We start from the raw sequence: 60,948 nt of genomic DNA, 5'->3' as shown, positions 1-60,948 counted from the left end.
GTTAACCAGTCCCTGAGATCTAATAGTTTTCTTCATAGATAATGGGTGGTTATTTCCCTTGCACTTGTATAAACAAACAGTTTGTTATGGTTAATTGCTGAACTCAAAAAAAGTTATCTGTTATACTAATGGTGCCATATAAGAAAACTTCCATAAACCCCTCAATTGCCACCACCTTGATAAAATAATGCTAAATATCAAATATTAAATGGTTCCATTAAACTACTAGTATCTTTCCATATAATCTTCATATAACATTTAAATGTCAACAACCCTTCACATTTTTCTCCTTTAACTATATATTAATACTTTTGGTCATTAAATTAATCTTAAAGTTTCAAACATTGTTTTTATTTATTTGTTTTTCTTTTTTATTGACTTTATTGGGTTGACATTGGTTAATAAAGTTATATGGTTTTCAGGTGTACAATTCTATAATACATCATCTGTAAACATTGTTTTTAAATGGAAAGACAAATATTCACATTGTTTTTAAAAATCTTACCTATAATTATTAAAATAGTGTTTTTCTCCTCATATTTATGCGTACAGAGGACACCAGCAGACTTTATTTGAAAAAGAATAAAAGTATTGAACGAAGCTCTTCAAAAGCAGGAAAGAGTTTTTTTTGAGGAAAAAGATGTGCAGAAGTCACTGAGTGTCTTTAGGTCCAAAACACATGCCATAAGCACTCAAGGTCTTTCTGTGGAAAGAATTCAAAGAAACACATAGCAGATACTGTTCTAGTGATTATTAGTGACAATAAGGATAATATCAACAACTGCTTTTCATTTCATTTTGTAAACATGGATTTTTATCTCTATAATTATTTTAAAAATTAGGTTGAGAAATTTTCACTTTCTGAGTGTGCTCAACATAAATGCACATAAGCATCTTAGTTCCTGTTTTCATCCCCTGAAGCCAGAAAGTAACCACGACTCTCGTCATTTCCTTTTCATTTTATTTGTTTAATTGCTGTTTTCCTCTCTAATGTTCTATAAATAACTCCCCAATTATTCCAGCCCATAGTCATGCTTACCTTTTCTGCCTGGGATTTTATTTCTTCAATCAGATGAGAAACTCGCAGGACAGTATTTAGGCTGCATGTGTCCTGTCCAGTCCTGCACTGAGCACAATTTTCTTCTTAGGCTGCGCAGTGGTGTCAGTGATTTTTCTGTTGTTTTAGGTGAGAAACCGGGAGCTTGCGGACCCTGAGGGGAAACACTTTTTCTCATCAGAGAGAGATTAGGCATTAAGGCTCCTGGAGGCGGCATGCAACTAGTCTGGGGAGCTGGCAAAGGCTATGAATGCACATTAGCACCTTGTCATTGGGGCTGCGCTGGCCACCTGAGAGAAGGCTGAGCTCAGACCAGGAACTGGGATGAGTGTGCACTGGGGAGCGGTGGTGGGACCGAGTGTTCCCCGTGGCAGTGGGCTGGGAATCCCCGGGGAACCGGGCTGGAAGCATTAGACACCTTCTGCTGTCAGGTGCTCCTTTGAAATATGTCAGGTGGGTGTGTGTGGTAGGTTAGAAACACAGAGATATTTCTTCAAAGGAAATTCCATCTGTGAACAAGGCTGTGTTCTGGTACCAAATATGCTATGGCCTGACCCCTTGGCTCTTTCCCCAGTGTTTCCAGAGCTCCTGCTGAGGACCAAGGGAGCACATTCTGGTGATAGTAGGAGCAATCTCAGTGCCTCATATTGTTTAGTTTGGAAGACAGCATGGCATTTATTTCAGAAAATAAACTATTCCCTCCCCTAACACATGCGACTGGGATACACAATCAATGAAACACATATATTCCTGACATGAATAAGTACACCAAGACAGGGAATTTGGGACCTTCTAGGGAATGATCTGGACTTTCTTGTCAACAACATTTGATCTTTCTTTATCCTTCAACTTAGAGGTATTTTTCTCTAAAGAAATTGGCTCTAAAGTTGAGGAGTCTGAGGAAACAGGTCATTTCCTTTGTTTGCAGGTATGATTCCAGTGCAGGGGCACGTATTCTGAATATTTGAGTATGAGTCTTTCTTCTTTCTAGTCAAGTTTTGATATGCTAGTTTTTGGGAGCCATTGAGGCTTTTATAGAAGTAAAGTTATCTGATTTTACTCAATGTGTCCTGTGTGGTATATATAGGAAAAGGCTTAGTTCATTCCCCACTGAGATGTTCATCACTTCCACTGTTTCTGAAGCTGTGACTTTTTATCACTCTGATCACTTAGGAAGTGAGAGAGTTTGAACAGAGAATTATTTTATCCCTAATTTCATCTTCATGTGTGTGTTTGAGTCAGATACCTGTTTACTCCTAAATGTGGTCCTTGGCTATACAGTCTCTTGCAATGACCATCTTTTTCATTGCCTTCTCATTCCTCCCCTCCTTTAGTAAGGATGATAAACACATAAAGAAATGTAGAATCTAGGATATGTATATATGCAAGAAACGTAAGGGATCCACTGAAATGTAATGTACCTGAAAATATGCTCCTTAGTACATGATCTAGGGAAATAATTCTTTTTCTTTGGACTTTAAGGTCTTTTAATGACCATGGGCTAAGAGTTCTTAAAAGTCATTGTTTTATATATGATAGAAAAACTAGGTGACAGAATTCAGGAATGGGATAGGAAGTCCATTCTTGGTACACCTATGGAGCATGAAGAAGTATTTGGGGCCTTGGCAGAGCTGAGTCTATGAGAGGTCCTGTAGAATCTGAGGGATTGTTAGAGAGTTTCTTAATATTGTCTCTGACTCAGGGAACTTTGCATTAGTCTTGCGCAGATACAGATATTCTCTACATAATGTTGTGTGTAAGGATAAAGATGACAATACTATAAAGGAGGACCAACTGGGAAGGCCAAGTAAGAGTACTCTTTGTCCTTTGCCTCTTGAGTTTTTCCGGGCAGAAGCTGGCAGCTTTAGTCAGTTTCATAATGAATGCATTGGATGGTTTCAGACACCATGCACACATCTGGCCTCAGTGAGATAGCACCCTCATGTTCTGCACATGACCTTCCCTTCCTCTCAGCTAAGCCTAAGGAAGACATCTGAGCCTTCTCTTTGGGTAGAACATTTATCAAGCTGAGTTTTTGTTCTAAGCTTTTATTAGCTCCTGTGTTTGGGAAAGTTTCTCTCTTTTTTTCAATTTCCATGATGTTACTCCTGTTAAAAGCTCCTTTCAAGTGACTCAGTGGTGAAATTTCAAGATTACATGCCAGACAGTAAAAAAAAAAAGTGGTTGTGAAACTTTTCTAGGTAGTGGTTATAAGTTTGATTTTGAAATAAGGATAAGGACAGAAAGACCTTGGCATCTGTAAAGATGAAACCTTCAGAGAAAAATTGAAAGTCAAGTTTTGTGTGGAATGATCTATGTGTTGATTATAAGTATTAGAGACTATATATATGAATCAGCCTCTCCAGGTAAGGTTAGATCTTCCCTCCTTTGTGCTGTTCTACGACCTCTTACAACATTGCAATTGGAGAACACACCCGATTCTTCGGTTGTCTGTGTTCACCATATCACTCTCTCAATATGAATATTAACATGGTCTTACAGTTACTCTGACCAGGTTTTACACACAAAATTGAAATGCCTGGTCTTTTATAAGGTTATTGTGTTGCTTTGAGGTAGGTAAAACAGATGGAAAATAAATTTTGGCTGAATAAATATTTGGATTTGAGAACTTCTTTGTTTACTAACTTAAGGGAAGAATGATGGCACCGTGTATTTACATTTTTCACATCCCCAATATAACCAAAGTATATGGTGGTTTTAATTTCAAAGAAACACAAGGTCCAGCCCAAAACTGTCATTACAGTAATAAAAATATGTAATTTTAAATGAGAATAATATATAATTATAATTGGAAAAGTTAAGCGAATTACCCCAAATTTCACATGAAGCCACTGTAATTCCCAGTCATTTGCACAAATGTCTTCACTTCCCCAATTCTTGTTACATTTCACCTCTGCTACTGTTCTTGAGACCCTTGTTTGATCTTTGAGACCAAAGTCACAACAATATACCAAATGATGATTTCAAAGCGGTAAAATGTGTAGCTTTTCTGAAAGTTTCACTATTGCAGCAATGAGAAAGGTACCTCCCTCATGGAAGGGTAAAGAGGCACAGGTTTATCATCCAGAGGCTTATGTAAATGGTCAAAGAAGTTATTTTTTCTGAGAGTTCAGAATCTGAGTGGGTTCCAATCTCCTTCATATACCACCTTTGCCCATTTCAAGGCATTTTTTCATTTCTCTGTATCCTCCTGGAGGCTGGTAAATCTCAGGTTCTGTGATTATTCACTCTTCCTCCTCTCTTCTCAGTCACTCATGCACAGATGTGGTGTTACTATGACCATATTTCTTAAATCCAAAAGTTAGTTCCTTGGAGTGATATGATTTTTGTGTGTGGTAACTCTAAGTGTTATGAGCTGTGTGAATGAGTTTAGATGCTAAAATATTGGCCCATTTGTGATGTGTTCGACAGATGATGACCACTGACTTTATTAATTTAGATCAAGATTTTCCTGATAAATATGTAGTTTCAGTCAATTATATGTCAAATGTGAGAACTATGGAAAATTTTCTTATAGTTTCATAGAAAGTTGTAGTTGGAAGGAAACACAGGAAATATAAACTCTAATCATTCCAATTACAGATTAGAAAATTCTTTTTCCCTCTTAGCTCTGTGGGTAAGTTGAAAGTTATGTGGTTATTGGTGATTCTTATTCCTGGAGTGCAAGTAACCTTACCTATTTGGGTATAAACTAATAAGGCTGGCATTATCCACATGGGAATTTTGATAGATTGGGACAGGGCCATAGAAAGACATCATCTGTCATTCGGAAGTGAGGAATCTGGAGCTGTTTTTTCCTCCTTTCCATTCCTTGTGAACATATTCATATCTTGTGAAGTGGAATGTTCCCATCTTCACCCTCATATCCTTGCTGGTTATGCAGACAGGGAAAGAGTTCTGCAGAAATGTGTTGTCTGGCAATAATTTACTGTGATAAGTATTGACCAGACCACAGTTCTATCCTGATATAAATGCTCTGAGATTTTGATGAAGTTTGATATATTTGCAATCTGAGTCTCTTGAAATTGTTTCTGCCTAAATACGGTTCTGTCATTATGCTGCATTAAGCTATAACCAAGAAGTGTTCTTTCTGTTTCAGGACATCTTCTTCACTCCCCTGGGAAAGAAGCTCTGAGACTAGAGGACGTTGTTATGAGAGAAGGTCACTCTGGTGGTTGGAGAGAGGACTCAGAATGTCTGCCCAGTAACATTTGTTTAAGAGTGGCTGAACCTACAAGGGATCCCCTGTGACGTTGTGTCTCAGACAGGAGAGGGCTTCTGAGGCCCTCCTTAACTGTTTGTACTGAAATAAAATTGAAAATAAATACTTTGATAGTCTCAGAAGAGTACTGTGTCACAAGCAATCTTTTGTTGAATTTCCATCCTCTTTCATCCAATGTCTTTCAGTGAATTAAATTCCAAACACACTTTTGTTGTTCAGACCAAGTACTAGGTGAGAGACTTGTGCTGTATTCTTTCCCAGGGTTATATAGGGAGTCACGTCTATAGATAAAGAGGTGCTCATGGTTTTTATCAGAATAGACTGATACTAAATCCCAGGACCACAGCAGAGCCCTTCCTCTCTCCACCTCAAATGCTTTTACAGCAAGATTACTAAATGTTCTGAAGTTTTTTGTCCAGAGTTCATAATTTTCTTATGTAAGTGCCATGCTTTTCCCCCATCCTACACTGGAATATGGTTTAATGAATAGGTGTATGGGAAATAACTTGCTACAGATTTTCTTATTCTGTCTTATGCTTCATAGCCCCTGAATATTGCTCTTCTATTACCAACTTAAAGTAATTTTTCTCTCTGTCCTACACTGACATGCAATTCTCCTTTATCTTCACTTGCCACATTTGTTTACCAAGTCCCACTGTTTCTTTCTCTTCCTCTCCTGTCCACATCTCTCAAACACATGCAATGTCTTCATCATAGTCCTGGAGCATTTTATTACTTGCCTGTGTCATTATAGCTGCTTTACAATTCAGTTTGTTGAACAAATCTATCCCTTTTCCAGGAAGCACATTTCATCATAGTTAGCCAAAAATCATGTTTCAGTATGTTCCTCCTTTGTGTAAAGCATGACCACACCAAACCATGTGAATCACATAGATAGATTGCCATGTACCACTTGGGGCATTTTTAGTTGCTCTATAAGTTAGCCGGACAAATTAAATTATTTTTCAGAAATTTTTTTCTGGAATCATGGGAACAGTAGTGTAAGCTGGGTATGACCTGGTGTTTATAAAGCAGTTAGGGTAGCCTACACTTTTCTTGTATAAAATAGCTCATTGCGCTCACTGAGGAGTGATTTGACCCCTGTTTGCATTATGTCTCATACATGAAATGGACAAAGCTTGGGAACAATCACCATGCCCTCTCTTTCTTTTTCCTTTACTCTACATATTCTTCTGATCTTAAAATTACAAGGCTCTAGAAGGAACTGTTTTTCTTCTCTTCTCTTAGCTTCCAGAGGCAGTGGTAATGTGTAAGCACAAGGAGCTATAAGCCAGGGGAGAGTTGTCTAAGTGAGACACATACTTTGAGCAAATAAATCTATAGCCCTAAAATTTAACTGTCTCACGTTGGCATGTCCAAGTGTGGGGTTGACCCTCAGGCTGACAAGCTGTAAGGACTGGCCATGACCACAGAAGATGAGCTTTTGTGTGTGGGCTGACCCTATGCTGACCCTATATTGACATGAAGCAGTCAATATAGTGGGGCTCTACAGAGTAGCAGCCAAATCTGTCCTTCGGGTGTGTCTTTGTAGAGTGGATTCAGTGGTGCCCCGGTGTGGCCTATTGATGTTCAGTGGGTGTGTTGGTTCTGGAGCCTCTTGGGAGAAACTCAGGTGCAGAAGGTCAGCTTGTGCCAGGGCTGGAGCTTCTTGATGGAGCTACAAAATGATCTGAGGTTAGTTGCTGCTTGCCCTGTCTTGGAGGTGCTTGGGGAAGGTTACACTGTCTACTGAGGTCAGTTGCTGCTTGTGTCAGGCTTGGAACTCCAGTGGGAACTACATTGCAGGCCAAGACTGGCTGCCACTTATACCAAATTTGTGGTCACCTGATGGGAGTTACAATGCAAGCTGAAACTGGTTGCCACTTTCACTGAGCTTGGGGCCACTTAGCAAAAGCTACAAGTTAACACTGAGGTCCATGTTGCTTGTTTGGGGTTTGTAGACCTTTGAGATATTTTGGAAAAGTCTGCAGCACAAACTAGGTAGACTACTTTTGTGGAGGAGTTGTTGGAAGAGGCTTGGTCCTGGAAGGCAAGTTGGGTGGGGCAGGATTGCAGGAAATCACCCGGGAGAGTTGACTGGTGCTAGCCAGGTTAATAGAGAGCACCCATTTGGCGTCTGCTTGTGCCATGCCAGCTGCATGGGAGGAGGGTTCAACACTGCCGGCACTTCCATCCATGGAGAGAGTTGTCTCAACCCCGGCCCCATCAGCCCTTATCCTGAAGTGGGTCAATTCAGTTCCTCCCCGTGTATGTCCATTCTGCTTTTTGAGCTGTTTTCCCTGCAGTAGAGCTTAGAGCAAGTGAGTCCGTGAGAGAGTGTCTGTATACAGGACTTTTAAGAGGAACACCTAGGTTTCTGGCAGGCTATTGTCTTTCTCAGATGCAGTCCTTTCCAGTTTTCACAGACAGATGTTATGGGGACTTATTTTCCTACCACTGATGCCCCAGGTTGGAGAATTCAATATGGGTCTAGGATCCCTCAGGGAGACCTCTGCAACTTAGGTATCCATCCTGATTCTTAATTGCCTCAATGTGAGTATGAAATGCCCATTCCATGTTTCTGACCCTCCTACCAGTTTCAGCATTGCTTCTTCTTTAGATCCTTCTTTATAGGAGTTATGTTCAGGAGTTATGTTCAGGAGGTTCTCAAAGATGGTTGTTCTCTAATTTAGCTGTAATTTTGATTAGATTGTGTGAGGAGGTGAGCACAGAGTTTACCTACTCTGCCACCTTGACCAGAAGTCTGTAACTAATTGTGACATCAATTTAAGAAGCACTCAAAGAACAATGAAAATGTGTCTAATTGACTTATGGCCTTACATGAAGTGGCTCCTTCTGGTCAAATGTGAGACAATTTGTGCACCAATGTTAATAACATTAGTAATGGACTATAATCCTTCAATAAAATAAAAACTCATATTTATATTGAATAAATGAATTTATAAATAATGGGGAAGAAGAAAAATCTCTACTGTAGAATTATAACAAATAAACAAAATAGAAATTATAGATTTAAAAGTCACTGTCCAGTAATCATCATAGTAATAATTGATTCAAGCAAAATAATAAATGGAGTAACACCAGTGAGGCATGATGGAGTAAGCAGGTTGGCAAAAGAAACTATACACCAAATATAACAGTTAAAAAAAAATACACTATTTTAGAACTCCGGAAATTGACCAAAGGCAAAAACCAATTTGAGAACTGTCTATTCATGATCTTTGGGTCTACTCTAAACTCCACAAAACTTTTGATATTTTTTATATTTCTCATTTATTTCAATTTTTATCCTTACTGCGTAATATTCATATCTCTCTAGTGACATACCTGCCCCTACCATGTCTGCCCTTTCCAAGATGGCAGAGCAAAACCAAACCAAACCCTACTGTGTTGCAAGCCTCTCTAGCCTGGATAGGTCTACCCAGGGCTCAGGTAGAAAGAAGAAGATGCATGGAGCCATGGGGATGCTTGACATGCCTTTATAGGGGAGAGTCACACAGGCCACAAGCCTGTGTCTGGGGAAATCACGCAGGCCACAAGCCTGTGTCCAAGTCGGGGTCCAACTCCCCACCTCGTCCAAAGCTCCTACCTTAAGTACTAGCCCCAAACAAAGCAGCCTGCAGGCCAGAAAGTGAAGTAACTAGCACGAGCTGCACATGTGAACCTACTCAAGGCTGTGGGGCAGTTTATTCCACCTGGGCTCAAGGCCATGCGATGCAGGCTCAAGGCTATGAGGACAAGAACACCACTTTATCAGACTCCTTCAAGGTTGTGAGAAGCTGCTCCCTCCAGTTACCCATACATCTGGGTGAGGGAGCCAGACTGCCTCCACTTACCTTACACCTACCAATATGCCAAGAGTTTTGAGGTAGCATCATTATGAGATTACTTCTTCCTGAGTCTTAAAAAATAATTCCTGGACCTTCTTACATATACCCCCATAGGTGTACTCATGATGTGAAAACAGATTTGTCATTGGAAATAAGACCATAAAATCAAGTTTCTGGTACTTGAAAGGAGAAGTCATTATAAAAGCTGAGGTTGTTTTTTCCTTGTTACTTCCTTATCATGTTTGGCTATGGTACACCAAGGGAAGTTAAAGAATCTGCCAGAACACTACCACAGAATAAGGGGAACTGCGAAATGCCACCCTGAATTTTCAAAGAGAGTCATATTTTGCGTTAATGATTTACATGGATTCTACTTAAAAGATAAAATAGGTCATTAGGTTTGTTTCCTTTGGCATACACATTATAACAACCTATGTTAAAGGGATCAGAGGGAAATTACATTGCTCAAGGTGGACTTTCTATGCAAATTTTGCTGGTGTCGACATGGACCTGGATAAACACATGTTTTAAAATATTCTATATTCCATGAATATATAAAAAATTAAGTCCTTGGGAAATTAATTTTTTAGTATTAATGATAATGTGAAAAACGTTTAGTTCTCAAATGAGTTTGGAAAACATTGATTTAAATGATTTAAAACATTTGTTGGAAAACCAGAAGTGGCTTCTCAGCTCACATTGATTATTCTATGTTCAAATGGGCCTGTATATCTTACCTAGCTTATTTGGGAATTCTTTTCCCCGATGTTTAATATATTAATAATTAGAGCTCACATCTTACAAACCCATGTCTCCCTCATTATAATGACAGGTTTAAGGAAAAGTCAACAAGTTCCTCAGGGTGCCTATCAGGATTTTTCATACCATACTTCTTTGTGGAGTAGGCTGATGACTAAAAATGAAGCTATCATACAGAAATTAAAATGAGATGTAAGAAAAGAAAGACTATAGATAAATGACTTAGCTCTAATAAATATTCATTGTTACATTCAAGACCATGCTTTTCCTTCTCCCCTCTTTGTCAACCTGAATACATGTCAGACTACATAACAAAGGTTAAATAAAATTATGCTTCAATTAACACCAAATGTATGAAGAAAGGCAATTAAATCTCAGGGCTTGCTAAACATGAGCTAGTTGTGCCTTTCACCTAGTCTCTTTCTCTTTATCTGAGGAGAGGTACATGCCCAAATCAGAAACAACCAGAAAACAGAGAAGCTTTTTCTAGGAAAGCTTATATACAGATTATGTATCATAAGAATGTACACTTGAAACCTATATAATCTCATTAACCAATGTCACCCCAGTAAATTTAATAAAAATTTTTAAAAAACAGGTTAGAGGAGAAATCTAATTTATTATCTAGGACAAGGTCATATGACTGAGAGAAGTAGGAGTACAAAAAAGAGTACTGAAACTTGTTCCTGGACCTTGTTTCCCAGCTACAACTTCCCAAAATCTTCAAAATACAGGGTGACAGAAAATATTTTCACTTCTTTGACATTTTCATCATGACGCAATCCAGAGCAAACCATTGTTGATAAATGTTTAGATTTCAATCTCACAGAAGTGAGAACTAAAAACGTAAAACACAAAAACCTGGTTATTGACATTCTTTGACAAAATGTTTGTATCAACACCTGTCTTCACAGTAAAGTTGCATCTGTTTTGGGAGTCTTCCATCTATAGTCTCCAAAATTATCTCTCTCAGGCACTTGGCAGCAGATCCTAATCTAAAAGTTTGAGTCCCTTTCTTGTCTCTGTAATAGGCAAGGACAATGAATATGATTACTTTCTATTTTAGGAAGTAGTTGGGTATTCTGCTTTTTCATAAAGGCTGTAATGAAGTGGTCAACTGGGGCTTTGGTTTTATTTGAAGACTAGAACTAGGAAGAATATACTTTCCTGATTACATTTATGACTGATTGTATCCCCCCAGATTTGAAAATTGAAACCCAATGAGCCCTATTTGGAGAAAGTACACATAGGGAGGTTATTGAGGTTAAGTGACATTTTAAAAGTGGGGCCCAATACAATGGAATAAGTGTCTTTATAAGGAGAGGGGGAGATACCAGTGAGTTCTCTCTCTTTCCTCACATATATATAGAAAAGAGTGTATAAGAACAGGTGGTCATCTAACTCAGGATTAGAATTCTTGCTGCACTCCAAATTTGTCATCACCTTTACCATAAACTTTTAGTCTCCTGAGCTGTGATAAAATAAATTTCAGTTGTTTAAGTCACCCAATCTCTGGTATTTTGCTATGGTAGCCCAAGCAGAATAATACAGTTCCTTGTGAAATTTTTAGCAGTATTCAGTTACTAATGGGATATTGTACTGAGGGACTCAGTTTCTTGATGAGTTAGACAGAGGCTGTGTTAAATTTCTTGTCATATTGACCTCTGCACAGGGCAGAGAGGATGAGATTTTGCAGCAAAAGAGAAAATATTAGAAATATAAAATTATAATAATTTATAACCTAATCTAGAAAGTGACATCTCAGCACTATTGCCATGTTCTATTCATTAGAAGCAAGTCACTACTGCTAGCCCACAACAAGGGGAGGGGATTATACAAGGCATGCATACTTGTAGACATAGTACCTGAAGAGATACTTGAAGACATTGGCAATCATTTTGAGAATAATCTAAAACACAGAATGAACAAAAATTGGACAGGACATCCAAAGCTATATGGTATAATATGTAACAGTGTAACCTATTTGTATTGGAATACCAATAGGAAAATGATGACAGAATGGAGCAGAAAAAAATATTTGAAAATGATGGTCAAGAATTAATGACAGATACCAAACCACAGGTTCAAAATACATAAAAACGCTAAACAAGAAAAGGAACACACATACATTCATTCTGTACTTAGGTATCATGCATTCAATAGAGGAAGAGAAAGAGAGAGAATATTGAAGTCAGCCAGAGGAAATAAAAACATGGAGAAGAACAAAAATAGCAATCACAGTAGACTTCTTATTCAATTATGCAAGCTAGAAGGAAGTGAAGATGACATTTATTAAGAGCTAAAAGAAAGATATAACCCATTAATCCAGAATACTATGCACAGTGAAACAAGTTTTAAGTTTTTAAAATTTAAGGAGATATTAAAAAATTCCTCAAACAAAATTGGATAGAATTCATTACCCACAAACCTTCATTAGGCTTAGTGACTTACTTCTAAAGAGTGAAGTATGGAAAGGGGAGAATAATAACCTCAGTGGAGAAACAAAATAAACACCACCTCAACCAAATAATCAAAGGTTACATTCCCAGTGATGACAAGCATATACATATATCCTCATTATATGTCCTGATAAGTAGGCACTTTACTTCTGTGATATTCTTTTCAAAACTCCATTATCCCAATCTATTCATGAGAAACGCAGACAAATTCAAAAGGAGGAACATTTAATAATACCTGACCCAGACTTCTCAAAATTCTTAAGGCCATGAGACACAAGGAAAGACTGAGAAACTGTCACAGACCAGAGGAGACTAAGGAGATAAGACAGCCAAATGCAATGTGATATTCTGGATGTGATCCTGGAACAGAAAAAGGACATTAATGAAAAAATTGGTGAAATCCAAATACTGTCTGGGATGTATTTCATAGTGATTATATTAGTTTCTTAAGGCTAAAGCAACAAGGTATCTTAAGTTGGATGGTTTCAAACAATAGAAACAAATTTTTTACAATTCTGGAGGCTAGACATCCTAACTCAAGATTTCAGCAAGACTAGGCTCCCTTCAAAGGCTCTAAAGTAGGATCCGTCCTTGCCTCTTCCTATCTTCTGCCAGTTGCTAGAAGCCTAGGCATTTCTTGGTTTCTAGAGTCATTATTCCAATTTCTACCTCCATCATCAAATGGCATTCTCCCTGTGTATCTCTGTGTCCAAATTTTTTCTTCTTACAAGGCTACTTACTAATCATTAGGTTAGAACACAACCTGATACACTACAACCTTATCTTACCTTCACTATGTCTCCAAAGACCCTATTTCCAACTGAGGTCCCAGTCACAAGCACTGGCAATTAGTACTTGAACATATCTCTTTTGGGGACACAATTCAACCCACAACAGTAATGTTTTAATGTTGGTTTCCTAGTTTGGGCAAATGTTCCAAAGTAATGTAAGATGATAATATTAGGTGCAATTGAAAATAGATAAGGAGCAAATGGAAATGCTCTTTACTATCTTTTCAACTTTTCTGTAAATATAAAATTATTCTAAAATAAAAAATTTTTTTAAATAAATGAGAAGGGTATCTTTGTGAAAGCTATGCTCATAAAATGTTTGAGGAAATAAGCAAATGGGCAAGCTTTTCTATGTTTGTGAATGCAAACATTGTAGAAGGACAAGACTGGAGAGTGCGGTTAAGTGGGAGGATGTGACATTTGTTTCTGATCTGAGAGGCTGAGGGCAGATTTGCAACGAGCATAGGTTTGTGATATAGTCTTTCCTGTAAGTCAGCTGGGCAACTGCTCAGCTAGCTGCCTGCTGAGCAGTCCAGCACAAAGGAAGAGACGAGTCACACACGGTAACTATGCTATTCACCTAGTTTTATTGAATGCGGGTTCATTCAAAGTAGAACATCAACATACATTAATATCCTACTCACACTCTAACAGTCTAAAAGAAATATAACACACACACACAACAATCAATGCGGGATAACGAATCCAAGTCCCAGAATCTCAGTCTGCAGGTCCAGGAGACAGCACTGTGGACAAGACAGTTGTCAGTGTCTTCCAGGGAAGGATCTCCGGAGCCAGGTGGACAGCAAGGCAGGGGAGGTCCCCCATCCAGGACGGCAGAGACTCTGGTGGGCATTGCCAGAGAAGATCAGTGTGGAATGGAGCAGCGCTTTGGGGAGTGAAGCACGGCCGTCTCAGCAGTGGTCTGGACCTGCCTCAGTTATGCCTTGAAAGTTGTGTACTCCACCCTTCTGGGTCTTATCCATAAATGTCTTGGCACTCATGATGCCAAGTGTGGAGTTTTCCCAGGAGCCTATGGGTGGTCCATGGCTGTTCTGCTTGACACTCCTGATGACAAGTGTGGAATTTCCCAAGGAGCTTATCTATGGGTGGTCCCACTCTGCAGACATATCTGCTCTGACTTTGTGTGCAGATATCTCAGGTGTGTCTCCTTGCCAAATGTGTCTACTCTGATTTAGGTAGTTTCACTCTTAAACCAAAGTGTCATGGCTGACTGGCAGCCATCTTGGTTAACATGAGTGATTCCACTTTATTTTATATATTTTATACCATCTTGATTAGACCAATACCATTTTATTGTCCTGCCCTCCATGAGATTGCAGAAAAGAAGGAGCTAGAAGGATGTAGAAAACTCTACATGTCAGTCAGGAGACATTATATTTACTGACCAAGTTGGTGAGGTCATAGAGTCAAAGGTAGCACCAAGCAGAAGACATAGTCTTATTTCATCCAAGTAATGTCAACATCTGTATTTATGATGAATCCAACTCTAAATAAATGCATTTTCCCATAATGGCCAGGAAATGTAAATGCTTAGAACTGGCTGAGAGTTGGATATGGTAAAATGGCAAATGCATGTTCTATATACATTGAAAGGAAAAACAAGCTGCTTAACTCTGGGTCACTGTTGTCATATTAGAATGATGGCCCAATGTTTCCAGATTGTCTGATTTTTCAAGAGAATCAGAAATTTGGATTATATTAGCAATAACTCAATTAAAAAGTTGAAGAAAAAAGATATTTATAGTGACAACAAACATGAACTATGTAGTAATAAATTAACAAGAAACATTAGGACTCATGTGACAACTTATGAGAGAGAGGGAGAGAAGAAAACTAGAAGGAGGAAAAACAAGGGAAAGAAGAGGAGAAGAAAGAATGATACTTAGATAAAGAGAGAGATGAATGAATAAATGAATAAATGTATTGCGTTTTTATTGGTTCACAGATGGGAGAATTCTGTAAAGGAGTCATTGAAAAAAGGTAATCCAAGTGTTAAGAGGAAAAAAGTAAATATTTCCATTTCTAAAATATTCCCTCTTCAAAAGAACATTATATTTTAACTATGTGTTTTAAGTTGCCAAGTGATGCAGACATGGAAGATGAGAACAGAGATAAACTTGGAGTGAGAGACACAGGCAAAATTCAAGGACAATTTTGATAATACAAATTTAGTCCTTTTCTCTGTTGATATGACCCATACTCTATTCATGCCTTATTTTAAAGTAAATGCATTCTTTACAAATAGTAACAGTATCACAGGTTACAATGGGTTTAAGCCAATGAAAGTTGGAGGTGTCTTAGCCCCATATAAACTGTACTTCATTTTGAAAGTCAGTATATATTATATGAAAGCTGAGAGCATGGCCTCCAGAGAATAGTTTCAAATTTTAGCTCTGTCACTTACTAGATACCTGCCTTTAGGCAAGTCATTAAACTTCTTTGTCCTTTAGTCTTCCCAAATTTAAAATGGGTGTAAAAATGTATGTACCTTATCAGGGTATTGAGAGGATTGTTGACTCATGAAAACATTTAAAGCAGTATCTGTGCATAGTAAGTAACAAATGTTAAACTACTAAACATAGAGTTTCACCACCTAGGGGACATATTGAACAATAAGAGGAGGGGGTTTGTGAACATTCCTCCTAACTCTCTCAAAAAGTGGTGGAAATTCTGAAAGTACCATCAATTTTCATTTACCACTTACTAGTGTATTAATAAGGAAATATTTTAACAACTGATGTCTCATACACAATTTTGGTAAAATAAATGTAAATACAGGAAAAGGCTCTAATTACATATTATTTTAAAATTTTTACATAAAGACTTCTGTTAATTATTATATATGTGGAATTTCTAGGTATGTAAATGATAATTGAGATTATATATATACAGGGTGCAGCAGAAGTAATGCCTGCTTGAGTGTGGTTAGTAGGATAATATGGATGTAATAATTTGTAGTTTTAATTTGTACATTTCACCTAAAATGTCTTATGGTGTGCTTGAGTGTGATATTGTTATGTTAGAGAATCACATGTTTATGATTTTATAATAAAATATTTTTTAATAAAGAAGGGGCATTATTTGTGCCAGACACTGTATATTGCTGCATATAATGTGCATTTTTTTGCCCAAATTTTTGAGGGAAAAATAAGGATATGCATTATACATGAGTAGTACTAATTCCATATCTACAGAAATATTTTTAATTATTTTACTTATGCTTATGGATAATAAGTAATAAATAAAAATAAAAATGTACTTCTAGAAAGCAACAACTATATCCATATGCAAAATAATGCCCTTTATAATACAAAAAACAAATATCTAAATGTAAGTAAATAAAAAATTGAATAAAAAAATTAAAACAAAAAGTTTTTTCCCTGAAAGTGTGGGCAAAAAAATTGGGTGTGCATTATAAACAGTAAAATATGGGGTGTGTGTGTATGTATGTGTGTATAATACCTGACATGGGGTGCTTAGTACATGGTATATAATGTATTTAATGTGCAATACCTCACAAACAGTAGGTGTTTAATAAATTTTCTTGAATTGACAACGGGTATGAAATAAATATAAAGTGAGACAAATATGTTTCTATGAGATACTTGCTCTGAAGCCCTATATGTCAGAAAAGGATGCATGCAATACCTGAATATTGAGAAAGGATTAAAAATCAGTATGCATCTAACACTGATGCAAATTGAACGAGTTAATAGCTCTTAGTGTTGGATTACTAGAACTCATTTTAAATGTTGTTCTCTCTTTATATGAAACACTGATAAGTGATTTTCAGTAAAATATGAATTTTCATTACAATAGTTACATAGAAAAAACATAATTTATGCATTTATTTCAGCCTGTTTTACTGTCCTAATGAATGAGGAAATGAGCCATAGAGTCTTTGTTCTCTTACCAGCTGCTGTTGTGCACTTTTGTCAGTGACCAGAATTACAGAAACAAAAAGCAATTAAAGAATCAATGAAAGTCATACCTTGTGCAGCTAACCATATATTATTAACAAATGCTTCAAAAATCACTGACTTTCATTTCTAAAAAAACTAAGGAAAAATAAATTTGTTCTGATTTGATAATAAGAAGAAAATTATTGAATTAAACTATAAAACATGTTTTATATGCAAATGAAAACATTGTCAAATGAAAAGACATCATACTATATTTATGAAACTAAAAAAGTCAGAAAGCCCACTCAGAAATTCATAAAGTCAAGAACAAGAAGTTAAGAAAAGTTTAAATCAACAATATTCATTTTTATTTAACCCCCCTGAAAGTCTTATATACAATTTTAGCAGTCACATTCATCAATTTAATTTTTATAATTCAGCAGCAGTCTTTGGAGTACTCGGAGAAAAAGGACTGTATTGTGAACTTCAGTGAACCAGGTGAATTCTTGCTCCATTCAATAGTCTAGGTCTTCATCAGGTATCTTAAAGGCTAAATTAAAGCCATAAATAGAAAAACTGTTATTTTCCTCTTCACATGCACATGCTTAGAAGAGTTGCATTATAATGTAATGTGATATATTATATTACCGCACATACACTCACTCACATACATAAAAAAGCACAGTTTTCCTGAACAGAAAATTTAAATGCAACAATTTTCACACTTCAGTGTGCATAATGATTATTTCTATTACAAAGAACTGCAGTAGTGTCCAGAAGTGCTGTTTTTGAAATAACCCCCACATGATCCTGGAGCAGTTATTCATAAGTGATTACGCTTTAAGGAAAAAGTAGTTTGAGCATTATTTATTATACCAGAATAATATTCGTGTGTTTGAGATTATAAATCAAAAGTCATTCAGTGTCCTCAGTTTACAATAGTGTCAGAATTTGTAAATAGTTCTTTATACATATATATATATATAATCTTATGGATTTAAACACTATATTTAAATATATATATGTTCAATAACATGAGTACATGGATGGAATATTATTGCATTTTTATGGACTATTTTTCCTTTCTTAGCTGTCTGCACCATAATTTTCCAGACATTACCTGATTGATTACCGTTCATTTTGTTTCCAACTTTTGCCACTACTAAGAACACTGCTAAAAAGAATCCATTATATATGTCCTTACATACTAGCATATTTATCTGACTGGAAAAAATTCTCAGTAATAGAGTCATTGGGTCAAAAAAAATCTGTGAAATATTTTTAAAAATATTAAATAGAAGTTTCCAGGTTGCTTTCTCCAAAGGCTACCACACTTCTTATTTCCAATAGCAATGTTTGATTACATGTTTTTTCTGTATTCCCACTGGCAATAACTATTGGTACTTTTAAATTTTTGTTGCTCTGAATTTTATATAGTGACATATCATCATTAGTCATACTGGTGAATTTGAGCATTTTATTTTTTCCTTATATTTTATTTTATTTTTTATATTGATTTTTAAATTAAATTTATTGGGGTGACATTGGTTAGTGAGATTATATAGGTATCAAGTGTAGGTTTCTATGATCTATTCTGTGTATATTGCATTGTGTGTCCACCACCCAAAGTCAAATCATCTTCTGTCACCTCCCTTTCACCCTTTACTTCACTCACTCTGCTTCCCTCTGGTAACCACCATACTGTTGTCTCTGCCTCTGAGTTTCAGTTTTATGTCCCATAGATGAGTGAAGTCATATGGTTCTTAACTTTTTCTGTCTGACTTATTTCACTTAGCATAATAATCTCAAGGTCCATCCATATTTTTACAAATGGCAAGCTTTCATATTTTCTTATGACTGAGTAGTATCCTATTGTATATATCTACCACATCTTTTTCCAATTTTCTATCAGAGGACACTTTGGTTGTTTCCATGTCTTGGCCACCATGAATACTGCTGTAATGAACATAGGAGTGCATATATCTTTGCAAATAAATGTTTTCAAAATTTTTCAGGTAGATACTCAGGAGAGGGATTGCTGCATCATATAGTAACTGCATTCTTAATTTTTTGAGGAACAGTCATAATGTTTTCCTTGGTGGCTGTACCAATTTACATTCCCACTGGCAGTGGATGAGAGTTCCTTTTTCTCTAAAACCTCCCCAACAATTGTTACTTGTCTTGTTGATAATAGCCATTCTAACAGGTATGAGGTGTTATCTCATTATAGTTTTGATTTGCATTTTCCCAGTAGCTAGTGAAGTTGAGCATCTTTTCACTATGTTGAAAATAGCCATTTGTATGTCATCTTGGGAGAAGCGTCTGTTCATGTCTTCTGCCCATTGTTTAAATTGAATTGTTTGTTTCATGTTGAGTTGTTTGAGTTCTTTACATATTTTGGATATTAACCCTATGTCAGAGCTGTTGTTTGCAAATATCATCTTCCATTCAGTTGGCTGCCCTTTTTGTTTTGTTGGTGGTTTCTTTTGCTGTGCAGAAGCTTTTTAGCTTGTTATAGTCCCATTCATTTATTTTTGCCTTTCCTTCCTTTGCCTTTCAGGTGAAATTCACAAAAATCTATTTATATAAAGTGACATATAATCATTAGTCATAAATTTGAATTGCCCAGACACACTGGTGAATTTGAGCATTTTAATATGTCGATTTGTCATTTGAAATTCATTTTTTAAAAATTATATTTATTTATTTTTAGAGAGAGAAGAAGGGAGGGAAAAAGAAAGGGTGACAAATATCAATGGGAGAAACATTAAATGATTGCTTCTCACATGTGCCCCAACCTGGGACCAAATCTATAACCCAAGCATATGTGCCCTGACAGGAATTGAACTGGCAACCTTTCACTTTGCGGGTTGACCCCAACCAACTGAGACACAACTGTCAGGGATGAAATTCACTTTTTATGAGTTTTCTTTTCATAGCTTCCCCAATTATCCATTAGATATTGTTTTTGTCTTAACAATTGCTAAGATATATGTATATATAAAATTTACATACAAATATTTACTCTTTCCATGAAATATACAAGTTGCAAGTGTTCTCTGTGTCTATATACAATATTCACACTTTACATTTATATATTTTTAAGAGTTCCAACTTTTATTTTTTGCCTCAGTCTGTATTTCTTATATGTCATATATAATATTTCTACAAAAACTCTTCCTTTTGTAATGTATCATTTCTAAATGTATAGTCTTTTTAATATTGTTATATTGTTTTTTGTTATATTGTATAAAAAAAATAGAAAATGCACCCACTCATTTCATCACCTTTTTTTGAAGTATAACTGAGCAAATTTCTTGCTTTGTTTATTTTTTTGTTATTATACTTTCCTCATAAAAGCAAATTATACATCCAGCTAAGATGGAGGCATAAGTAGAAATGCTTTGCTTCCTCACACAACCAACAAAAAGATAACAACCAACTTAAAAACAAAAAACAACCAGAAGTGCCAGAAAATCAAACTGCATGGCAGTCCGACAAACAAGAAGTTAAGGAAACATTCATCCAGACTGGCAGGAGGGGCAGAGAGGATGAACAGGCAAGGCAAGGACTGGCTGACCTGGCTGTCCCACATTCATGGTGGATGAGCTGGGAGGAACGAATGGGGAGCAAGACACACTGTGAAAACCAGGGTTTCAACATGGGAAACTAAAGACAAAATCTCTGGCTGTAAAAACCTGTACAGGATGTGGCAGCAGGAGAAACTCCCAGTCTCACAGGGAAAGTGGGGCAAGAGCTGAGCAAGCAGCATTGTTCACTCTCTGACCCCTCCCCCATAGACAGTGCCACAATAAAGTGATTTGTCCCACCTTGGTGAATACCGAAGGCTCCACCTCTTATAATTTATCAGTTGTGCAAAGACAAAAAAAATATGGTCCAAATGAAAGAACAGATCAAAACTCCATAAAAAATATAACTAAGTGATGAAGAGATAGCTAACCTATCAGATGCTGAGTTCAAAACAGTGGTAATCAGGATGCTCACAGAATTGATTGAGATTGGTCACAAAATGAAGGAAGAAATGAAGGCTATACAAAGTGAAATAAAGGAAAATGTACAGGGAACCAACAGTGAAGGGAAGGAAACAGGGACTCAAATCAACAATTAGGAACAGAAGGAAAAAATAAACATTCAGCTGGAACAGAAAGAGGAAACAAGAATTCAAAAAAATGAGGAGAGGCTTAGGAACCTCTGGGACAATTTTAAACGTTCCAGCATATGAATCACATAGGTGCTGGAAAGAGAAGAGGAAGAGTAAGAAATTGAAAATTTATTTGAAAAAATAATGAAGGAAAATTTTCCCAATCTGGTGAAGGAAACAGACTTCCAGGAAGTCCAGGAAGCTCAGAAAGTCCCTAAGAAATTCAATCCAAGGAGACACACACCAAGGTGCATCATAATTACATTACCCAAAATTAAAGATAAAGATAGAATCCTAAAAGCATCAAAAGGAAAGGATAGAGTTGCCTACAAAGGTGTCTCCATAAGACTATCGGCTGATTTCTTAAAAGAAACTTTACAGGGAAGAAGAGGCTGGAAAGAAGTATTCAAAGCCATGAAAGCCAAGGACCTACACCCAAGATTACTCTATCCAGCAAAGCCATCCTTTAGAATGGAAGGGCAGATAAAGTGCTTCCCAGACAAGGTAAAGTTAAAGGAGTTCATCATCACCAAGCCCTTATTATAGGAAATGTTAAAGGGATTTATCTAAGAAAAAGAAGAAGATCAAAAACTATGAAGAGTAAAATGACAACAAACTAACAACTGTCAACAACTGAAGCTAAAAAGAAACTAAAAAACTAAGCAAACAACTAGAACAGGAACAGAATAAATGGAGATCACATGGAGGGTTATCAGTGGGGAGAGGGAGGCGAGAGAATGGGACAAAAGGTACAGGGAATAAGAAGCATAATTGTAGGCACAAAATAAACAGGGGATATTGGAAATGGAGAAGCCAAATACTTTATATATACAACCCATGGACATGGGCAACGGGGGCAACTAAGGCAACGGGGGCAATGCAGGAGGGTGGGAGGTGCAGGGCAGAGGGGAATAAAGGGGAGAAAAAAATTATGTAAGAGCATAATCAATAAAAGACCAGCAACACTGAAAGGAAAAGAAATCAACAGAGACAAGAGGGAAGGGGGGGCGGGGAAAGGGAAGGGAAGGGGAAAGTCAAGGAACATATAGCAAGGACTCATGGACAAAACCAAAGGGGAAGAGCTGAGGGAGGGAAGGAGGGAGGGGGCAAGGGAAAGTGGTGGGGGGGAGGCAGAGACAAATGTATTTGAGAAAATAAATTAAAATGAAATTTTAAAAACTACATACTTTAGAAAAGAAAAGCAAATTGTAAAATGCAAATCTTATCATGTCTTGTCCCAGCTTAATCTTTCAAAGCCCACCCTCTCAAGAGCCCCTAAAATAAAATTAGCCAATGAGACCATTCATTATAGGGTTCTGTACAGTCATTTCATCTTAGGTTCTCATCACTTCCCCTCTCTTCACATAAGCTCTTTGTACTCCTACTTATTTCATTAAACAGTCTTGTCTTTGTCTCTTTAATTTTTGTATCTTCAATGCACAGGATTCCACTTGTCTTCATAAATATGTTCAATATATGTTTTTGAATAAAAAACTTACATGTTTCCCAAAAGTGTGCTTCTCTTTTATGCCTTCATATTTTGTACATATTTTGTCCTTGCCCTAAAATAGTCTTTCAGACATCTCATGTTTAACTTGAACATTACATCTTCTTTACAATCTCCCCAAACTTTCTTAAGCAAACTTTCTATATTCCTATAGCATCTTATACTTACCATAACATTATACAACCATAAATACGTCTTATTTTTTTCCTGAAATGACCCCATTAATATCTGTAAAAGATTTATTCCCATTTTTTTTTACCCAGTTTCTTCTTAGCTCCATAATGTACCATTGTCATGGCTTAGAATATATATGTAACTGAAAGGTGAACAAGTCATAGTAATAAAAATCCATTATATATTCTACATATGGATGTACATACATAAACATATAATCATATATATGGAAATATATGTGTATATACATTTTTCTAATACTAGAGGAATTCTCAATTTTCCAAAGAAATGTACTTATTTAAAACGATGATGAATAAATTTTCCTCACTCACCTCACTGGGTTATGATTCTTATTTCCTTTTTCAGTGTACTTCAGAATGGTCCCCTAAATCTCTTCCTGAAATAGGAAGAGATTTGGATGTGGAAATTAGTCCATCTGCATTAACACCATCTGACTCATTGAAATTTTCTGAAAGAAAAACAACAATTACTAGGAGATAAGTCAGACCTTCCCTCAAGTGCCTTAGAAGCTCTTTGAACATTTAAAAACACCGTCTACAATTAGGAAGGCAAATAAGTGTGATTTAGGGGCACAGAAAGTCTTTCTAATGCCTTGAATATGTTCCTGACATAGTTGCAGCAGATACAAATCCCTTGGGCTGAAGAAGTGAAGCATGCCCTGTCACAGGGTAAGGACTATTGAGAAGACATTGAGCCTTCTTGGAGTAAGAAGATATTGGAATTTTTTTTTCCAAACCGGCAAAATATGCTTCCCAGAAGTAGAATTAGTGCACCAGTGCTAAATAGAAGTCAGAGGACAAAGACAGAAGCATTATATAATGGGAAATAAGGCTAGTTCTGTCAATAGTGATGGTTTCTGATGGATAAAGATATAAAAAGTTAAAGCTTTTAGATTTTTAGGGAAAATATGATAATTATCAAGTTAGAGAAAGGGAAGTAATAGGAGAGGGAATGGAAGAAACCATTAAAGAGATGTATGAAAAATTAAACAACATTTAGAAGATTAATTTGTGCTTTAATAAAATGAGGCCCAAGTCCTAATATTCTACTATATGGTTCTTTGTACCTCTATCAGAAATATAGACTTCTTAGCCAGAGGTCTCTCCATGATTTCAAATTTTATGTTCTCTAAGAATTACTTGCAGTTCATGCCTGCCTTCTTCCTTATATGCATCATAAGCTTCCTATTATTACATGTTTGAGATTTCTTTCCACTGCTATACCAAGTAGAATGCTTTAGCCTCAACTGCAGCTACTGGTCTAAATCCCAAAGTTATATAGCCCTATAAAGAACCCACAGACCTGGGGAGTTCAGCTGGTCCCGATCATCTGCTTTTAGGCCAGAATTCATCTCCCGGTATTGAACTCCATGGAAAAAATTCTCTCCTCTCAAAGAAACTGATGCGAGACATCCTAGATTAGAGACCAGCAAAAAAATAATAAAGCTTTCTCTCCTTCTCTGTGCTTTTTCCTAGCAGTACAAAATACCCAGGCTTCATTCATACCCTTGTCTCATTTCCATCCCATTCCACTACCAAGCTACACCTATTGCCATCACAGAACAATCCAGCTTCTTCCCTAAAGGCAGCCAGCAGTTTTTTTTTAATTCATTGGAGCTTTTTCTAAAATCTAAAATCTATCTCTCCTCCATTCTCATTACAAAGTCTTTTTCATTTTTCATTCCAACTATTTCAAGATGCTACCCTTATCAATAATGTGGTCCTCCTTCAATCCTTCATACTTCCTGTTGTCAAATAGAACTTTCCAGAAGGCTGCCTGATTATTGCATTTCCCTACGTAATATTCTTAATGACTATTCATCTTCTTATGGAATATAGAACTTCATGATCTCTTCTCTTCTCCAGCCTTAACAGCAGCTTCTCTCCTTGAGCTCAACTTTTACTTACCCCTAAAAGAGCAAATGTGGCATTCTTTAAGCTTTTCTTCACTTGTACATACCTTTCTCTTTCCCTATAATGGACCCTACCCAGCTCTTTGAACTGTTATCTTCAAAATTTGCCTTAAGTGCCTCCTAGAAGCCTCTGATACTCCCCTTTCCTTTGTTAGTCATTTTCTTCTCTGTGTCACTTTTTTCCTTATATATAAGAATGTATAATACTACATTGAAATTTATTAGTTTACATATATATATCTCTTCCACTAGATTTGAAATTCTATTAAGACAAAAAACAAACAAACACTTGATTATCCATGACTGAATCATCAGATCCTAGGCACATTGCTTGACAGAAAAGTAAAATCAGTAATACGTATATAGTAAGAGCAAATAAATAGGCAATAAAGGATTCACCTTAAACCATATAAGCACACTTATTCTAAATTATCAATTCTATAATGTCACAATCAAATACATAGATGAAGCACAAAAGTCATCAATACAACCAAAATCCTTTTTTATTTCTGAAACCTTCCCCCCTTTTTGAGAAACTGCTTAAGCCTCTTTCTGGCCATTTGATACTTGAATCTAGTTTTTTTTTTTTTAATCCCAAGAACATTCTTATCTCATAAAACATTAGAGAGACCATAATTTGGCTCAGACCTGTAAGTTGCTGTAGCTGTCTTCGCTTCTTAGTCCACAAGAGGAACACGATGAGACCAGTCATCACAATGACCCCAAGGACTCCAAATGCAACAAGGAGCGTGTGACCTAAGCACAAGTAAATATCACAAGAAATGATGTCATAGCTAAAAGAACTGGGTCCCTAATTACTATCCCTCTCTTAGTTCTGACTCAGAATTGTTGAAGTAAATTTCATATCTTCAGAACTTCTTCTGATCTAAAGTCTGTTAATAAGGATTCCAAATAATGCAGATAATTGGTCCCATGCTCATAAACCCCATGATATACCTGAAGCTTTTGGTGGTTCTCCGCCTATAGAAGAAAAAGAGAAGAAGGAGACTTAATTCTAAGTGCCGTATATAGAACAAATACTTCTATTTCTGTACACTTGAAACTTACATAATGTTATTACCAATAAATTTAACTTAAAAGAGAAGAATGTATAGGACTTGGAGACTGACTGGGGGAGGTGATAGATGGGAAGTAAAGGAAGAAATTCAAACGGGAGATTTGGATGGGTGCTGATGCTACTTCCTGGATTAAGAAATACAGATTTTACTGAAAAAAAATTTGTAATTTTTTCATTTTCTATGTAAACCTCTAGTACCTCTCAACCAAGGAAACTACTTGTTCCCACCTAAACTTAATCTTTCTCTCTTTTTTTTTTTTCCCCTCTGCACAGGGATACAGATAAGTAATATTCTTTTCCTTGGTGAAGGGTAATATATAACAACTAATATTTTCATCATTTCTTCAACTGAAACATCTTGATTATCTCCCCACTAGATCCCTATGTTGACATACCCAGTCTTTACACAATGCACTTGACTGCCCCCCTTTCTTTGCTGCCTGAGATTCTAAGCTTAATCCAATATACTACCGCTTACCTGAGCATATCACAGCAGCATCTTCTTTGTGTCCACAGTCACTGTGCCCCCAGGGTTTGGCAAGACAATCCCACAAGGAAGATTCATCTCCTTTGCACTTCACTTCATTGAGCCATATGGGCCCAGTCCCTTGACCAAACGCTGCCTCTTTTAGTGCCTTCAAAGCTGAGCCACAACCCAGTTGTCGACACACCACCTGCGCATTGTTAAGGTCCCAGGAGTCGTCACACACTGTTCCCCAGGAACCTCCGTGCCAGACCTCCACACGTCCAGAGCAAGTAGTGTTTCCTTCTTGAAGTCTTATCTTGTCTGAAAAATCAGAGATCCCTTAGGTCATTTCTGAGAAGACAAAAACTCCTAAGAGGTCACAGGGGAAGAGAGATATTTGAAACTCTTTTTAAAACTCTATTTTACAATTTTACTATTTAATGTGCATTTAAAATTACTCAACAAAATTTTTTTTTCACAAAAGTACATGTCCTTTCAGCAAAATATTTCATATTGGAGATAAGGACATTAGTGTGACTCAGGAAATGTCAAATGAATAATGTTAACATTGCATCATGTTAAGTTTTCTCAAATATAAAAGAATTTGGAAAATTGCCAGGTACATAAAAATCTTCCACTTTAAGAACATGGAGAATGTGGAAATACTTTAGATTTGATTTTTATGACTGCTTCTCTCTTTACATTAGTATAGCAAGATAATATTTGAAAGAAAAATTGGAAAAGTAAAGTAGACCATTCAATAGTCAAATACTGAACCACCCACACACTGTCTTCATTTGTTTACATTTATAGCATGGGGAGTATAAATATTTTTTTGAAAAATGATCTCTGATTTCGGAAATCTATAGGTCAAAATAAATAAAACCAATTATACAATCCAGGTAGAATAGGTTTTAACTAGGGTTTACTCATTCCTACTTAAGGAGATCAAAAGATGTTAATAGAGTCACAGAATGGAATTTTCATATAGGCAAAACAAAATACTCACTGGCACATGTGATCCAGGTCTCCTCTGAGGGGCTTGCCAGTCTCCGCTGCCATGGCGATGATGGGCACTTCCATAATTTGTCAGGTCCTTTTGGACACTGAACATTGTCCACCCACATGTGGCTGGATGTTGTTTTGGCTACAGATGCAGGGATGATGTTCCCTTTGTCTGCACAGCCCATCTGTCTGCATATCACCCCCACGGTGGTTGAAGACATGTTATTCTTGCCAATGCTGCCCCAAGCTCCATTGTAAAAGAGTTCCAGACGTCCCTCACAGGTCTCTGTGCTGGTTTCACTGGTCAGTCTCAGAGACATGAACTCTGGGGTGAAATACGGAGTTAGTAGTTTCACATATTCTCTGACAATTCACAATTTTGCCTCCCTTTATTCTAATGAGAGAATGACTTCAAAAATAGGTATGCTATGTCAATTAGTAATAATCCTGTAGTAACTTCTGGATGATTTAGTAGATTTTAGTAAAATATAATATTTGTTCTATACCTTCTGCTTTTCTAGTCTTGTGTTTTATACTCAGGGCTACCAATGATTCTGTTGATTCCTAGATCTCAGTAAAAGGCCCAAAGCCCTTTATTAATTACATAGTTTGGATTTTTCTCCCTAAGTTACTATATTTTATCCTCAGGAGTGTTTTTCCATTCATTTTTTTTTACAACTGTCCTTGACAGTTAAAGTTTACTGAAACATTAAGACACTAAAACCAAGATTTTGTGTGCTTTACCTTAAAATAAAATATTTTTCTTTGTGACAGGTCACAGTTTTGCTGCATATGTTCTCTCCCAAATTTGTGCCATTAAATGTAAATGATATCCAAAACACTCCTGACATATATAATATTTTATTTCCCTAAGTTACCAAATCATTTTACTGTTTTTCCCAATATATAACAACTGAGTACATTTTTCTACTTCACAACAGTTTCTAAAGCTTGCCATGTATACAAAACAAGACCAGTGGTCTCTTATAATTTTTGCTCCCATGACAAAAAGTTCCTCATTATCTGTCATAAAGATGTACTTGGGAATGGTAATTTTCTTTTTCCCTGTAAAATGTAATGCTGATTTCTTTCTTCTGGTCCCTTTAAATCTACTTCTTTATTAATACAGTGATTATCAAGTGGTGCCCTGAATCCTTACCCAATATTTAGCTCCACATATACTTATAAAAGAACTTCTCATTATTAGTTTGTCATTTTTGTGATATGAAAGCTCATTTCTGAATTTTTCTCCTGGCTTTATACTACCTTGCTCAGGAGAAAGCACTAATTAATAAAATCTATACTTCTGGGACCCTGACTCTCACAATAGTTTCCTTTGTACCTACTTTGCAGGGTATTCTCACAGATTAATATCTCCCACTACCCTTTGTCTCACCTTAGTCCTTTCATTCATAATTGTGACCAGAAGTTATATGCAGACCTTACCTGAGCAAATAACTCCTGCATCTTCTTTATGCCTGCAATTGTGCCGTCCCCAGCCATGTGAAGGGCATTGCCAAATACGAGCTTCTTTTCCATTACAGTTTACCTCGTCCAGCAGGATGGGCCCTGTTCCTTCCCCAAAATAAGCAGAACCAGTGGCATTAATAGCCTCTCCACAGCCCAGCTGTCTGCACACCACATGGGCATCTCTCAGGCCCCAGTTGTCATCACAGATAGTCCCCCAGGAGCCCTCATGATAGACCTCTATTCTCCCAGCACAGCGACCACCTCCATTTACTAGGCGAAGTTGACCACTTGCTGAAAAGAGAAAGTAAAATATTAATAAAATGCATTCCTAAGGATTGAGACCATTTTTATAAACTGATCATTGATTCTCACCTATACAGGCAACATCACTTTCTTCTGAAATGGTAAAGCTTGTTGGGTCGAAAGATGATGAATTACATGGAGATAGTGTCTGACTCTGGTTTCCTGCAAACATCAAAGTGTTCAGTCATACAAGTAAGGTGAGGAAGGGAGGCTAGATGATGCATTAGATAAATGAGATGAGAGCAAACACAGTTTTAGTGAAAAAGGAAGGGGGATGGATTAACCAGGCTGGGGATTCATCAAGGTGCTTTGAGAAGGGCTGGCACATGGTAATCACTAGATAAAGACGAGGTCCATGAAAATTAAGTTTACACTTTATTTGAAAAAATGAATGAGGTTAACACTTCAGTACATTTCTCATGATCCCTCACACTGGATCTTTCCCTTTTACTTTTGTTCTTCATCCCTATACGTGCACCAGCTCTGAAGGCACACCACCATGGCAGAGGCTTATCATTGGCTGCCCTTGATCCTCTTACCTGAACAAATGACAGAGGCTACTTGCCCTGATGAACACAGAGATGCACCCAAGGCAGTTACAGGGCAATCTCCCATGTGTTGCTCCGTTCCACTGCAATGAAACATGTGCCTCCAGACTTGACCATTTCCTTTCCCAAAATGTGCTCCTTCTGGTATACGAAGAGCAACTCCACATTTAAGCTGCTGGCACAAAACGTGGGCATCCTCCATGTCCCAGTGAGAGTTGCAGAGGGATCCCCAGGTGTCTAGAACCTTGAGTTCCACTCTTCCTTCACATTGGGATTTGCCATTCACCAAGCGGATTTCTGTGTATCCTGGAAGGAAACGGGGCTTTAAAAAGATGTCTGTGATTTTCTAACCCTACTTTCTTCAAGGTAAGGGAACAAATTGAACATGTCCTTTGTGTCTTACTTGAGCAGACTACTCCAACATCTCTGCTGTGGCTACAAATCCCATCTGGGCGGGGTGCTACTGGGCAGAGTGAAAGATGGGACTCATGCCCCTCACACAGGAATTCTTCAGTCCAGATCTGTCCATTTCCTTGTCCAAAGTAAGCTCCCCCTAGAATGGAGATAACTGTGCCACATTGTAACTCTCTGCACAGCACATTGGCAGCTTCCAGAGAGAAGTCGGAGTCACAGACAGAGCCCCACGTGTCACCATGTTTTACTTCCACACGACCAGAGCAGGGGATATCTCCTCCAACCAGTCTGGGTTCCCTGTGGGCTGAAAAATAGTATTTCAGTGAGAGGTAACATAATTCCAAGGTTTTCCTTCATGGTGGAAGTGAGGAAAGGAGTGAAGAGTGAGAAAGAGAGGCCATGGCGTTGAGTGATTTTCCCCCCGCCTCATCCCTCCTGGCTTTTCTGCCTAGAATTGAGCATAGCAAAATCTAGACTTCCCCATTCCTCATTAGACCAATTCATCTGAGAGAATTTTGAAACTCTGCCTCCTAGAGCCAATTACTCATGGAGACATGCTAACTTTTTCCTTTCTGTATTTTCCTTACTTTGTTCATAACATTGGAAACCACAGATAATGTGTAGACACTATCTTTTAGCTCTGTGCTCAATCCTCTACCTACTGTAATCTGGGGTCGGCTCCAACATTTTTGAATAGTTTTATGGAAAGATTTACAATATACTTCCTGTTTTCCAAATATACATTACACCTCTTTTTTCCCTTTGATATTTGTTGCATTTGATACATGAGTCACTTATTTCTCCTTCTTTCTGCCTGACAGAATTATTCATGAATTCCCTGATTGAAGGTTCTACACTGAACTATTTTATCAATGGACGTCTCTTAACTGCCAATAAATGTTTTCATCTATACTTTCCTCTTTAAATTTGCATTCATAAACATATTTGCTTGGACATCTAGAACTCAGGGTAATCAAAATTGAATAAATTATGCATTGACATGCCCACTGCATTCTTTATTCAACTAATGATATCTAGACTAAATTAGAATGATCTGAAATTAAACCACTTCTTCATCCACCTTAAATAGAATAATGATAATAAAGAACATTGAGTACCTATTTTTATGCATTTTGTTAAGTATTTAAGAAACATTACCTTATTTTTACAATTGCCTTAGGGGATAATTATTAATATCATTCCAATTTTGCAGATAAGAAAATAAACAGAGTTGTAGCAATTTGCTAAGTTTATACAGTGAGTTGAGAAAAGCTGGGATTTGAAGGTAGGCAGTATATTGTAGAGCCTAGAATCTTGACTCTCACAATAACCCTACACATGTAGAAAGTCAACAGTCTCTGTCAGTCCTCCAGCATATTTCCTCTGCATATTGTTGCTATTGCTTTACTATAATTTATTATCATATGTGACATAGTCCCTTGCAATAGTTTCTTTGCTTCTAAGTTCTCTTCTAATAAATCTATGTCATGATCCCAACTATATTAATTACATTTCAAATATTTTCACATATCTTTTTGTCTTCAAGATAATTCAATGTTTCTTTACTATTTATACAATAATTTATCTTATCAACAGATATTACTAAGCACCTGCAATGCTTTAGGCATGTAGGTGAGTTTAAAATTCTATTATAGAGTTTAGTCTGTCAGTGAAGATAGATAATACTAATGCTACTAATAATAATCATAATCATTTATTAATCAATTGATGTATAATTCCTCTGAGGTAGGTGTTTTTGTTACCACTATTTTTCTTTTGAGGAAATTGCAGCACACAGAGCTTTAATAGATTACCCTATATCACACATCTATTAAAGTTAAGGAGAAATGACCAATACTAATAAGTTAGCATACTTTAAAGTATTCTATGATATTACCTTAAAAGCCCTAATATCTATTGCTCTATCAATCATACCTGATACCCCAGCCTAAAGGTGCCTGAGCACACCATGATTTTTCATGATTCTGTGCAGAAACTTTTCTCTCTACTTATATGTACTTCCCAACCTGAAATCAAACTTCTTAAGACATTTAAAAGTCTTACCTGAGCAGGTAACTTTGGCTTCTTCATAATGATCACAGGAAAGTCCACCCCATTGCCAATTCTTGCAGTTCCAAAGAGAAGTTTCATTTCCCTTACAGCTGCTTACAAACAGCCACATGTTTGATGGCTTAATTTTGGAATATACTTGGTAGGATGTTTTGAGTGCAGATCCACATCCCAGCTGTCTGCAAACCACATCAGATTCTTTCATTCCCCAGAATCTGTCACACACTTTCCCTACTAGTTTCTGAATTTCCACCTCTACCATCCCAGCACAGCGGCTGCCTCCTCCTACAAGTCTCAGATCCAGATCTGATCCATCTGCAAAAGAAACAAAAACTTAGGCTATAGATATATGTGGAAGTTAACTCCCTAAGGATTTTTAAAAATCTTGCTCCTTCCCAGATATAAGACACTGGAAATTATGGCTTAACTATCTCATGGCTTTTCTGACAGCTGGCATTGATCATAAATTTGCTTAGAAATGGGATTATAGTTTCAAGTTTTAACACAAATTGTCAATGGCAGAAAAATATGAATAAGACAGATATTTTTTTAAAAGAGCATTATCATTTTGTGTCTCAGAGCCCTAGGTAGACTTACGACCTAATAGCAGTTAGGATAATTATTACAGAAAATTGAGTCAGAGAACCCTCTAAACTAGTCAGATAAAGAAATGTGTATAAGTAGATTCAGAGATAACTGAAATCATTGTAATGCCTGAGCAGTTTTGTGCTTGAAAATTTTTGTTTAAAATAAACTATTTTAATGAAAAAAAAGGAAATGTGTTAAAGACTCATCACAACTGTAAAAGAATTCCCAACAAAAAAAATTATTAGATATTTCTGTCTCTCTCATCTCATACCTATTCTTACTCCTAAAAAATACAAGTCCTTCCTTCTCTGTTTTTGTTTTGTTTTAACTTACCAGAACATGTGACACCAGCATCTTCATTATGATTGCAATAATGCCTTCCCCATTCGTGATGTCTACACTGCCAAATAGCAGATTCGTGTCCAAGGCAGGAAACACTGTCAAGCCAAATGTGTCCAGTTCCCTCACTGGCATTAACTCGACCAATAGCAGTGACGGCAGTTGGGCATCCAAGTTGCGCGCATGCCACAGCAGCATCATTGCTATCCCAGGCATCATCACACACGGTCCCCCATTCTCCTTGGAATTTCACTTCTAATCTTCCTGAACATTGATTGACTCCATCTACCACTCTCAGGCCCAGATCTGTTCCATCTGTAAAAGGTACACAAAACAAATCAGTGACAAAGAAACAATAAGAAACCTCTGGTCAAGATGGCAGAGTAGGTAAACTCTGTGCTCACCTCTTCCTATGACCACATCAAAATTACAACTAAATTAGAGAACAACCGTCATTGAGAAACACCTGAAGACTAGTTGAATAGAAGTCCTATAACCAAGGACATAAAGGAAAAGCTGTGTGAAGACTGATGGGAGGCGTGGAGATGAAAAATGGGCATGTCCCACACTCACAGTGTGGCAACTAAGAATCAGAGGGATATTTTGGCTGCAGAGGTCCCCCTGAGGAGTCAAGGGTCCAAGCCCCATTCTGTGCTCCCCAACTGAGGGAAAAGGAACCCCCACAACATCTTACTGTGAAAACTAGAGGGAATTGTATCCAAGAAAGACAATGAGCTTCCAGAGACTAAAGCACTGCTGGTCCAAATAGGTCTATGAACTGACTCAGTCACTCACAAGCTCACTAACTCTAAGCTCCAGTGCAAGGGAACATCTTGAAAAGCTCCAGGGGAGTTTGGGGAGAAACTGAGTTGAATTTTACATGGACAAGAGGGGCAGAGGTTGGGGCAACTCTCTCTGGGAAAGTATGCTGCTTTGTTGCACTCTCTTCCACTCTGCCAGCCAGATGCAGGTGGGCATCAAATCTGCATTCTCCAATAATCTGGCTAACACTATTCTGCTCCCTGGTGATTCCCTGAGACCTGCCCCCCTCCCAACTCACTCTTCTAGCCTGGGCCTTTTCCAATGACTCCTGCAAACAAGTGGACTGCCTGGGCACTCAGTGCAGACTTTCCCCAAATCTCTTAAAGGTCCACAGATCCCAAACAGACAGTAGTTGTAGTCAACTCAACCTCAGCTTGCTAAATGGTACCAAGCCTAGCACAAGTGGTGAATGGTCTCAGCCTGCACTGTGACTCCTGTCAGGGGGCCCCAAGCCTGGCGTAAGTGGTGGCCAATCTTGGCCTATATTGTAACTTCAACTAAGGGGTCACAAGCCTGGCACAAGCAGCAGCTGGCCCTGGTTTGTGCCCCTCCCAAACACTCCCAAGCCCAGCACATGTGGCAACTAAGGAACAGATCATTTTGTATGTTTTACCAAGAGGTTCTAAGAAAGGCACAAGTGGCAGATGACCTTGGCCACCATAGGAGTCCCAACGAAAAAGCTTTTGAAGTAACACACCCATTGTAATTACAACAATAAAAACAAAAAGACACACCAACACACAAATAAAAGGAGTAAAATATAATGACAAAAACAAAAATGTAGGAGGGTGAGTAAAAACAGTGATTTTAGAATGTGTCTGAATTTAAGCAAACATTAATTTAAAATAGACTGCTGTAAACATTGCTTGGTATATATGAAGAAAATGGCAACCAAAACCCAAAAACCTATTAAAATATACAAAAACTAAGGAGAAACAAATCGAAACATAACACTATAGAAAGTCATCAACTATATGTTGATGTGACTGAGGTAATAAGGAACTGAGAACTCTGAAAACAATCAGAAAATCATTAATAAAATGGCAATGACTACATACTTATCTGTAATTACTTTAGATGTAAATGGACTAAAAGCCATAGGGTGAGAAAATGAATCAGAAAATAAGACCTGTATGTACGCTGTCTATAAGAGACCCACTTCAGATTGAAAGACATGCACAGATTTAAAATAAAGGAATAGAAAAGATATTTCATGGAAATGGAAATGAAAAAAAAAAAATCTGGGGTAACAGTATTTATATCAGACCAAACAGACTTTAAAACAAGAGCTATAAAAATAGACAAAGAAGTGCATTTCATAATAATAAAGGAATCAATCCAACAAGGGGATACTATCTCTTGTAAACATCTATGCATCCAAGGTAGGAGCACCTCTATATATAAACAAAATATTGATGGACATAAAGGGAGAGATCAACAGTAATACAATAATAGTAAGCGATTTAACACTTCATCAGTATCAATGGATAGATCTTCCAAACTGATAATCAACAAGGAAACAATGGCCTTAAGTGACACATTATACCAGATAAACTTAATTGCTAGTTTTGGGACATTTTACTCAAAAGCGGAAGAATATATATTCTTTTCAAGTGCACATGGGACATTTTTCAGGATATACCACAGGTTAGGTCACAAAATAAATCTCAGTAGAAAAGAAGATTGAAATGCAAATCAAAACCATGATAAGATATCCCTTCATGCCTGTCAGAATGGCTATCATCAATAAATATACAAACAAATGTTGGTGATGATGTGGAGAAAAGGAAATCCTTTTGCACTGTTGGTGGTATTGTAAATTGGTATAACCACTATGGAAAGAGTAAAGAAGTTCCTCAAAAATTAAAAGTAGAACTACTATATGACCTAGAAATTTCACTTCTGGCTTTATACCTAAAGAAATTGAAAACATTAATTCAGAAAGATATATATATATCCCAATGTTTGTTGCAGTATTATTTACAATAGCCAAAGTATGTAAGAAACTTTGGTGTCCATTGATTAGATGAATATATAAGATGTGGTACACATGTACAATGGAATACTACCCAGTCAAAAAATAAAATCTTACCATTTGCAACAATATGGGTGGTCTTAGAGGGTACATGCTAAGTGAAGTAAATCAGACATAGACAAATACCATATGATTTCACCTATATGTGTAATCTAAAAACAAAATAAATGAACAACAAAACAGAGACAAATTCAGATACAGAAAAAAAATGATGGTTGCCAGATGGGACAGGTTTGGGGCCTAAGTGAAAAAGATAAAAGGATTAGGAAGTACAAATTGACGGTTATAAAAATAGTCACAAGAATATATAGTGCAGCATAGGAAATATAATCAATAATACTATTATAACTATGTGTGGTGTCTAATGGATACTAGACTTGTCAAGGTAATTACTTTGTATGCTGTATAAATGTCTACTTACTACATTGTACACTTGAAACTAACATAATATTGTATGAGAACTGTAATTGAAAAATAAATTTTAAAAAAGAAATAAGAATAAGGGGATCGTAAATACCTGTATCTGAAATCAGTTAAGGAAAAGGGGAGATATAAGTAGAGATAGAGAAAACAATAATACACTACTACTGAAAATTATTAAAGGTGACCTGAAACTAAAGCAATATAATGTTAAATATAAATTGTAATTAAGAAATAAAATGAAAAAGTACTTGAATACAAATTAAATAAATGTTAAGAAAAAGAAAAAAATTATTAAAGATGGTTGAAGGAATACATCAGGCAAGAAGACAGAACTTTTCAGTATTGAGAGTATGCACTGTAGGAATAGTTCCTAACAGGAGGTCTAAGGGCTGAATTTTATTTAATGAAATACTTATTTGACCACCAGAATATTTGCTGTAACTGTTTGTTTTTCTTCTTAAATATATACTTGTATGTGTTTAGGTGGTACCCATACACTCCAGTTTTCCCCTATATGCAACACTCACTTTTGCCTCTGACTCTATTACCTATCCACACTACCTGGTTGGTATATGCCAGGCTCCTTTGTGACAACTTCCTCAGTTTTAAAACAAACGAAAGAGAAAAAGATACCTAATCCTTCCTGTTTTCACCTTCTCCCAATCAGTATTCCTCAAAGAACAGAACTTAATTCTGAGTAATATCCTGTAATAAATAAATTGGGATTTTCCTCTGGTTGTTTTAGCTTATGTTGCCACAGCACTCTTTTCTTGTGATTCTTCTGCATGTATAAAACACATTGAGAAGAAGTGAGCTGATTGGAGACCTAGAAACACTTTGATGGGTAAAGAAAAATGGAAGGTACAGTGTTTTTTCTACCCCAAATTCTTTATTTTCTTCAGCTAACAAAATCCATATTTTTTGCAGGAATTCCATTCTTTGTGGTTCAGCTAAAAGATGCACCATTGTTCAACAAGGGAAAAGAAAACCAATTCAAGAAAAAAAAAAAATCCAGAACCCACATGGCACTGCTGAAGTGCTTGTATTCATCATACACTTCCTGAATTTTTCAGTTTTTTAAGTCAGTGTTATCTTACTTTAAAATTAATTTGAACTGAGTTTCCTTCATTCCTTCCCCTCCCACTAAAAGAGACAGCTGGTGAATACAGGGACATTTTTACCCTAACTACATTTTCCTAAATGTTCCTTGGGGTTCAAGAAATACTAGGTCTTCTTCAAACTAAGAACTCAAATGAAGAAAGGAGAATATCATCTCTGTACGTATAAAAATCCATTGTCTCTGTTCCCTGATCAAGTATGAAATATTAAAGTCTGTAGACAGACACAGTGCCTCCTCATTATACTTACACCATAGTCATAGCATAAATGAAATTGTAATAGGAAAACAACAATTTTGTTTAATCATTTGACTCTGTAAATTTGAACTAATAGTTTGGGAAGGGGTGGTTAGTGTGTCTGAAGGGAGGAATTTTGTAGGAAGAGGATGATAAGAAGGGCAGGAGTGGGGTGGGGAGAGGAAGGGAGTGGCGATTTGCTTTTAAATTCATCCAGAAAGCAAAATTTGCTAGTTAAGCCATTTCTTCTTTTCTTTTCTTTCTTTCTTGATTTTTTTTGGGGGGGAGGATATTTTTTAAATTTTTTATTTATTGATTTTAGAAAGAAAGGAAGGGAGAGAAGGAGAGAGAAAGATCGACTTGTTGTTCCACGTAATTATGCATTCATTGGTTGATGCTTGTATACGTCCTGACACGGATCGCAGCAGTCGTGGTGTAGCAGCAGGACACTCTAACCAACTGAGCTACCTGGCCAGGTCTGGATCAAACAATGGTTCAAACACCTCCTTCAATCCTCATAACTTGAATCTCAATTTCACTGTTCATCCATCTCCCCTAATCTATTTTAATTTCAGTCACATTAAAAACTCCAAAGTATCAGAATTGGAACCTGAGATTAGGTAATGATAAAATGACAAGGAAGCAGACTCTTACCACACCCTCCTTTTTGTTTTTTCACCCTCTCTTCAAGAACAGAATGAACCCAGATCAGTCCTTACCTAAGCAAATCACTCCAGCATCCTCAGCATGATCACAATTATGCTTTCCCCATCCTTGGTGTTTGCAGTTCCAGAGAGCTGACTCATTTCCATTGCATACAAGATCATCAAACCAGATTGGCCCAGAACCTTCTCCAAAATTAGCTGAACCAGAGTAACTGATTGCACTTCCACATTCAAGTTGTTTACAAACCACAGAAGCATGATCTGTGTTGAAGTTATCATCACACACTGTTCCCCACTGTCCTTGGAATTTGACTTCTATTCTTCCTGAACACCGGTTTCCTCCATTCATCAGCCTCATCTCCAAATCAGATCCATCTAGAACAAAGAAAACAACAGAGTTCAAAGTGATATTCACTCAGAAGTAATTTTAGAGAATAAGATTCCTCAAGACACTTAGAATTTCATGCTTTCCTTAAAACAGTGCATCTTTTCAGATGCTTCCTGTTCTCTCACATACTGGAGAATTTTAATCTTTTAAAATACAAACTAGCAATGATAACTTTTATCTACATCTACTTACCAAGAAAACTGTTTTACAGATTAAATTTACTTTCTGTTTTATTTCATTTCCTTCCTTTACTAGGACAGAGTGAACACTCTTTTTTGGTAGAAATAATAAAATTGACCCAAAGTATTTATTTTTTAAAAACTTGAAAAAAATAAAATTGGTTCATATACAAAATAGTAAAAATGACAAACTGGTAATTCATGGAACATTTAAAATCTTTATTTTAATCTTTCTTTATTTGTAAAAAAATCAGAGCATGAATAATTGTCGGAAGTTGAATTTGAAATTAGAAAACAGGAAAAAGCAAAAATAAAGTGCATAAGCATGCATAATATAAGAACACACTGTGGTATACCAAATTATTAAAAACTGAGGACCAAAATCAATTAAAATAATTCATTTCTTATCAATTTCTTGTTTAAACCAAAGGTTTTTATTTTTCCATCTGCAAAGTATCTGGTACCATTTTTAGCAAAAAACAGATTTTTTCATTAAGAAAATATTCTCTATACACTTTCTGTTAGATTTTCTGTGAGGACTAAAATACCCAAGAAAAGGAGATTTGCAATTAAGTTTGGGGACACATAAAAAACAAAAACAGTTTATTTTTGAACAAAATGTTTAGAAGGCATCTTTTGAAAAAGTAATTCATTTTAAAAGCTCTAAACTCCAAGCAAAGACCTCTACTTAGCAAGATTTTTTATTATGAAAAGTTAATGATACTTTACAGATAAGCAAACTGAGGGTAGATAATTGGCACACAATCAAACACTTAGGATGTAGAGGGGAAAAAAAAGGCAGTGTAGCACCAGAGTTGCTACAATACTCAACAGAAAGTATTCTCCTTACTGTTAGGCTGTATTGCCCCTGTACATATGATAATAATAAAATCTCTGAGGAGGCAGAGGCTTCAAGCATTAATCAGAGTGGAGAATCTCAGAAATGCAGACTCTGTAACCTCATGAAACTAGTAAATTGAGTGGTTATGCATCGCTATTATTATGCACCAGTTGGAGTTTTATATGTGTAAATTTGTAAAAGCAAGTTTGAGTAACTTTATCCTGAGGCATTAAAAAAAAGTAGAAACAGGAGTTAAAAGTACTATGTGCTGTTCCTTAGCTTAGAAAGAACTCTAGAGACAGCAATAATTACGGTGAAAGCTTGGCAAGATTTATTATGACTTTTAACTTTGCTGTAGATGTTTGATGCACATGTTACTATTGCTTTTCACTGAATCATTAACATAAAAGACAAAGAGAAGAAGGAGAAAAGGGAGGGGGGAAGGAGGAGGAAGAAGTGAAGGGGAAAATGAGGGAAGAAGGGGAGGATGGTAGAGGAGAGGAAGAGAGGAGGCGAAAAGAACTGAATTGTCAAGGTAATGAGAAGCAGTAACCCATGAGAAAACTAACTTTAATTTTTAACACCTATTACATACCAGACAGTGTATCAGTAGCTTTTCATGTGTTCTATCATCAAACTCAGAAACTGAAGTTTAGAAAGATTTAACAACTTGCTGAAAATAATAGCATTAATGAGGGGCTGAGCTAGAATTTAGTTCCACATTTTTCTAGATACTGTCCTTAGTTGCTCCCATTACACCACAATGCCTGTGTGGAAATTAGTTCCTTCTGAAATCAGTCCTATGGAAGAGAGAGTCTCTAACATTGAGGCTGGGAAATGAGAGGGCTACATAAAGTTCAATGAAGCAAGCAAGGAAAAATGAGAAGCCCAAGAATCTGAATTGGGTAAGAAACTTGACCTTAGGATTTGTCAATATAAAGGTTTGACATGATTTTATGAGTTATTGCAGAGCAACTGATATAAAACATAAAACATTTTATAAATTAAACCACCACATAGTCCTGGCTGGTGTTGTTCAGTTGGTTGGAGAGTTGTCCCATTAAACCAAAGGGTTGTGGGTTTGATTCCCAGTCAAGGCACTTGCCAAGATTGTGGGTTCTGTCCCCAGTTGCATACGGGAGGCAACTGATTGATGTTTCTCTTTTACATTGATTTTTCTCTCCCTCTCTTCCCCTCTCTAAAATCAATGAGCATGTCCATGGATGAAGATTAAAAAACAAAACAAAACAAAAAAATCACTGAAAAAGCAGTGACACTTTGTGATACCTCCTTCTTCCATAAAGAAAAATTAATACTCAGAATATTTATTTCTTGATTAAGTTGATTATCAGTTACTACATAAAAAGTTAATAATTTGAGTCAATGCATAAAAGCAGCATGTCACTGGGAAAGAAGACAAGGAATTAACTTAGATAACATGATTTTTTATGTAGAAGTAGGAAGTCATAGTAGGATTACTACATGTAAAATTGAAGTCAGTCACTTCTTCATTGATAGAAGTGTTCAGAATCTCTTTTGACTTATTTTTTAATATGAGCTTTGTCATGTGTTTTCTGGTCTTTTAACAATGGATTGGGTCCTTTTATATATGGACTTGATTGCATACAGAAAACTGGCTCCTTTTTGTTTGTAACGCATCTATGTATTTTTTTCCCATAAAGCATTTCATGTCAAGAGCTTGACTTATCAGGTCTTACCTGAGCAGGTTACTCCAGCATCCTGTTGGTGAGTGCAGTTATGTTTTCCCCATCCATCATGTTTGCAGTCCCAGAGAGTTGATTCATTCCCTCTACAAATAACATGATCCATCCAAATGCGTCCAGAGCCTGCACTGGAATTAGTCCAACCAGTGGCTTTGATAGCAGTTGGGCATCCAAGTTGCCTACAGATCACAGAGACCTCATCCATGTCCCAGCCATTGTTACACACAGTTCCCCACTCTTCCTGGACTTTCACCTCCACTCTCCCACTGCATTTGTTTTCACCATCTGTTAATCTCAGCTCCTTGTTTGTTCCTCCTGCATCATTGGGTAAAGGCAGCAATTGGTCAAGATCCAAAGAGCAAGCAGACAATTACTATTCTTTATATTATCTATTTATTTTCCAAATCCAGGTTTGAGAAACATTCCTGGACCCATTCATGATACAATAGGAGAATGCTATTTCATAAGAATTCAAATATAAATATCAGTATCACAAGCTTCAGATTGAACAACGGCATAAACCAGTAGAGCTAAGTAGCACAACACTATATAATATCTTTAATTTATGGCTGACATTCTTTATAACATCAAGCTATGTAATCTTCATGGAGGGTTTATTATTTAAATTAGACAGTACAAAATTTTAAAGGGATGAGCTACTTAAGTTTCTCTAAAACCCCAAGATCAGTAGAAAGAAAGCTGATAAGAATGAACAGACCAATTACAAGGAATTTTACACTTTTTTCATATATATGAAAGATACTATATTTTAAAAAATGCTACTTGAAATATAACAGACATGTATCTACTTAAACAGAAGTTGAGATAATTTCCTATTATCTTCTACCACAAAATAAATTTCCTCTACCATATGCTCCTTCCAAATGTCTCAGCTACCACCTCATGATTATTTTAGCTAACAGAGAAACCCATGTTATATACATCTTGCCTCCATCAATACAATTTTAGATAAGTTTTGGCATTTGGATTTATTAAAGTGTTCCTAAAATTTTCTTTTATCCCAATAATTCTGAGGTTTCTCCTCCTCTGCATTATTCCCTATTTTTCAGTTAGACATTATTTCAAATTTCTAGGTAAAATGCATTTATTCTCTGTGAAAGTTTATTTTATTTGGGGGGAACTATGCTATTTTGTTCATATATGTGTGTGTCTTATGGTTAGGTTCTTATTTTGTGCATTTAATATCTGATCCTTTGAAACCATGAAGTATGCTTTTAGATGCTATTGGCCTTCAGGAGAATTATTTGCTTTTCAATGATTCTTGTCAGAGGAGGCTAAGATTGCAAGTATATTTGACAAAGTACTCACCAGGAGAACCAGTGATCAGAGAGGCACTAAGAACTGAGATCACAGCAATAATGAAGGGACTCACGTGGACGAAACATCTTCTGAAGTCTGAGAAAAAATGAAAGAGAGCAAAAGTATAGTCTTCTCCAAAGAGACTTTGAAGATGGTTTCAGAAGTTTGCAATTAACAAAGAAGGTCACACCAAGATAGAAAAATCCTTCCTTCTAAATGGCAAAGCAGATAGAAAAAAATTCATACCCAGAATCATATAGTCTCAGTGAAACAGCTTTGAAAATGTTCATGTTAATAGACATCTTAAAAGTGCATAATTATAAAACTTGTGGGATAGAAAAAGAATTGCAAAATCAACCTTAAAACCTGCAAAATTGAAAAGGCATTAATTAAACTTAGAAGTGAGCAATTCTTCCTTAAAGTACAGAGCAATATTCAACTAATGTGTTCCGATCCAAGCCTACCTGATCCACATTGTTATGTGGTAAGTTCCATCACGTTGGCCATAATTCCACTGGTACCTGACACAGTGCTTGCTAAATAATAGCCGAACAATACATTGATGGAATCGAGTAACAATGTTTACATTGGGAAAACCCCAATATTGGCTCTTATCTCCAGATATAGCATAAAATGCTTTAAACCTGCTAGCACTTTCATTTCTTCTTTCTACACTAACCTAACAGTAATTTAAAAGTAAAAATACTGTCTCCTTGGCAGCGTTGCTCAGTTGGTTAGCGTGTCGTCTTAATATGCCAAAGTTATGAATTTGATCTCTGGCTGGGACACATACAAGAATCAGCCAATGAATGCACAAATAAGTGGAACAACAAATTGATGTCTTTTTCTCTCTCTACCCTCCTTCCCCCGCCCTTTTCTAAAGTCAATGAATAAAATTAAATAAAAAATTTTAACAAATACTGTCATAACCAAGGAGCGCTCACTTTGGAATGAGTCACTGAAATTTGCACTTATAATTCATGCTTTCATGTGACATATCATACTTCAATAGAAAAAGCTTAAAAAGTAAAAATTCTAAATGAGTTTAACATATCCATTTAAATCATAAAGTAGATTTCAACACTCAGGGGTATTATTCTAAATTTCTTCTAGGCAGTCAGCTTTCAATTAATCATTCCTACATGTTCTATCTTTTCTAACAAGTATTGTCTTTATACCCAATATAGTTTAGTTAATTTCAGTTCTTTACTTAATTTCACTTCAAGTTTTACAAAATTGGTGGCAAATCTAATCCTTATTGTGTATCTTCAATTTAGAATCTATGACAGATAAGAGGTACTGGCATATAATCATAATGCCTTTTTCCCATTCCTTACTTTCCTAATGCCAATTACTATTAAATCAGATCCAATGACTGTCAGAATAATGCTATGCTCTGTTAAAGAATAAATGTAGAATAAATAAGAAGCTTTTACCAGGAGATCCAGAGTTTTCATGTGGAACCATTTTGAATTTGTCCATTCCAGTCTTATGACTTCTGAATCTTCTTGTATTAGTCCCTAGAAATGTCCTCCTAAAGAGAGGACCACTAAGAATTCTAAATCGCTTCTGACTGCCACAAAAAATCATAGGGCTTCATAATGGAGGTGGAGTCAACCAAAAAAGGGAAGTCATTAAAAGAGTGAGATTTCCTTTTACTCATGCTTTCTTTAATATAGGGCATAAAACAAGCAAAAGAAATTTGAGAAATGTTCATCATAGATTTACGAAAATTAAGGGGAAATATTAACTCATATATTGTTACTGAGTTAAGTAGTTCAAATTTCTGTACTTTGTTTTACCAGCAGTTTTCAATCTTTTTCATGTCACAGAACACATAAACTAACTGCTAAAATTCTGCATACACAAAAACAGTATTATATTTTTTGCCAATCTGACAAAAAAAAGGTATGATTTTGATTCATTCTCACTAGACTGCTGTTACTGTGTTGGTTGTTACCATTCTTTCCATTTGACAGTCTAAGGGGGTAAAAAGCCACTGCCTCTTATCCTGGAAGCTTGGGGCGGCACCTTCAGAGAGGAGAAGTGAGACAAAGTTCAAGGGAGAAAAGAGAACAAGGCTGCCTCTTTCCAAGAGTGTTGCTACATCACCAGAACCATGGGAGAAAAGCTGTGAACACCCATGAGTCCAAGGTCTCGATGTGGACTGCTTATAATTGTACCACCATGGAGGTGTTAGGCATATACGTGAAGTTTATTGCAGTTGTTTGTCTCGCACAGGAGAAAGAGCTGACAACATGCAAAGCAAGTGGGAAAAAAAAAAAAAAGAGCAGTGTTCCTGACTAAATAAACAGGCATTGCATATTTTGAATTTAAAAATTCTTGAGGCATAGAACACTGATTGAAAATCACTGTTTTAGACTAATATATTAGAAACAAAAGTAGCCAATTGTTATGTAGTTAAATCATATCAGAAGACTAAAGTAAAACAAGCAAAATAATATTAAGTAATTAATGTTTTATCATTATACCAATTTTAATATGATTTCCCTAATTAAATTTAAGGAATAGTTTTGTTTAGATTGAATACAGACAGCACTAGTTTTTCCTTTTTTCTTTTTTTAATTATATTTTATTGATTATGCTATTACAGCTGTCCTGATTTTTCCCCCTTTGCCTCTTCTACCCAGCACCCACCACTCCCTCAGGCAATCCCCACACCATTATTCATGTCCATGGGTCATGTGTATAAGTTCTTTGGCTATTCTATTTCCTATATTGTACTTTACATTCCCATGACTAGTCTGTAACTACCTATTTGTACTTCTAATCCCTCAGTTCTTCACCCATTCTCTTACATCTTCCTCATTCCTCGCAATCATCAAGACATTCTCTGTATCCATGACTAGGTCTGTGTTCTTCTTGTTTGCTTAGTTTGATTTTTAGATTCAGTTGTTGACAGATATGTGTTTTTGCCATTTTATTGTTCATAATTTTGGTTTTCTTTTTCTTAAATAAGTCCCTTTAACATTTCACATACTAGTGGTTTGGTGATAATGCACTCCTTTAGTTTTATCTTGTCTGGGAAGTCTTTATCTGCTCTTCAATTCTAAATGATGGCTTTGCTGGGTAGAGCAATCTTGGCTGTAGGTCCCTGCTTTTCATGGCTTTGAATATTTCTTGCCAATCCCTTCTAGCCTGCAAAGTCTCTTTTGTGAAATCAGCTGACAGTCTTATGGGAACTCCCTTGTAGGTAAGTAATTTCTTTCCTCTTGCTGCTTTTAAGATCCTCTCTTCATCTCTAACCTCTGGTATTTTCATTATGATGTGTCTTGGAGTGAGCCTCTTTGTATTCATCTTGTTTAGGATTCTCTGTGCTTCCTGGACTTGCATGTCTATTTCCTCCACCAAATTACGGAGGTTTTCTTTCATTATTTTTTCAAGTAGATTTCCAATATCTTGTTTTTTCTGTTCTCCTTCTGGCACCCCTATGATATGAACATTGGACCTCTTGAAGTTGTCCCAGAGGCTGCTTATACTATCCTCATTTTTTAGGTTCTTTTTTCATCTTCTTGTTGTAATTGCTTGTTTTACTCATCCTTGTCTTCCCAATCATTGATTTGATTCTTGGCTTCATTGACTCTACTCTTGTTTCCCTATCAATTGTATTTTATTTCATTTAGTGTACCTTCATTTCTGACTGGATATTTTTTACACTTCTGAGGTCCTCACTAAGTTCCTTGAGCATCCTTATAACCAGTGCTTTGAACTCTACCTCTGACAGATTGCTTATCTCCATTTTTCTTTTAGTTCTTTTTCTGGAGTTTTGATCTGCTCTTTCATTTGGACCATGTTTCTTTGTCTCCTCATTTTGACCACCTCCCTGTATTTGTTTCTATGAATTAGGTAGAGTTGCTTTGACTTCGTGTCTTGGCAGTGTGGCCAAATATAGTAGGTATCCTGTAGGGTTCAGTGGCACAGCCTACCACATCACCCAAGTTGGTTACTCAAGGTAAGCCCATGATGTAGGCTGAGTACACCCTCCTCTTGTAGTTGAGCATTGGTTGCTGTTGGCAGATCAATAGGAGGGATTTACCCAGGCAGTCAGCTGCAAGGATTGACTGTGACCACTTACCACCAACCTCCAGCCACCTTGGAGGATCAGCTGTGTAGGGGTAAGGTGGTGGTGTTCCAACATGGTCTGTAGCTGTCTAGTGGGTGTGCTGTCCCTTAGGTTTCCTGGGTGGGGCAGACCAAGGTCAGCCCCTACCTGTATTTTGCCTGGGGCCACCCTGCCTGAGCTATAAAGTAATCTGAGAAGATTGCTACTTATGCTGGGCTCGTAGATTCCCAAGCAAAGTCAAGCTGTGAATCTAGGCTGGCTGTTGCTAGTGCTATGCCTGGGGCTCACTGAGGCCAGCTGTTGCTTCTTTGAGAGGATTTAGGAAGTTGTAAAGCATGAGCCAAAACCAGTCATTCATATGGAAAAGTGACTTGAGTAGGCCTGTAAGTTGGGTGGGGTGGAGATTCTGGGGACCTCCAAGTTGGGCCAAACAGTGTTAGCCAGGCTGACGGAATCTCAGATATGGCACCAGCTTGCTGGCTCAGTGATTCTTTGGGGGAAGGGTTTAGAAAAAGGCACAATGGCCTCTGCTCCCCTTTATGCCAGACACCTCAGTTTCTCCCAGTATGCCACTGGTGTCTTTCAAGCTGCTATTCTGGTGCTGGAGCTCAGAGGCAATGAGTCTGAATAGATGTGTCCATGTGTGGGTTCTTTAAGAGGACCTGCTTTGGGTTACAGAAGTTTCTTTAATGACTGAATCCCCACTGGTTTTTGCAGCCAGATGTTGTGGGGACTTATATTACTGGCATTGGAACCCTAGACTGGGGACACCTGTGGGGCTGGGACTCCTCACTCCCAAGAAATCCATCCCAAACTTTTATCCACTACATGTGGATGTGGGACCAGCCCATTCTATGCCTGCGCCCCTTCTACCTACCTGGATAGATGTGGTTTCTTTAATTCCATCATTATCAGACTTCAATTCAGCTCAATTGCTGACAGTTCTGAGTGATTGTTGTCCTATATTTTAGTTGTAATTTTGATGTGGATGTGCAACAATGCAAACCATGTCTCAGTGTGCCACCACCTTGACTGGAAGTCCAGCACTTGCTTTTCTTACCTAATGAGATGGAGAGCAGCAATGAAATTACCAAATTAGCCATGACTATTACAGATTCTACAAATGGTAAAATAAAAATTTGCATGACATGATTTTAGCTTTAAATAACTCAAATTTAAGTAAGAGAATCAGATATGATATCCATAATGCACATATGTTCAAAACATAGGTGAAAACAAAAGAAAGAAGTGGTCATATTAACTGGAAGACAGGAATGAACAGCCAGAAAACTATTTTCTGAGAAGATGCTTAAATAGTGTTCTAAAACACAGGAAGGCTTTTGCCAAAAGGAAAAAAATTAATGGATTTAAGGCAAAGAAACAGCACATACAAAAAATACAGGCATATAATAAAATGAAAATTTGATAGTTCATTGTGGCATAAATTTGGTCAGGTGTTAGTGGTGGACCCTAACTGGGGAATTAAAGGAGTACTTTTAGTATTCCAAGGAGACATTCATTATACTCCAATATTCAAGGGCATGCACTTTCCATTCCTTAGGCATGCTAAATCTCTTATGCACTGCAATCTCCATGACTATTTCTTACTAAGTTAACTCACATACATATATTTTATGTCTCAGTTAAATACCACCTCACTAAGAAAAATAACTCTAATCTTTAATTATTCCAGAAAATATGCCCCACGGCAACCTGTACTTTGAAGATAGTAACTCATACTTATAATTGTTTATTGTTAATCTTACTTGCTAGGCTTAATATGCTAAGGATAGGAACTCTGTCTTCTTTTTCAATAAGACATCCACCAGTGCCTGCTTAATAGTAGACACTCAATGTTTTTATTATTTTATTTTATCTTTATCATAGTAATGTTTTTGATAGTTATTATTGCAGAGGCAAACAAAGGCTATATGAAGAAGGACATTATGCTCCATACTAAAGAATGTGAACTTTATATTGTGAACAAATAATGACATTAAGGAGTTTTTAAAATAAGAGTATCAAGATGTTTTGTGTTTTTCCTATCTTACCTTGGTGGCAATTTTGAGGGTGATTGTAGGCAGAGATGGAAATAAAAATGAAAGCAAGAGTAATGCAATGAAAATAGAATGTTATTTAAGAAACTTACTAAAAGTATAAGAATGTTATTTAAGAAATTTACTGAAAGAATAATACTTTTTAAAAAGTATTATTTAAAAAAATAGTTGGGAGGTACAAAAATAAAAATCTTAATGAACATTTCTGCTTCCATTAAAGATAAGAAAAAGGAAGTGTATTTATTTTCCCGCCTGAAACAACTGAAAAACAGACAAAATACATGAAATAGTGATTTCAAGATAACACATATCAGGCAACAAAGAATAGTGATCTAATAGTAGAAACTAACAAGCTGAGCCTATGACTGCTGTAGTTTACTGCCTTGAGGGAACATGAAGTAGGGAATCTGGACAGCAATCAGAAGAGTCCCTAAGTTGGAAAGAAACAGCTGAGAATTTAGGAGATGAAAATGGCTATAAAGTTTCCAAGAATGAGTCCCATTGAGGAAACAGCTGAGAGAGAGAGGAGACAGGGAGGGAGAGAGGCAGGGAAAAAAGAGAGGGAAGCACACTGGAGCTCTGTAGAAGGCCGAGCTTGTTGAGTATTCAGTTGAGTACTGAGCTGGGGAAAAAATGATAAGATTCGAGTTAACAGTTCCCAGAGCTCAAACAGGGCTTATATAGGCATGGCCAGGAAGAGTAACTGTTCCCTTCATCCAACATGGAAAACTCACAATTCATGTGTAGGGTACACAGGATAGTCTTGCCACAGGGGTGGGGAATAACTAATCCTAGACTAAATACTGCTTCAATCCCACTTAGTAAATCTTAAAGATCCGAAGTAGCAAATTACTACCTAGTAACACAAGAGTATCCTAAAATTTAAGAATATTTAAAGGAATTAAAAAACATTAAAATCCAGGAAAGTTTAATTCAGAATATCTGGAACTAAATAAAATATTACTTAGTATGGAAAAAAAGCAGGAAACTACAACTCATAATGAGGAGATAAACTACACTGAAACTAAACCAGAACTGATAAAGATGTTAGAATCTGCAGACACGAACATTAAAATAGTAGTGATATTTTCTGTGTGTTCAAAAAGTTGTGTAGCGATAAGAAATATGTAAAAATATTAAAACAGATCTTCTAGAGATTAACACTACATAAAGTAATATTTTAAAAATACACTGAGATTATTGGCAGATTAAACATTGTAGAAAAGATTCGTGAATTTGAAGACACAGCAAGAGAAACTACTCAAAAATGAAACAAAGAGAAAAAAATTAAAGAAAATTAAAAGAGCATTAGTGAGCTGTGGAACAGCTTCAAACAGTCTTATATATGTGTAATTAGAAAACACAGGGAAATTTGAAGAAGTAATAATTCAAAATTTTCCAAACTTGGTGAAAATGATAAACACACAGATCCAAGATCAACAAACCTCAAGCACAAGAAACATAAATAACAATACAAGACACATCACAATAAGTTTTCTCAATCTAGTGATAGAGAAAATTTAAAGGTTGCCAAAGGGGAAAAAATGCATATGTATAGAAGAACAAAAAATGGATAACAACAGATTTCTTGTCAAAAAATATGCAAACAAGAAGTTAGAACAACATTATTAAGTTCTGAAAGAAAGAAAAAATATGTCCAACTTAAGTTTATTCTTACCTTGAAAAGATGAAATAATTCATTACCAGTAGATCCATACCACAAGAAATGTTAAAGAAAGTCTTTAAGGCAGAAAAAAAATGATATTCAATGGAAATATGGTTCAATACAAGGAATGAAGAGAACCAGAAATGGTAACTACATAGGTAAATATGATTTTTATTTATTCAAGTATTTTAAAAAATAATTGATTTTAAAACAAGAATGATAGCAATGTGGTATGGAATTTACAACATCTGTAAAAGCAAAATATATGAAAATAATAACAAAGTGTGAGTAGACAAATAAAAATATTATCACAAAGTTTATGTACTATAGGTAAAGGTGATAACATATCTTTTGAAGGTAGATGAGATAAAATTGTGTACTATAAACCTAAAGCAGCCACTAAAGTAAAAAGTAATTATGACTAATAAGCCAACAGAGTAGATAAGGGGGAATCATAAAAGACACTCAATTAATCCAAAAGAATCTATAAAGACAAAAAAAAGAATAAATGAGACAAATAGAAAACAAAGAGTAAGATAATAGATTTAGACACAACTATATCTATAATCACATTAAATATAAATAGTGTAAGCACACCCAATTAAAAGACAGAAATTGGCAAACTGGATTAAAAAGCAAACTCAAACTGCCAAACTGCCTAAACAACATTGTGTACTTTTTGGGCTTTGGTTAGATCCCCCTGAGAAGACTGATGACTAAACCATAAACGGGGAACTCTAGCCTACAGCACAAGAGCCCAAAGAGTACACAAAAAACAGCCAGCTGTGAAAAGTGGCAGGGTTGCTCTCTGCCAGACAAAGGCAGCTGGAGACACAAGAACCGTTTAAAGGGCCAACGCATAAATTTTTATATGTAGCTACTTACACTGGTCTCCGGCAAAAGCAAGGACAGAGTGGGCTAGAGACACGCGAGGAGACACTGGGGAAGGAGGCTTTGGGGAGAGAACTGAGAGAGTAATCGGCAGGATCTCGGTGCTGACTCATCCCCCATGCAACAGCAGCCATCCTTCTCGGTAGAGACCACTCCCCCTGAGCAGCAGTGTCAGAAGACTTAATAGCCCTGCCCCCAGGTGGGATTCCACCCCATCCTGTGCTGTCTAAGCTGCCTCTTGAGTGCAGAGTGGCAGCCACAGACAATAGATCCCTGACTAAAGGGGGCGCAGAGAGGTCTGGAGACACTTGAGGAGAGACTGGGGACAGAGGCCTTGGGGAAAGAACGGAGAGAGTAACTGGCGGGATCCCAGTGTGGACTCCTCCCCCATACAGCAGCAGGGTGAGAGGACCCAAATAACCCCGCCCCCAGGAGGGACTCCACCCTGTCCTGAGCTGTCTAAGGTGGCCTGCTGAGTACAGAGTGACTAGGTTAACAGCTGAAGGAGACAACCACAGACAGTAGGTTCCTGGAAGTATCAAACAGACTACCTAAATTCAGACAGGGACATCTGACATCATCAGAGGCAGATCCAGAAAGTAAAAACAGCAGTCTCCTACCATAGAAGTTCACGCCACAAAGCCAGGAAATCAAGACAGATCAACTTAAGAATCAAAAGCAAAAAAAAAAAAGAGTCTCACAAATAATGGGAAGACAAAGAAATACCCCCAACTTGAAGGAAAAGGAGCGATCCCCAAAAAGAGAACTAAATGAAATAGAGGCAAATAAACTATCAGGTATTGGGTTCAAAACAACAGTTCTAAGGAAGCTCAATGAGCTCAGTGAGCTCAGAGAGAATTACAAAAATCTACAGGGAAACTATGAGGAACTTACTGCAAACTATATCAGCATGAAAAAGGACATAGAAACTATCAATAAGAGACAAGCAGAAATGAAGAATACAATTTCTGAATTGAAGAACACAGTAGAAGGAATCAAAAGCAGGCTAGATGAAGCAGAGGATCGAATCAACAAGATGGAGGACCAAGGTAGAGAAAAGCTCCCAGAAGGAGCAAGAAAATGAAAAAAGACTAAAAAAGAATGAAGAGGCATTGAGGGAAATGCAGGGCAACCTGAAACCTAATAATATCCATATAATAGGAATACCAGAGGGAGAAGAGGATGAGGAAGGGATAGAGAACCTGTTTGAAAAAGTCATGATGGTAAACTTCCCTAACTGAAGGACAGAAAAAGTCACACAAGTCCAGGCAGCACAGAGAGTCCCATTCAAGAGGAACCCAATGAGGCCCACTCCAAGACACATCATCATTAAAATGGCAATATCAAAGACAAACAGAGAATCCTACAGGCAGGAAGGGAGAAACAGATAGTAACATATAAGGGAGCATTAATATGGCTAACAGCTGACTTCTTAACAGAAACACTGCAAGCCAGAAGGGACTGGCAAGAAATATTCCAAGTAATGAAAAGCAAAGGCCTGCAACCAAGACTGCTTTACCCAACAAGGCTCTCAGTGAAAATGGAAGCCGAAATAAGGAATATCCCAGAAAAAAGAAGGCTGAAAGAATACACCTCGACCAAACCAGCACTGCAAAATATGCTAAAGGGACTGCTTTAAGATGAATTAAAAGAATCTGTGAATACCCAGTTCCTTTCACAGTTGCCAATAGTTGATAATACCAATATTTTTTAATACGTATTAATCTGATTGTGACAATGATGTGTTCTTTTCACTGTTCCTTTATCGTTGAAGTTAAATCTTTTTTGTATATTTCTTGCCTATTTCTGTTATGTTTAAAAAGCTTTAAATGACTGTTTGGTATTCTTTATTCATTTTTTCATTAAATATTTGTAGAATTTTTTCCTTAAAAAAAAATTAACCCCTTTTTAGATGTGTTGCAAATCCTTTCCTATTCTATTACTTGTCCTTTAACTTTTTTAATATGTGTATTATTATACAGTCTTAAATGTTTAATATAGTCATATTGTCAATATTTTCATTTATAGCTTCTGTGTTTGAATATTTTACTTCAGGGTAAGGAAAAATATTAGTTTGTATTTTTTTCTAAAACTCCTTAGATTCTGCATTTGATTTTTAACTCACCTGAATATCTGTTGTATAATGTGTGAAATAGGGCTCTACATTTCTTTTATTTCAAGTAATAATGGTCCATGCACCTTATTTGTTGAATAAGCCTTATTTTACCCATTGATTTGAAATATCAACTTAATCATAGACTACAATGTTAGACAGATATGTATGTTTGTCTCTAGAATGGTCATTATATTTCACTGATCTACTTGATTATTTCTGTGCTGGTGTCATGTTCGTTTAATTACTGAGACTTTATAATGGTTTTAAATTTTTTAATATTTTATAATTAACTTTGACATTGAAAAATAAATAAATAAAATCAATCTGCATTTAAGAAGGAAAGAGAGAGAAGGAAGGAAGAAAGAAAGAAAGAAAGAAAGAAAGAAAGAAAGAAAGAAAGAAAGAAAGAAAGAAAGAAAGAAAGAAAGATGGAACTCCTACCTTTTGTGACAACATGGATAGAACTGGAGAATATTAAGGTAAGTGAAATAACCCAGTTGATGAAAGACAAATACCATATGGTCTCACCTATAAGTGGACTCTATTCAACAAAATAAACTAACGAACTAAATAAACCACAGGCACAGAAACATGGAGCAGACTGAAAGTGACCAGAGGGTGTTGGGAAAGAGGACAATAGTGGAAAGAAGGGGAAGAGACTAGGCAAAGAACATGTATGAATGACCCATGGACATGGACAGAGTGAGAATTGACTGTGAGAGCACGAGGTGGGGGTGGGATGGGTGGAGGGGGGTAAAGGGGTAAAAACTGAGACAACTGTAATAGAATAAACATGATTTATAAATTCAAAAATATAAATAAAAAATAAAAATAATCATTTTAAATCAAATAGAACCATTTGTGAACAGTACATACCAATCCTAAATGTTTGTAAAATTAACATCAGAGCTTTAAAATTGATGAAGCAAACATTTATTCAACTGTAAGTAGAAATAGCAAATCCATAACTATAGTAGATTTGAATATTTCTTTCTTAATATTTGATAGAATAGGAAGAAAATCAGTAAGAATATAGTAAAATTGAACAACACTATCAATTTAACCTGATCAACATTTAAAGAACATTTATTCAGTAACAACAGAACCTATATTATTTTCAGGGGAATACTAGACATTTCCTCAAATAGATAATACTTTTGGATATATAAAAGTTCTCAACAAATTTAAAATAATTCAGATCATACAAAATATTTTTTTCTACTCACAATTCAATGAAATTAAAAATAAATAGCAAAATATTTTCAAATATTTTGAAATTAAATAGCTCAATTTTAATAATCCAGTGACCAAAGATGACTCAAAAAGGAAATTATAAAATATTTATGAATGAATGAAAATTCAAATACAACACCTCAGAATATGTGCATTTTCACTAAAATAGTACATAAGGGAAATTTATAGTACCAAACACATATTAGAGAAGAAGAAAGGTATCAAATAAATGACATCATTTTTCACCTTAGAAAACTAGAAAAAGGAGAAAAATTCAATTCAAAGTAAATAAAAGATAAGAAATAACAAAGATCCAAACAGAAATCAATGACATAAAGAACAAAAAATAGGGAAAATAAATGCAACCAAAACCTGGTTCCTTGAGAATTAACATCAAATGCATAAAGCTAAAGCCAGGATAATCAGGAAAAATAAAGACATAAATTGTCAATAGTAAGAATAGGTATCACTATAAAGTTTATAGAATTAAAAGGATAGCAAGAAAATATTATGAAAACTCTTTGCCAATAAATTGACAACCTATATGAAATTGACAAATTCCTTAAAAGACACTAACTACAAAAGCCCACTGAAGAAAAAACAACCTGAAGATACTGAATTTATTTAAGATCTTCCAACAATGAAAATTCCAAGCCCCATTGACTTCACTGGTAAATTCTAATAAATACTACTTAAAAAATACTAATTCCAAACTAACAGTTCCAAGAAATAAAGAGTAGTGACCACCTTTTAACATGTTCTATGAGGCCAGTATACCTTGATATTAAAACCAGAAAAAGACTTTAAAAGGAAAGAAAATTACATATTAATATTTCTCACAAGTATATGTGAAAAAAATCTGAATAAATGTTAGGAAATGAAATTCCAAAATATATAAAAAAGATAATACCTTATGACCAAGCAAGGTTTATCCCAGGAATACATGGTTAGTTAAACATTCAAAAATCAATGAACAAACTTATTATATTAAAACCCTGTGACAGAAAAATAATTCAATCAGCTTATTGTAAAAAAAGCCTCCTACAAAATGTAATGTCAGAGCCCAGTAAAAAACTCTCAGTATTACCCCTGACTTGTGTATTTCACTGGGTTGTGCATCACTCCATGGGCCAAAAGGTCACTGGTTCAACCAAAAGGACACATGCCTGCCTTGTGGACTAGGTCCCCAATTGGGTGCATGCTAGGGCTAATCGACCGATGTTCCGCCTCCTCTCTTTCTTCCTCCCTTCCCCTCTCTCTAAAAGTTAATTAATTAATTTTTAAAAACTCCCAGCATTCTAGGTATGTAAAGAGAATCTATAAAAAACCTACAGCTAATATCATAACATTGAAAAACTGAATACTTCTTCAAGGTCAAGAGCAAGACAAGAATGTCCACTTTCACCATTCCCTTTCAATGCAATCAAGGAAGAAAAATAAATAAATGATTCCAAATTGAAAATAAAGAAATAAAACAGGCTTTATCTTCAATGACATGATTGTCTGTGTAGGATACACACACACACACACACACACACACACACACACAACTATTAGAACTAAACTGAGTTTATCAAGTTTGCAAGAAACAAGGTCAACATACAAAAATTAAGCAACAAAATATTAGAAATTTAAATTGGAAATATAAATTCTTTTTGTAATAGAATAAAAATTACACAGAATACTTAAGGATAAATCTTACCAAAAATGTGAAAGTTCTAAATATTTTAAACTATATAATATTCCTGAGAGAAATTAAATAGAGCTTAAAATTGAAGAGATATACTGTATTCTTGGATACGTAGACATTATTATTAAGATGTCAATACTCTCCAAACTGATTAATAAATTCAATAAAACTAAAATTAATATCTCTATTGACATTTTTAATAAACATTGGCAAATTAATTTTAAAATTGATTTGAAAATGCAAAGAGTATAGAAACCAAAACAAATTTGAACACAATGGTGAAATGTGAACACTAACCTATTTCAAGATTTTTTTATAAAGCTACCATAATAAAGACAGTGCTGTGTTAAAAAATATCTCTACATATAAATTTCAAAGTTATAGTATTATTTTATAAATTGTAGAACAAATCCATGCCTTTTCCTTACTCAGTCTTCCATTAGCCTACCATAGAGAATATCTGTGTTTTATTTCTAATTGGCCTAAATTATCGTCCTTTGTAATGCTGAACAAGCTCGAATTCAACTTTTCCCATCTTAAGGCTCTAGCAAGCACTGAATCAACAGTCACATTAATTGTCTATTTTGTTGCAGTTCATGGAGAATGGCCATCAAGCCCTAATTATCCTTTGTGATAGAGTGCGAGGACTCCATTGGCTTCAGATTCTTCAAAGGATTATTTTTCATCCTATCTGGAAAGTTTTTCACCCCTCACATCTGATTTTTTTAAATCTCCAGAGAGCAATGTCTTTCGATTATTATATGCTCTTGGCCTTAATCAACTCAACATTATCCCTATTCTCAAATTACTTTCACTTAATATTCCAGCATTTTGAGTTTAAATTTAACCTCACATTTGCAAACATAATTTACAATAAACATATAAAATATGGATGTTTTCATAATATGATACAGCATTTATTCCATTTGAATAGTTCAATGCAGGCTATCTATTAACTAATAGTTGGTTTTTATTTCATCATGCTTTGATTTTTTTGCCCAATTCTAGTAATTGGAATTCTGCTTTCTTCATGTCTTATGACAGATAAAAATTGTCATGTACAATTTTCAGTAATTTGTTCCATATGATCTACTTATGCTTCACTTACTATCTTGATTATCTCTCCAAATCAATGAATGCTTCAAGACTGGAGATCTTGCCTCCCAACACATATTTATGAGTCAGAAGCAAAATATTCTCTTTATACTGTTTTATCACCAGCCAGACACTGGATATCTTTCTCTTTACTCCAGCAACTGCTATAGCTAAGTTACTTGATTTCACAACATTATGGTTCAAAACTGGCCTCCATTATTCCCTTATTGAGTGTAAATTGCTTTTCTGTACTAGGTAACATTATAAATTCCTTTATAGATTGATGATCCCCCTGAAAATGATCATTTGTTTAGCCTTTCATTTGCTCTTAAGCTAATCAAACACAACCATACTCTACATAGCAGCTATTTCTTAGTTGTTGTTAATGACACATTATTTTCTTCTTGTTCTCAATCTTTTTCTCTACATCTCCTATAATGTAAGCTTTGCTCTAATTCTGGCCTCTGATTTTATCTCTTGTAGCTTAGATTTCATGTACGTACTTGACATCCTCAGCATTTGATATTTCAGTTTCCCACTGTTCTTCAGCATAGACTGGCAACTCCAGCTTTGTCTTTTTAAGAGCTCTTGTGAGAAAGCAGTTTATATTCACAATTTGCTTTTTCTCTCTCCCAACTAAACTTAATACAGTATAGTGTCTACTCCATATCTTATATTTTTGCATTTAATAAAAAAAAATATTGAAGTGTCTACTCAGGTCAAGTACTCTATTAGTTCCTTGGAATACATTAGACATTAATTTATTCAGTGCCTAATCTCATTAAACACAAAGTCCAGAAGAAACAACAGACATAAACATGAGTGAATAAAGTATCCTGTGTAATATATAGAGATGGTGGAATGTAGTAGTAGGTTCATCAGTGTTTAATTATTACCAATAATAAGTGATTGACTGGCTAAATAAGTAAATAAGGTATATGCATGTATAAATAATAACAATGTGCCATAGTTCAAGTATCATTGATTAAGTTATGTCTGCTTGACATCCAAGAATAGACAAACAAGTGGATATGAACAAAATACACTTTGGTAGTCTAAAAGATAGATTTTGATGATTGATGATGAGGGGGTGAAAGAATTCAAGATTATGGATTGAACTACTGACAAGGTTATCTATCACCGGCTGTGGCAAGGAACACAGGAGAACGGGCAGATTTGTAATGAAAGGCAGTGAGTTTTAAGATTGGACATGTGAGGTTTGAAGTCTCTTTGAGACATGCAAGAGGAGGCAATATGTAAACTATAAGCAATTAGTAATCATAGAAGAGAAATCTGGAATCCATGATGCAGAAATCCCATTTCTGAGAATTTATCCAAGAGAAATAAAACCTATGCCCATAAAAGACTTGTTATGAAATGTGGAGAGCAGGTTCATAATACTCAAACGCAGAAAATGAAAGTCCATCATCAGATGATCAGTAGATAAAATGTGATATAAATACAAAATGAGAATAATACTCACAAAGAAACTAGAATGAACTTGTACTTATATGCACAACCTGGATGAATCTTGAAAGCATTATTAAAAGTGAAATAAGCCAGACACAAACACTATATATTGTTCCATTAATATGAAATTCTAGGAAAGGCAAAACTATATTGACATAAAGCAAATGAATGCTTGCCAAGGGCCAGGTAAGATATAATTTGTTTTACCCATACAGAACAACTTGTAGCTCTTAGATATGTGTTATATGAGAAATCTTTAAGATACATTGTTTTAAAAAACAAAATACAAAATAATGTGCACTATATGTTAACATTTGTATAATAAACATATATGCACCCATATGTGAGCATATGTATATACCAAAATATATATGATTAAGCCTGGCTGGTGTGGTTCAGTGGATTGAGCAGCAGGCTGCAAAGCAAAGGATTGCTGGTTAGATTCCCAGTCAGGGCACATGCCTGGGTTGTGGGACAGGTCCCCAGCAGGGGGTGAGCTACAGGCAACTGCACATTGATGTTTCTCTCCCTCTCTTTCTCCCTCCTTTCCCCTCTGTCTAAAAATAAAATAAATAAAAATCTTTAAAATATAATAGATGAATATATGTGAGTGTGTATGTATGTGTGTGTGTATGTGTGTGTGTGCGTGCATGTGCGTGTGTGTGTGTATCTTCCTTTAAAATGTATAGAGCCTGAATCCAAAAAACAAATTAAGGCTCACATTTCCTGTGTTTAAATATTCACGTTTATAATTAAAGCTAACATAATTTTATATTCTATCCTACCTGAATAAATATGTCTGTAACCACAACATTAAAAATATGTAAAAAAAGCATAAGAGTGATGAAGGGAAATGTCTTATTTCTATTTTTTTTTATTAAGCAGGAAATCAAGATATGTTTCCTGCATAAAATAAGAATTAGACTTTAAGTGTGCTGTTTAAAATTATAGAGGTGACCACTGGGAAAAAATATATATGTATATGTATAAATAGTACTGAATTGGATAAGGATAAGAAAGGATGGTGTTTCTACTCATCCTCAGTTATCAATAAAGAATTTATCAATTAACATATAAAGACTAATATAAGTGTATTGTTACTTTATTAATCACTAGAAAGACTAATAAGAATAACATGACTTCAGTCTTCATTCTATTTTTTATTTATTTTATTTCAAACACATTTTATTTCATTGACAATATTTTGAAACACAGTTTTCAAAAAAAAAAAAAGCAAAACAGATTACCAGTCTTTTAGATACCTTATCAGTTAATAAAATACAGTTTTTCTGTTGGTGCATTTTGTGTTGTAAAAGGTTGGTAAACTTCTATTCTAGTACAAGCCCATTGCAGATAGCATTGCATCAGATTATTCATCAACCAATAATAAAGCACAGAGCAAAATACTACAAAATCAGCCAAAAAACAACCCATGAGTAGGTTAAACATATTTAAATTCAAAAGATAGGAGTAAAAGCAAAATTACATGTATGGGTTACTGAAGAAAAAAATGTATTTCTAAAGAAGTTTTGATACATGTATTAAATCACTGCTTATTGAGAATCTGGAAAATATCCTAAACATCTTTGTTTCTGGACATTCCACGGCTATTCTTCCCTGAAAGTAGAGTGAGGAGTCTGATTTGATGTTGCCCCAGAAGCTGAAGTAGACCAAATAATCCATATTTTTGAAGTGTAACCAAATAATTTATAGCATTCTGGCAAGCCACCAGGCAGTAGGAATACAATGTA

General features: G+C 36.0%; 1 protein-coding gene across 2 annotated transcripts; it reads right to left on the bottom strand.

The window, feature by feature from the left end:
• Window positions 1-17,466: 17,466 nt before the first annotated feature.
• On the bottom strand, window positions 17,467-44,464 carry CD163 (CD163 molecule). 2 transcript variants are annotated; one of them, XM_054591461.1, is made up of 17 exons: window positions 44,332-44,464; window positions 42,905-42,991; window positions 41,570-41,890; window positions 38,498-38,818; window positions 33,138-33,458; window positions 32,211-32,531; window positions 30,136-30,450; window positions 29,724-30,038; window positions 29,254-29,346; window positions 28,858-29,172; window positions 27,416-27,736; window positions 26,419-26,727; window positions 25,820-25,843; window positions 25,511-25,618; window positions 24,253-24,363; window positions 23,262-23,398; window positions 17,467-17,636 (listed from the first exon to the last, which is right to left on the bottom strand). In XM_054591461.1, the coding sequence occupies exons 1-16, from the start codon at window positions 44,375-44,377 to the stop codon at window positions 23,292-23,294; spliced, it is 3,435 nt and encodes a 1,144-aa protein (XP_054447436.1). In that variant the 5' UTR covers window positions 44,378-44,464; the 3' UTR covers window positions 17,467-17,636; window positions 23,262-23,291. The 2 variants fall into 2 exon arrangements, with proteins under 2 accessions (XP_054447436.1, XP_054447437.1); XM_054591462.1 differs by having other exon boundaries at window positions 23,262-23,326.
• Between the last annotated feature and the right edge of the window lie 16,484 nt (window positions 44,465-60,948).

Source organism: Pteronotus mesoamericanus, unplaced genomic scaffold (genome assembly GCF_021234165.1).
Source record: "Pteronotus mesoamericanus isolate MK-2021 breed Mesoamerican mustached bat unplaced genomic scaffold, CSHL_Meso_final scaffold_21, whole genome shotgun sequence".
Classification (NCBI taxonomy): domain Eukaryota; kingdom Metazoa; phylum Chordata; class Mammalia; order Chiroptera; family Mormoopidae; genus Pteronotus; species Pteronotus mesoamericanus.
The sequence above is the reverse complement of the archived record's forward strand: the minus strand, read 5'-3'. Positions and strand labels throughout refer to the sequence as shown.

Excerpts from the sequence above, each read along its gene's own strand:
- CD163 (XM_054591461.1), bottom strand. The coding sequence starts at position 44,377 with ATGGACAAATTCAAAATGGTTCCACATGAAAACTCTGGATCTCCTG. Across the intron at positions 27,737-28,857 it reads TGCAGGAGTTATTTGCTCAG|AGTTCATGTCTCTGAGACTG; the intron begins GTAAGGTCTGCA and ends ATTTCACCCCAG. Across the intron at positions 26,728-27,415 it reads GACCTGGATCACATGTGCCA|ACAAGATAAGACTTCAAGAA; the intron begins GTGAGTATTTTG and ends CTGATTTTTCAG.